This window comes from Orcinus orca, chromosome 10 (genome assembly GCF_937001465.1).
Source record: "Orcinus orca chromosome 10, mOrcOrc1.1, whole genome shotgun sequence".
Taxonomy (NCBI): Eukaryota; Metazoa; Chordata; class Mammalia; order Artiodactyla; family Delphinidae; genus Orcinus; species Orcinus orca.
The window spans coordinates 79,515,553-79,587,375 of NC_064568.1; the positions used below are offsets into that span (position 1 = coordinate 79,515,553).

The 71,823-nt window shown below is 43.1% G+C and overlaps 1 protein-coding gene across 10 annotated transcripts; it reads left to right on the forward strand.

Annotated features, from left to right (window-relative positions):
* Positions 1 to 1,940: 1,940 nt before the first annotated feature.
* TFAP2B (transcription factor AP-2 beta) lies at positions 1,941 to 34,807 on the forward strand. Of its 10 annotated transcripts, none has more exons than XM_033423841.2 (10): positions 1,941 to 2,260; positions 5,871 to 6,108; positions 9,261 to 9,287; positions 10,457 to 10,915; positions 15,703 to 15,763; positions 23,257 to 23,476; positions 25,015 to 25,133; positions 27,263 to 27,404; positions 30,281 to 30,540; positions 31,604 to 34,807. In XM_033423841.2, the coding sequence occupies exons 2-10, from the start codon at positions 6,028 to 6,030 to the stop codon at positions 31,663 to 31,665; spliced, it is 1,431 nt and encodes a 476-aa protein (XP_033279732.2). In that variant the 5' UTR covers positions 1,941 to 2,260; positions 5,871 to 6,027; the 3' UTR covers positions 31,666 to 34,807. The 10 variants fall into 10 exon arrangements, 9 of the variants coding, with proteins under 9 accessions (XP_033279732.2, XP_033279733.2, XP_049572300.1 ...); XM_033423842.2 differs by lacking the exon at positions 1,941 to 2,260 and having other exon boundaries at positions 5,633 to 6,108; positions 31,604 to 31,666; positions 32,892 to 34,807; XR_007479877.1 differs by lacking the exon at positions 1,941 to 2,260 and having other exon boundaries at positions 5,633 to 6,108; positions 30,281 to 31,666; positions 32,892 to 34,807.
* The last annotated feature ends 37,016 nt before the right edge of the window (positions 34,808 to 71,823 follow it).

Genomic DNA, 71,823 nt, shown 5'->3' on the forward strand with positions numbered 1-71,823 from the left:
TGCCCAATTTTGGATTGGGTTGTTTGGTTTTTTGACATTGGGCTGCATGAGCTGCTCAAGCTGTATTCTTATCCTTCCTTTGTTTTCTTCTAAGATGATATTCCTAAAAATGTGTGTGTGTGTATGTGTGTGCGTGTGATTAGTATTTATCAAAAGATCAGGGTCAGTTCTCTTAAACTCTACCCTAGAGGGTCCCAGAGAGCTGAGATTTTGCTGCAACATGTTCAGACAGAAATACTTCCATTTTAAACTTTTCATTCATTACTATTTGCTGCTTTTAAATCTCATTAAGTCTACGTCTAAGAAAAAAAAGCTTATATATCATCCAGTAAATTTGCCTCATTTTATAGATGAGAAAACTGAGACATGGAAAGGTCAAAGGACTTGCCCAAGATAACATAGCTGGTAAGTGAAAGAATCTTCTTATGTTAAAGAAATAAAGAGAGTCATAGAATACACATCATTCTCTATTTTTCTCAAAATGCATGAATGTGAGTTTTAGGAAGTAGTTCCAAAGTCATGCTAATTTCTCCTAAATGTTCCTTGTGCTTAAGAGACATTTCAGCTCTGATGTTATGCATCGTTATGTGTTTATTCATGCTTTAAAGGTTAGATTTCTGCTCTACGTCTTTCCATGTCTTTATTTGCAAATTTTTCCTCTCCGATGTGTATTGGTCTATTGGTTGCATTTTGAAACCAAATTGTTTAGTGTTCTCACCCTTTGAGATTGCCCCTTCTTAAGTCAATAATATGGAAAATATCCAGAATGATGGAAATACCTGTCCTCCTGCATCGGTCACGCCAGGGAAAATGAGCACCTCTCACACTGTGTATGTGAAGTATCCATTGGTATTGGAAACAATTGTTCTCTGGCTGTTTGCACCATTTACTCCAAGCCCACCCCCCACCCCCCGCCCCCATCTTCCAATCCTTAACCTCTTTATCTCCAGGAGATAGAAATTTGAAAACTGTCCCTTTGGCAACTTCACAGCCCCACAAGTAAACAGAAAAGCCTGAGGACTTCAGAACATCTAAAATATGCAATAAAATTACTTCTCCTCCTCAAAGTTCAAGACCAAGTAGACGTTTCCATAGTCACACTGCTTTTCATTCTCACAAGGGATTTCACTTTAAAAATTCACAATTGTGCCCTTGATTAAATATTATGGTTAAAGTAAGAAATGCTATTTCCTTTTCAATGTTTGCCTCAATCTGTAAGATCACGAAGAGTCGTTCTGGAGATCATTCTACCCCCGTTTAATTTTTTTAAAACCCCCTTATGCAAACATTAGTCCCTCTTATTTTGTTGTCTCATACCCAGATCGCTGACACCTATGTGGTAGCAAAGCCCTATAAATCTAAGGGCAGGGGTTCGAATTGTAGTTTCACACATTCAACAGTAATTTTTCCAAATTGATGTTAAAAATACATAATCAAGATTCCCCCAAAATATGATCATGAGGAAGCTTCCAGATAGAAACACGGTAGAAAACTAGAGTTAGACTACCACAATGAAACGTGCTCCTGTCACAACTTATTAATCGACTTGGTGGACGATCGTGCTTCGTGAGGAGTAAGAGGTGGAGGTAGTATCTTGGTATGTCACAAGTCACGGCTCTCTCGTCTCTCTTCCTTTGCCTGTTTATGAATCCAGGACAAAAATAACTCTGGAAAAAAGTAATTCTCCAAAAATACTGTCTTCTTCATTTCGGAAGGAGGAAGGAAATAAGGAAGGGAGGGAGAGAGGGGGGAAGGAAAGAAGAAAGAAAGACAGTATCACAGCGCCGTGGGCAAACTGCTGAGCCTGTACAGAGTCGGGAGATCTAGGCTGGGGTTCCCACAGACACTTTCTAAACAGGAAATTATGCACGTCCCTAGCTGATAGAAGCCTTCACTTTCTTGACACGCAGCTCGTGTCTTGAGTTGATGAGGGGAAATTAAATTGTTTTACAAAGTGACAGTATGGAATAGATTCCTTTCATACTGTCTTGTTGTAACAAATTCTCACCTACATTCCCATCGTATAGCTCAGTACCCTGGCTATTAAATAGCTTACACGACCGCCCATAATGAGAGGGGTCGGGGTCCTGACTGTGACAATAATCCTAAGTCTTGGTGTTTACCGTTTTATTATTTGTGTGTCTTAGGAAGACGGAAAAGGGAAATCCAGGCGGACCTTGTATGGTGTAAGAGAAAAGGCAGTCCATCAGGCAGCCGCAGAGGGACAGAGCTCATGAAACCTTAACTCACAGGTGCCAAGGTAAGGAATAGGGGGAGGAAGGAAGGAAGTCTGAGAACTTTAGACAATTCTTAATTAGATTTTTTAGAAGAAAGAAGACGTGAGACAAGAGAGTGCTAACAGCTGACCTTGATTTAATATAATGATATTTTTCGGTGAAATTAAAAAAAAAAAAAAAAGTTAGAAACTTACTCGGAAAACCGCCAGCAGAGGGCTCCAAGCTAGGTGCATTCACCTCCATTAGTGGCTCCTACCTTTATCGGAAAATAGTCCCTCTATCCGAGGCTGAGAAAAGGGGGGTATTACTAACTCGCCTGTCTACTATTATAAATATAAGTGAAATAAATATAAGTGAGAGGGGAAAATACGAATATAACTACTTGGGATGTCTCCAGTACGCTTCTATTTAGGCAAGCCTGTGCCACCCCTGAAAAAACAAAAACAAAACAAAAAAATGGGCATAGGACAAGACGAAGTGGAAAATGAAATGATGATGAAAATACATATTTTGCTCGTTTATCTTCCCTTCAAAATCAGAGGGGTTTTTGCCTTTGCCTTTATTTTGTTTTGCATTTATTGAGTCCTTGCGGAAATCTTTCCTTACCTCGCGTTGATTGGAAGGTTAAAGCGAAATGCAACAGAAAGTTAAGAGCGAGAGAAGCTGGCTCAAGTTAGGAAATTTTTCTTAGTAAAGAATGAGATTTTGGGCTTCCCTGGTGGCGCAGTGGTTGAGAGTCCGCCTGCCGATGCAGGGGACACGGGTTCGTGCCCCGGTCTGGGAAGATCCCACATGCCGCGGAGCGGCTGGGCCCGTGAGCCATGGCCGCTGAGCCTGCGCGTCCAGAGCCTGTGCTTCGCAACGGCAGAGGCCACAACAGTGAGAGGCCCGCGTAATGCAAAAAAAAAAAAAAAAAAAAAAAAGAATGAGATTTTATTTGTACATTTTTTGAGGCACTTGAACTTTATAGATGCTTAAACACTTATTTCTAAAATTAGTAGATCTGATAAAAATCGAGCTTTTAAAATGCTCTTAAGCAATAAAAGGTTTTCAAGAACTGGAAGAAATCGCTGGAGAAGAAAAAAAAATCGAGCGGCCGTGCAGGATTTGCTTACACAAAATCCCGACAGAGGGCGCTGTTGCCCGTTCAATGACTTACGGAAGGTTCCCTAAGAAAAATTTCCCTTGCAATTTCTAGGATTTTTTGAACAAGGCCCACGTTGAAAAATCGACTCGGACTTTAATTGTACTTATGTATTTCTTTGAGTAGCTCTTTATATGTGTGTATATTTTTAAATTTATGCTTCATTCTTAATAAACCAGATTTCAGTTTTTCTGAAGAGTTTACATAAATGTTAACCAAATATTTCCAGACGTTTCTAATTTTAAAAATATCTATTTCACCATAAAATAAAATTACATATGAAAATTTGAAATTATATCTATGTGTATATGGCTATATAAATAGTTACACTAAAAACATATATTTTTAAGTAGTTTTTTTAATATAAAAGTATCCCTCTGAGGTTTTCTTTTAGTTTCAAGTTTTAGAGTTTATTTATTATAGACTAAGCAATGATATACCAAAAAGAGATGAAAAAGGTGTTAAAAGCATTCAGAGGAAAAAAATTAAGATTTTTTCCAAGTGCTTTTTATTTGGGTTGGAATGATCTTTAGGTAAAAAAGATAAAGGAGTTATTGGTTTGAAAAGGAAAAGACAGTTATTCCCATTAATAAATTTCTGTCTAGAGAATCTGAGTTTCCAAGTCTATAATATTTATCTTGCAAAATATTGATCTGGAACTGATTTTAGTTCTGGAAAGGGAGGGTAAAAGCCGTTTCAAATCCCACCACACAACAAAATTAGGAAGAATGCCTCCCCATGTCCAGACTAGCTCTGGGAGCAAAGAAGGAAATCTTCGCTCAAGCTCCTAGTGGAAAATCTGTACAGATTTTGTATACTTTAAGCTGTTAATGTTTAACGTAGAGGAAAGGAGAAAGGAAGGAAAAAGGAAGGAAGGAAGGGAGTCAGGGAGGGAGGGAGGGAGGAAGGAAAACGGGATGGAGGAAAAAGGAAGGAGGGAAAGGGAGGGAGGGAAAGGCAAAACATAAAAATTAAACAGGAAATGAAGAAAGGGTTTATTTCTGAAGTTCCTTCTGAAGCACCTTCTTCGAGTTCCTTTCATTTGACTTATCTTTGAAAAAATTAAATTAAAAATCTGCAGAATTTTTCATTCTGCACGATATGAAGCATCGCCCTGGTTTTTATCGAATCGATATCCACCGTGGTTGGCCGGAGCCCTCTCTTCTGAGTGCACAGCAGCGCTCAGCAGTCCTGAGATTTACAGACAATCACCCTTTGCAGATTCACTCTTATCAGGTTTAATAACTTCCACCCCAAATTGCCCTGGTCCCTCCTCATTCCCTCCTGTCATTTATTTTCTGCCCCAGGGGCAGAGAGCCTTCACTGGACTTCCCTTCTGGCTGTGGGAATCCTTCCGCACCCTGGAAGGAAGTAGAAAAAAGGGGGGGGTGGGAAAAGGGGCCAGTGAGGCAAGTATTCACTTTATGATGAAATTCGGAAACCCTGTGCCTTAAAGGGTGCCCATTTTCGAAGTTTGGTTAACTTTGTTCTTGTTGATGTTTATGTTTTCCTTTTCTTGGGGGGATAAAAAAGCTATACAAATCACCTTACCAAGAAAAAATACACTCAAAACAAACAAAAACCCACACACCCTATAGTATTTTTCAATATCTCCTTGAAAAACATTCTGCTTAAACCTTCCAGAGGTTCAGGTGACCATTTCTTGACTCTCCATGATTAAAATCACTTAAAAGTTATAGACAGCGGATGCAGATATAAAATGTCCCATGTCTCTGCAAAGAAGGCTTGAAATTAATATTGTGTTATTGTGCACGTATGTTGCTCCCTACATCTGAAAAAAGAAAGAAAAGAAAAAAACCTTCATAAAATGGAGACTTCAGCCAAGAAAAGAATGGCACATGAAATCCATTGAAAATACAGACAAACAACCCTTAAACATAAGCAGTACAGACTGAGGTGCTTCATACAGTATTTAAGGTTTCAAATTTGTTGGGCAGAATGACCGGAAAATATGAGAAATGGTCACTGTGGTGAGCCGGGTTTTTTGTTCTACAGTGACTAAGTTACAGTGAAAAAAAAGAAAAAGTTGTGTAGCCATCAACACAGAGAGATCACCCTTAAAATCCCCAAATCCAGCTTTCAAAACCCTCCTGCTGAACAAACAAGAAGAGGAGCTTTTGTGTTTAAAAATCTCAGTAATGGTCCCCCTTTAAAAATCTACATAGAAAATGGGGGACTGTTGGCACCCTGGTTTCTCCTTATGAACTGTAAAGGCTTTAGTCAGTGGCTACAATGATTCATCATTTTCAATATAGAGGTTTTTAAATGTCTATATTTATATTAATCACACTGACCGACTCTCTCTCCTTTAAATGCATGTTCAGAGTCTGTAGGCTCTGTGTGACCCAGGGGTGCTTATATAACTAAATGTGGGTGTCTGGGTATAAATACGTGTTTATGATTTTTATAATATACATGTCTGTGGGTTGCATCTAACTCCTGTGTGTGTAATAATGTTTTTCTCTCAGCTGAGGCTTACTTCTCCAGCCTATTGTTTGAGACAACAGATATAAGTTGCGATGGGAGAGGAGCGTCGGATTTGGTGTGTATCCCCCATTTCCAATTATAGATGGATCATTACAGACAGCGGAGTCCTGAGAAGCCAGACATCTGCTCCTCACATGAATGCACTCACCTCCTAGAGACCCGGCTGCCATCATGCTCTGGAAGCTCGTGGAGAATGTCAAGTACGAAGATATCTATGAGGTGAGCCGACACCCCCGGTTGCATCTTAGAGCTTTGCGGATAGAGAATTTGAGCTTCTTGACACCCCCAACTCATCTATATTTTTAAGCTATTTGCTCGTAGGTTTCCGGTCGGTTTTCTCAGCTTTCTCCAACTTTTGGAAAAGCTGGCTTGGGGAAACTTCGCTATTCTGAAAAAGGACTTTAAGATGGAAATCTGACTACTTTAACTTAGCGGATTTCTCTTTTTTTTGTTATTTTTTCTTTCTTCGTCGCCCCCCCCCCCCTTTAGGATCTGATGGGGAACAGTGGTGCTAGTGAATGTGGGCAGAGAAAATAGAGACTGATAAAGGCAGAGGCTCTCCACGTTTTCAGTGTGGGAGAGAATTAGGTTTTCAAGACTACTTCGTAACAGATTCGAGCTTTTAATTTTTATTTTCAATAACATTTTTGAAATCGATAACCCACGGATCCCAGTAGAGGACGAAAATATAGAAGGAGGGAGGTCGACGGATAGACGGACAGATGGATAGATGGATGCAGAGACAGCACAAGCCAAGGAGCCGTAGCCGACAATTTTTTAATTTTCTTTTTTTCTCGTGTTTTGCTTCTTTGAGAGTCGGGGCGTCCAAACCACCCCATGTCTTGGCATTTTTAACGAAAATTTCTGCCCGGGTTGAGTGCGCACCATTCTTTACCGCTGAGGCCAGGGAGACTCGGGTGGAGATGCTGCCCGAAGCCAGGCGGGAGCCTGCCTCCCCGCGGGCGGGGCGCCCCGGCCGTGCGCTCGGGTCTCGGGTGCCGACGGAGCGGCGGGGCGGCGGGGCTGCGCGTGGGCCGGGCTGCCGGGCGGAGAGGGGACGGCGGCCCAGGACCGCGGAACTTCGCTCCGAGCTCACCAGCCTGGGAGTCCCCGAATTAGGCGTGAGGGGAAGCGGGGAAGCGAAGATTCCGAGGAGACGTCGAGGGAGGGAAGCGGGAAAGAAAAACTTGGCGGAAGGCGAAGAGAAAGGGGCAGAGGAGTAAGGGACGGGGAAGGTAGAAGCTGGCGAGCGGGCAGTAGTCGGAGGTCGGAAGGAGGGGAAGTCGGAGAGGGGAGGGAGGACGAGAAGCCAAGTCTCGGGCGATCGGCGCGGGAAGCGCTCGGTCGGACGAGGCGGTCGCGATGGGACGCAAAGAGGATCCCCAGCCCGCGGGGGACACGCCATCCCGCCGGCTCCGGGACGACTCCTGAAAGCCGGGCGGGGAGCCGCCTTGCGGACGCTAGAAACGGGCTCCTCCCGACGCCGCCGGCCCAGCCCCGCGACCCAGACTGCGGCTCCGCGGAGCCCGCGCGCGCCCCGCCGCTGCCCGGTTGCGTTTCGCAAGCAGCGCCCGGCGCCCGCGCCTGGAGCCTCCCAGCTCTGCCCAGCCCCGAATCCTGATTTTGGGGTGTGTGTGCGTGTGCGTGTGCGTGTGCGTGTGCGTGTGTGTGTGTGTGGGAGAGAGAGAGAGAGAGAGAGAGAGAGGAGATTCGTCTTTCTGCGGAATGATGATTGGGGCTTTCCTTTCCTCTTTGTGGTTGTGTATTGACTGTAACGAAGAGCCGCGCCTCCGCCTGGTGGGGTTTGTTTCTGTTCGGCCTCCTCTTCCTTCTTTAACAGGCGGGATAATGCTCTAGTCGAAGGAGCTCGAACTGTCCTAAAGAATGTGAGCGCCCGAAGTGGGCTTGGCACGGGCGGGGAAGGGGCCACGGTGTAAATAGCTCAGGGTATACAGAGAGGGACTTCACTGGGTTCCGAAAAGTAAGCAGGATAAAACTCGTTCTAAGAGTCTGGAAGGTAGACTGGCTAAATGGGAAAGGAGGGAGGGAGAGAAGAAAGCAGGGAGGGAGGGAGGGAGGAAGAGGGAGGGGTGGAGTGGAAGAGGGAAAGAGGGCAGAATAAAGGGGGAGGGAGAGAGAAGAGTCACACACACACACACACACACAGAGAGAGAGAGAGAGAGAGAGAGAGAGAGAGAGAGAGAGAGAGAAAATACTGCAGGTATTCCTATCTGCCTAATTTTTCTGCTCAAAAAATATAGGAGAACCCGCAGCCCGGTGGAAGGAGCCTATTTAAGTCGGGAGAAAGGTTGAACTTTAACAGAAATGGCAGTTAGGCCAGTTGAACGGGTTCCTGAAACATCCAAAAAGGTTTTCTGTTGCCCCTGGCTTTGCCTGGAAAGGATAAGTTTAGTGTACTTGAAGATTGATTGCATATATTTTAAATTGAAGTAAAAAAAAATCACAGACTGCAGGAGCACTAAAGAGGGAAAGGCTGCACGAGGCATGGAAAGCCCCCATCTCGCCCCTATCCTTTAATAAATAAGCATAATCTCCAGTATGCGTGAAAGTCTGCAAACGTCACTGTAAACAACCGGGCCCACCGGTTTACTTTGCTCTCCCCTCCAAAGGAGGAGGCAACGCCTTTTTATTTTGTTTTTTAATCTGCACAGGAAGCACCTAGGGCGATCCATTCTTCCCAGTAGGAAAGTCCCTCTCCAGGAACCAGGACACCTACGTTCTGCACAAGCCCCCAGCGATGCTCTCTCCCTCACCGCCTGGTCCAGGGGAGCAGGGGCTGCTTTACGCGCGTCCCCGGCTCAGTTAATTGAAGTTCTGCCTCTTTCCTGCTAAACTTTTTCCCCGGTCTGCCTTCGCCAGCCCCCTCGTCTGATTACATCTAGTAATTCTCCACTGAATGAACGTCATTTACAATAGTAGGGAGCTCTGCGCCCGCTGCTGCTTCACGCTCCATTTGTCCTCCATTCTCCCTTTAAAGTACTCGTGTAATATTAATAGTCATGAATATCAATTATTATGAGGAGGTGTAGGCAAGCGGAGGGAGGAAGGGGCGGCCGAGCAGTCTGAGCCCAGCTTCGGGCGGAAGAGGACTGCTTCTGGAGCCCCGAAGAACCGCAGAAGAAAAAAGCCAAAAAAACAGCAAGAGACCGATGAACAGCTCTGTGTGTGTGTGACAGGCGACGCCAATCTCGTTTGGCGGGGGGGTAAATTTTTTTTTTTTTTTTTGATGGCTTGTCCTGGAAACACCTCAAGCTCGGCTCCTGTGTCCAGCTCGTTTCTCTGCTGGACTCCTTGATTTTTTTTTAAAATCATTGTTTGATTTTGAGCAGTAACCAGGCTTTTTTTTCCAGATGTTAGTGCACACCTATTCGTCCATGGTGAGTCCGGATTCACGTTGTACCAGAATTGCATGCTCCCTCCTCTTACTGTCTCTCTGTCTCTGTCTCTTGTGTGTGCGTCTCACTCTCTCGTCTCTGTCTTCCTTCGAGCGCCTTTGGCTTGGTAATTTAGCACCATAATTGGACGAGGCTGCAGCTGCTTCTCTGCATTGTGTGTTCGTCTGAGCTCCATGAGTCAACTGGGGAGAGGGGGGAGGCCGAACAGAAAAACTTTTTGCCATTGCAGTTTGGAAATTTAGGTGATTATTTCTCCAAAAAGAACCATGGGGACTTTACCATGGCATTTCCACAGAGGAGAGGGAGAAACTCACACACACACACACACACACACACACACACACACACACACACCTCCCCCCTCCCTTTTCACTGAGTTTAACACTCCACTTAGGACCAGCGCTAAGTTGTCTGGGCCTTTATTTGTTCTTTCCCCCCCCCTCCCAACCCCAGGTCCTTCATCTTCACTCCCTGGAGTAGGACAGCAATAGATATATTTAGAAAAGCAACCTTAGAAAAACTCCTGTGAACCACAGTTCAACTTTAACAGGGACTCAGGATATGATTTTGAATGAGATCCATTTCAATCAAACACTACATAAATTATTTAATTCCTCTTGGGGAGGGAGGGGGGACTGGAAACTCAGATCAGGCAGATTCCTGGGTCTCCTGGAACGACCAAGTCGTGTGGGGAGCTCCTGGTCAGCCGGCTGGGTTAGGAAGAGTAACAGCAAAGCCAATAGTATGAAGTTTTATTTGTCATGCTTTGGGCCTCTGGAAGAGTTAGGAAAAAATCGTTTAAAGCACCCAGAAAAGCAAATACCCTATGTCAGACTCCTGTATTTTTCATTAGGGAATTGAGAATCTCCCCCATACACACTGTTACTTTACCCTCACCCCTTTTGCCGGCTTTGCACCCCAACAGAGGGCTTAGATGTTGGTTAAGTGGGTGATTCTCCCCCTTTTCCCCCAAAGCCTCGCATTTGGAATTGCTGAAATCATGTACCCTCTGAGTCAGCTTGGGAGTCTGTTTCAGACTCTTGCGTCCCCTATCTCGGGAAGAAGAAGATGCCGTAGGTGGGCTTCTCCATTTGTCGATTGTATTTTTTCCTCCCCTTCTCTCTCTCTCTCTTTCTCCTCTCCGCTCCCAGGACCGGCACGATGGCGTCCCGAGTCACAGCTCACGGCTCTCCCAGCTGGGCTCGGTGTCCCAAGGACCTTACTCCAGCGCTCCGCCGCTGTCCCACACGCCGTCGTCAGATTTCCAGCCACCCTACTTCCCGCCCCCCTACCAGCCGCTCCCCTACCACCAGAGCCAGGACCCCTACTCCCACGTCAACGACCCCTACTCCCTGAACCCCCTGCACCAGCCCCAGCAGCACCCCTGGGGGCAACGACAGCGGCAAGAAGTGGGTTCAGAAGCCGGCTCTCTCCTGCCCCAGCCTCGGGCCGCCCTGCCCCAGCTCTCGGGCCTCGACCCCCGGAGGGACTACCACTCGGTCCGCCGGCCGGACGTGCTCCTGCACTCAGCACACCACGGCCTGGACGCGGGCATGGGTGACAGCCTCTCGCTGCACGGTCTCGGCCACCCCGGGATGGAAGATGTCCAGGTAACGGCACACAAACAAACACACAGTAAACAAATAACAAATGCCCCGGGTGGGGGGGACAGGCGGGGAGGGACAGCTGTGTCTCCTTTGGGGGAGGTAGTTTTCATCTTTAGAACAGCACCAGCTGGACACCACGTATGTAACTGTGTGTATACGTGTATGGCTCTCTAGTGGCGATTTCTGGAGGTCTGATGAGGAAAGCCAGAAGCACTAGAAATGAAAGAATGAAGAAGAAAAATATATGTGTGTTTGGCTAGTTTAGGATCATCAGAATCAAGGCTAGATGTTTTTGTCTTGCCTTAGCTATGCGACTGCTTCCTGTTCTCTTGCGCTTCGTGCGAGCAAGCTGGGTGCCCTCCCCAACCCACCCGCTCTGCATGCCCAGTAGTGGGCCTGGGCCCCTGACAGGGCAGGTGGAGTCCTGACTGCCTGAAGCTACAGCATGGAGGTGCAGGGACCTCTATAGAGGTTCTTGCTGGATTTGCAAAGACTTTGTTAAGCGTGACAATGCACAGTGGAAGAAAAACATGTGCTGTTTTGTCCAAGCCAGGTCTTACTTTGAATGTCCCATAAGCTGTTGAACCCTTTTCCAAGATAACTGAGTTCCAGGGTCATTATCTGAGAAATTGAAGATTTGTGAGGAGAGACCCAGAAAGTCATAATTCTGTTTGGGAATTCATGAGGACACATGATTTTGGAGATTCTTTTCCCCCTTTGGACCATTAAACGACTGTGGAGCAATGTTCTTCACATCCCTCTCCAGTCCTCCTTTCCACTAATACCCTCTCCCCAGTGTCACCACCCCAGTTGAAGAGACATCATATGTTTGTTTCTTAAAAGGCTCCAAACACTCCCCCACCCACTCACTATCCCATCTTCAATCTACACAATGGAGCCTGATTTGGTGGAGAATACTTGGTTAAACTAAACAAAGAAACATCAAAGAAATGATTTGTAAAAACTCTCTGGGTGATTCTGAGCAGGTCTCCTTTTCCTCCCTAATTTAAATAGTCTCCAGAAAAGATAAATATGGTTGAAAGGTATTCAATGGATCCTTCGGTCTCATTGGCATGGTTGTATATATTATGCATCATTATGGACATACCTCTGAAGAAAAGGAAAACAATATGGGAAAGGGAAAGGGTGCATGAGTCCTTCCTCTTTACCTTGCTGAAGAAAATGTATTTTGAACAGTTAAAATGTGGGGACAGAATTAAATGCTGTCTGTGTGTAGTCTATGATGGCTTACTGCTTTAAAGGAAATTCAGTTATTTAATATTTCCAAAAATGACAGAATCACCTGAGTTGTGGCTGGATTTACCCATAGTCATAAGAATGGTAGTTTTGTTGATTTAGCCGAACTTAACTGTCCCTGTCTGGAGATAATGCTCATTTCAGAATATCATATGAGAAAGGAAATATTTAATCGTGTTTTTTTTTTTAATGCATTGGGGTAATATATGTCTGGGGGGAAAAGTTTTTAAATTAACCTTTCTGGGTACGGTTCAAAGTGCTAGATAATGAAAGTGGATCAACTCATCAGCATTGCTGTTGGCAATGCTGCACTGGCCGTGTCACCACACTCGGCAGGCCTAGTGGTTTAGGCGATGGAACCCAAGGATTGCGCCCAAAGAGGGAACAGATTTCTTTGGTTTTAGTTTTTTGGTTTTTGAAAGAGAGAATTGTGAGAGGTTTGGAGTGTTCGGTCAAATGCAAGGGACCAGAGAAAAACAGGGCCAGGTCGGTGTGCATTTGGGAGAGCACCCTTGTCCGAGTTGTGGCCGGAGCTTAGATCCGGGAGGTGGACAGAGCCCAGAGCAGAGACGGCGCAGGCCCAGGGCCCTCGCTGCTCCCCGCCCACCCCACCTCTCCCCGTTCCTCCCCAGATGCATCCCAGCAGGTCGCCTGGCGAGGTGGGGAGGCCCGCGGGACTTTCTCGGGTCGACCCTCACTGCAAGGGGTCGCGGGGGATACACTCTGCGCCCGTCCCAGGAGGGGAACTACAGGGGCTGGGGCGATCTCTGTCTCCGCCGTGATGACAGGCGTCCTGAGGCCGGGGTGTGGTTGACGTGACACGGGGCAGGTGACAAAGAAAGACAGGGGAAGAGATGGACCTAGGACCAGACCCTCGAATCCAGAGGCTCTGCCTCCTCCGTCCAGTCCCGGAGGATCCACTTCTGACTTAGGAATCTGGAACGCGGTGGGGGACGGCGGCTGAAGTTGCAGGAGCTGATGGCGGTTTCGGCGTTTCGCGTTTCCTGCAGCTACGGGACGCGTGGGCTGCGCCCCACCTGTCTGTAAAAGGTCCAGGGGTGCCTCAGCCTGGACCCCAGTCACTCGTTCCATCTCAAGGGCCTGTTGTGTGTGCTGGATCCTCCTCCCCCATCCAGCCGCGGATCAGGCAGATTCCAGGGCGCCGCCAGGCCGGGGGCCCTCACACCCAGTGGTGCTCACCTGGCCTAGGGCTGGGGGGAGATGTTGTGTGACCCAGACACACGCGCGGGGCCACCGCCCCGACCGTGAGAGAAGCAAATGAGGAGAGCTAATTAACCAAATGCTTCTAATAATTTTTTAAATGAAACTATAAAACCCTGTCAATTTCTATTTCAATTTACTCACAGGGGCTATTAAGCCAGCAAATCGCTGCTTGGGTTCTGGGTATGCTACATTCTACCCATTGTGTGTGTGTGTGTGTGTGTGTGTGTGTGTGTGTGTGTGTGTGAGCGCGCACGTGGGGAGGGGCGGCTGTGTTTAAAAGTCAGAAAAACAGCATCAGAAAGAAAGAGAGCGTGAGGTGACAGTTTGGAGCTTGTTTAGTTGCTGTGAACACCTCTTTCCTTCTTCCGATCTTTGCTCTCTAACCTCTCATCACCTTTACTACCTAAGTGTAAACATATAAGGATGTTAAGTCAAAGCCCTTACACACACACACACACACACACACACTCAAACACACCCTAGTGTCTTAAAGCAACCCCTGGTATCACTTTTAACTAAAGAAGTCTAGTAATTACGAGTCGGAGTCGTTTTTCTGAGCTTCCGCACGCAGTCCTAATTAAATCTTTACGATCCTCCCTGTGACGATTAAGCGCCAGCATGCTGCGTGAATATCCCGTACAAAAACCCAGCAGGCGTCCGTAATTAGATAGAAAATCAGACAAGAGCCTTCTTATTAACTACCACAACTACCCCACGTCGCTGATGAGGCGTATATACATATTTACGTACCGACGTGAGGGTGAGGTGTGGGCGCTCACGGTCCGGGGCCTGTGAGATCGCGGGTCTGCCCACCCACAGACACAGGCGAATATTTCTGTTCTGCGTGGACACGTCGCCACTGTAGACACGTGAGCACAAAAGGTGTGAATCGTGTGTGTGCGCGCCCGTGTGCATGGTGGGGTCTGCTGGGAGTTCCGAACAAGTTACATGAAGCATTTTTCTTTTTTTTAAAGCTTTGTACTATTTCTTAAGTTGGAGATGGCATGTTGCAATATGGAAAATGGTCCTTACGGAGAATAACAATTTCCCCCATCTTTCTGAGAACAGAAGAGTGGCTACGAAAAACGAAAAGAAACAAATGAACATGACCCCTCCATGATTAGATCGTCTCGTTTCTAATGTGCTGCTTGTTTGGGGTACACAGTCTCTTCCTTGTGATGAACACACGCCCTGTCTGGGGACGCAGCTTGAGTGGGTGGGAAGTGCTGTCTAAACACAACCCCCCTTACAAGCCCTTTGCTTTTTACTCCTCTGTAGAGTGGGTGACAGATTAGTCCAAATGTAGGTGCCTAAGGATCAAGGAAAGCAGCTGTACGTGGCAGAAAGGCCTAGCATTGATTTTCTCTTGGGAGTAGGGGGAGGGAATCTACTGCCTTTGGATGCCCTGGGATGCACGGCTAGAACCCTGTTCTGGTGCATCCTGACAGTAAGAATATCATTCTAACAGCTATTTCCCCTCTGAAATGCAGCCAACAACTAGGGTCGAAACTTTCCTTCTCTGGGATGAAAATGGCAAGGAAGGTGAATGTTCTTTGCCATTACCCAGGTGCTGACTGGGAGATCCTCCGTGTGTGTGTGTGTGTGTGTGTGTGTGTGTGTGTGTGTTGGTGTGTCTGTAGTTACTGCCTTTCTAACAGGTGTGCTTCTTGCTGGGTAGCAGAGGTGGCAGGGTTGGGAGGGGAGCAGATTGTGCAGGTCCCCCCAAGCGATTGTCCTGCGGCAGGAAGCTCACCCAGCACAGGGATGTGTGTGAACTGCAGTGGGTGTGCGGTCCTGACAGCCTGCAGACGTGTTCCTATGTGTTGCTGTTCGCATTCCATTCCAAATTGCTCAGACTTTAATTAAAATCCTATAACGTAAACTATTATGTATTTGTAAAATGACTCTGGGGTTAAATGCACTGGGATAGCATAGAAAACAGAAACTGCTCTGACTAATATTGGTGAAAATCTTTCAGTGCTGCTAGATTTTCACAACTCATAAGAGCAAATAATATAAAAGTTTATGTGTCTATGTAATATCTATGTTTAACGTAATAACTAAACCAATCCTGCATCCCAGATGTCTCTCACAGTTTCCTTTTTCCTCTTCTTCCATTGGAAGAATTTACAATTTGGGTGTATTTCATTTCTGTGTCCATTTGGAGGTAATAATGATAATAATAAAACCTCTCTTTGTGAATTAATATAAATGGAAATAACAGCAACTCCAGTTTGGAATGACATGATTTATGAGTGTGATTCTTTAATATCCAGTCGATTTGAATAGTGATGTTTTTATATTCACAGTCAGTTGAAGATGCCAATAACAGCGGCATGAATCTATTGGACCAGTCTGTCATAAAAAAAGGTATGGATTCTTCCCCCCGCAAAGTAAGAAAAGTTTCCTCTGCGTTCATGTCTTTATGATGAGTTTTCACTTTGAAGGATTTCATTATTTTATAAGACACAAATGTTTGTTCACAATCATAGCACAGCGACTATCTGGATGAAAATGCCTGTTGGGAAGAAGGAATGGGGGTGGGGGACCGCAGGGAGAAACCCGGATGAGAGAGACAGAGGAACAGAAACTATTGCCATTTTTCTCACAGTACCTTCGCTAGCAATTCTGGATACATTGTAAATAATTGAACTACCATCACGTATGGAACTGGCTGGGAGACACTGCTTTCAAAAATATGCTATAATTATTTCATTGATAACTGGAGTTTGTTGAGCTAAAAACCCTATGCCATTAGGGGTAGCTCCTTCTCTCTTGGCCTTTGTATTTGATTTTTGGGGTGGTAATTTTGTTCCTAGTTCTCTGTGTTTTATGAGTTGTTTCTTCAGATTTTTAAAAATTGTGCCAAATGTGTTGCTAAATATGCTCTTCCCGAGAAGCTGAGCCGGGCTCTGCACATTTCTCAATCTTCCTACATATGCATTCATGATTTAGTGTGACTGTGGAATCACCCCATACTGTTAAAGGGCATGTGATATTAACAAATGTTTGCAGTCTCTTGTACAGCTGTAAGCAAAATAATTAACTAATTAAACTAATTAAATGTAATTACAATAACTCATTTCGGGCATATTGCAGCTGCTTAATTTTCCCCCCTCTTCTCTGACAGTCACTGAGAGAATGCCTGGCGATTAGGATGGCTGCCTGCCGAAAGGCCCCAATGTCACTCACATGCCACAAATTTAGGCGTTTGAATGTGTAAACAGTGCAATCTTTAATTATCACAAGAACTGGTATTTGGAGCTACAATTTTAACTACTGTAACTCTTTCTTATCGATGCTGGACAAGGCCTGTCCTTCTGTTTGGTGTCAACAATCCCTAGCTGCAGTCACTTCTGATTCCTTCGAGCCAGAGGACATTCACAAAAACAATTAAAAGAGAAAAAGATGCTTCAGAAAGTAATGCGGAATCAAGCCGGTAGAATAGGAGGGTTGTGAAGGAAGGATTCCAAACAGGGTGAGGTGTCCTCAATTTTCGTCTCTCACAAAAGCAGAAAAAGTCGCTTTGAGAGGTGGGAGGTGGGAGGCGGAAGCTGTCCCTGAAATTATGCCATTTGGCTTTGGAACGTAATATCCCCAAGAAGACTACTAGGGTTTGGGGCAAAACTATTTTAAGTGTTGCTCCAAACATCTCTCCTGCTCTTCTTTAGATAGTATCGTTTGGGTTTTTAATGCCGGGGTTTGGGTTTGCTGGGACACTCAGGCTCGTGCTTTGATTTGCAACTGCGCTGACAGCTCACTTTCACCATTTCCTCCTGGGTCTTCTCTTCTGGTTAATTGCTGGTTGATGGGAGGTGGGTATGGGGAGGAGGAGAGGCGCTTCGTCATTGGCTTTCTTGGTTTCTTTTCTGTTTTAGTTTCCCGTCCCTTTTCATGGAAAGCTAGAACCCCTTAGCTCAGGGTTCTGTATCCTAGAAACAGCGTTGGGGCTGGCTGTAGGGCATGCCCAACTGATGACCAATCAGAAATGTTCTTAACAGCCAGGCCAATAAAAATATTTGGAACTTAGCTTACCTAACAAAATGGAGCTGAAAATATTCTTAGATGTGGGATGCTTTGGTTTCAGGGCTTGTATATGTTTGTCAGTGAAATGTGAATACGTATGTATATGGGTATCTCCAGGAATAAGAAGAGGAGAATGCTGACTGTCACTGGTTCTGTTCTGGAAACTCAGAGTACTTTTTATGGCCTCCAGAATCTTTTTTAAAAATGTGCAGCTTAAAGTGTCTAAGTGGCACCCCAGTCATTTTATTGATTTAGGGAGTGTGGTATGAATATAAAGTGTGAGGTCAATTCTATTATTTAATATTTCAAGTATTTGCTTTATTACATGATGAAAATATACTAATATATTTTTATCTTTAGAGAGCCATGGGCAAAAGAGGAATAAGTGGTTGATTTACTTTTCTAGATCACTGTGAATCACTTAAAATAAGGTTATGGGTTCATTAGCTCCTTCCCTGCCCTCTGGTCTCCCGTCTTTGCCCCTCCACCACATTTATGAGGGATGACTCCCAGAGATTAATTTCATAAAAGAGGAGGTGAGAACGTTTCCTGAACTAAATATTCTAAATTTCAACAACTGGCAAGGGACTAGGTTGCTTTATTTGTTTTCTAATGGGCTTTTAGAGAGATTTAAAAAATTCTACCTTATTAATAAAAAAAGGCAGCAACTGGCCCAGGTTTAGGTGTCTCTGCTTCTGTGTGATGTATTGAGGCGGAAGACTTAGACATACAGGATATATGTCTCTGTGTGTGTGTCTCTCTCTCTAATTATGGAAGGTCTCCCTCCTAAAATTTAACCAGTCCCATTTTCACCCATGTTGATATCACCCCATAGATTGTAGGTGAGCTCTCTTGTTATGTTTGCTATCTGGGCTTAGCTGACATTTCTGAAGTAATTTAGTTAAGAGGAAATGAGTTGTTCCCAGTAGAGAGAGCAAACGAGTGGAGTGAAGGTAGCCAGCGTGATAAATGGCTCTTTCATTTGAAGATCTCCAGAGCTCGTTTACGGCTAATTTTCTGTATTGGCCCCCTTTGAGCTATTAATGCAGTCGGCAGGGACGGGGGCCCCTCTCCTCTTAGCTGCCCCATTAGAGCTCCCATTAAGCCAGCGAGTCTCAACTCCATGGCAGGAGTGGGGGGAGTAATGAAAGGTGCTTTTTAAACTCTCCTAATCTAAACCGGCAGAGGGTGGTTAATACGATTTGAAGGGGGCTGGTCCACGAGCAATCAATAAAGTAATAATGAGAAGGATTCGGTGCATTAACAGTCTAAAAATCCAACGAGACATTAAAAAATCATTCTTAACTCTCAGTTCCATTAAGATTAGGAATCTGGGCTGGGAGGGGACAGGGTGGTGCCCAGCTCACGTAAATGATCACTGCCACCATCCGACAGCCTAACCTAAAGGAGGCTCACCTAGGCTTTCAGAAAAAGTTTTTGGTGCAATTAGAGGCCAAGATGCAATCGGCTTGACACCTTAGGTAGCAGAAAAGATGCTGGGATTTCTTGGAAAGGCCAGAGTGGCTGGAGTCCAAGGTCCAAATGTTGTGACTGTGGGGCATTTTCATTGGTCTTGGGGATATCCTGTTTGGTTCGTTTCAGTCCAACCTCCTGTTCTCTCCCACTTTTTCCCCCGTTAGTCTGGCCCCTTCCCCACATAAGCACTTTGATTGGTGTGGATTTTCTCTGGGTGGGGGGAGATATGGAAATTGCCAATTTCAATTACAAGGGGTTCTGTTGGGATTCCTCCTTCTGGCCTAGGAGGTGAAAGCTCCCAGAATCTGTTGGAGCCTTTGAGAAGGGTATGAGTTTCCTCTCAAATGGAGAGGTTCACATTTCCAGAGCTGACTTGGATCCCAATTGGTATTTATTCAACTAGAGACTCTCAATTTCCAGCCACCCAGGGAGTAATCAGAGTTCATAGAATTTCAAAGCTGGAAAGGTTAGACACTCTTCTCCAACTCCCATCCCCACCCCCCAGTGTGGAAACTGAGACAGAGAGAAGACAAATTATTTTCTCAAGGTCCCACACACCGAGTAAGTGATGGGACCTAACTCAGCCTCTTGAAGGCTTTGCCCCCAAAGGATGCCAACACTGGACGTTTTTTTTTTTTTTAAGTTCCAGCTTTCTCTGTGGGAATCCTTTTATTTTTCTTTCCAGCATTTCAGTGCTCACATTTCTACCCATGCTCTTATATACACATGGAATAACATTTAGCCAACAGGTAGATGAGAAACAATGCAAGTATGAGGAAAGCGGTGATCTGCTGGTAAGAAGTAATTATTTCAAGCAATGCTCTACCTCTTGTGGCTTCCTGGTGTAGTTTCCACATCTAAGTCCAGGTACATTACAGAGGGACTTATGCTTCAATCTATTAGATGGGTTCATTTCTTCCTTCTCTCCCACCAGCAGGTCAGACCCACAGAGGACCTGCCTCCAGTCAAACACAAAGATCTCAAAGCTGTGATTTCATACTTAAGTTTAAAGAGTAAGGATGAAGAGCTAACTTATTAACACTTGGGCTCTGTAGAGTCCACTAATGAATAAGATTTTCTCCAGTTTTCCTTCCTCTCTTAAATAAAACTCCAGTCCTTGTAATGAAATATTGATCGTTTTTTAAACCTTTTTATCTTTTCCTCCCATATAATGCAAGTTTAAAGAGAGGGGAGCAAATGTGGGAGGTGTTACGTCCAGAAGTTGGCCATGCTATCCAACTGAGAACTGAAGAAGAAAAAAAAACCTCTCAGTTTTAATGTATGCACAGAAAATTGTAAACATGTAAAGAACTGAAAGCTTCACGCTGAGTTTTGCTATGCTCCATTTCCTTACCATTTCCTGCTGTCGCTTTAAACCTATCTTAGTCATCTCTGGGTTCCGTGAGCAGGGCAGTGCACTCATAATTACTAACAAATCAACCGGGCCCTGTTGCTCCCTGGGTTTATTGATAAGCTGGAGGAAAGCAGAAGGGAAAAGACAAAGAGGATAAAATATTGGGTTAATCAGCTGAGGAAAGCATGTGTGACAGTGGTGGGGAAGGTAGATGCTAACAGTAGGATGGACTTAGAAAAGCGCAGGGACAAGAAATATGTAAAGTCTAGTTTAGGGGACCAGCGCAAAGGCCCAGGTGGGAGAGAGGTTTAGAACCTGAGGACGGGAGAGTAGAGGGTGCAAACAAGATTGATACTTAAATTAGAAAATAGAAATATAACCTGAAGCACCTCTGCTCTAATAGTCTTGGTCTTTGAGGGGAAAAAACAACGCCACCCTCCTCTTCCCCCTCCCCCTAGACAGCAGAATGCTGAGGGGAGCTGACTGAGTGGGTGATGTTTAGGCGATAATGTATATGCAAAAACGTACAGCCCTTGGGAGGGAGCGATACACATTCCCCAAAGGAAATTGCTCTTGTCTGGTAAATCAGGCAATTAACAATAGTGAAATTAGAGGGCAGGTTATAGAATGTCTCTATAGACCTAGGTTTTCAAGAGATTTGGCGCCTGGGACTGTGAAAAGCAGGTAGAATTCCAGTTCTCAGGAGATACTCAGTTATCCAGTCCGGGAAATAGGAACTGAACTTACTATTTTCAGCTTGGTGCTAAGGTGTAGGGCAAGCCATTAAAATATTCTTTCTAAATAGTATTGACATTTTAAAATGTTGCTGAATATCAAAGATGAGATTTTTTTATACATTTTATTTCTGTATTTCATACCATGTTAAAACTACAAAGGGCCGTCTATATTTTAGGGAAAAGTTTTTCCAGGGTTACCATGATTATATATTATTTGCTTATAGTGCTTGAATATGAATCCGAAATATAGAAATCAGGACTGCAGTGAAAAAAAAGACATATTAAAATAGATGTGGATATTGTGCAAGATAATTAAATGACAGGGTGTTCCCACCCCAATCACTGTTTTTTTAAGTAAGTCACTTAAATCCGTATTTTACTCAAATTTAATTAATACACTTCAAATTTGCATTGGTTCACTCTCAAATGAGAAGCACTTCACTGATGAGACTATGATCAGGAGAATCAGAAATAAGAAAGCCCCCTCTGTAACTCCCCACCACCACCGTGACAGGGCAGAAGAGTCACTCTGGTACCTAACATCATTCATCTGCCCTGAGACAGACTCTGTAGACAGATCCAGAAATCCCAAAATGTCTACTAAGAAGTAGAAAAAGGGAATGCTTCAGTCTTCCCATCCACTTTCCTCAGAAGGCCCTTTCTGCAGATGTTTGTAAAGGGCCAAATGCAATTCATAGTGAATAAAAGATCTGGGACCTACCTGGCTTTTAGGAGTCTCTAAATAATCATGGAGGTCTGAGTGCTAGGATCTGTGGTAGAGAGAATAAGCTGTTTCAAGAACCCTCAGGGTGGTTAGTCTGTTCTAGACAAGGGAGGTTATATAACTTATTTGGTGTGTGGGGTTCTAGGCTCCAGATGGTAGAAAGAGCATATCTTTCTCTTCCTAGAGTTATAGAATGAGACAGAGTCTTTATTAAAGAGGGGGAATGGAAGCATCCTTTTCATGCCAGAAACGTTGCACAAATCCCCTGGACTGGTGATCACCAAATAGTGCTTGAGGGGCTTCAGATCCCAATGGAAGTAGCTAAGGTGTAGGGCAAGCCAGGAGGGGATGTTGCCTGCCCAGTGGCTTCCAGAGCCTGCAGAAGGCAAATGGGCATCAGCAGTGTAGAAGTCCAAGGGAAGGAGACTGTCAGGGAACTGGGAGGCTGACCTTTCACTGTTCCTTATTCCCAGCTCATTGCCAGCCTCTGGTTCTATCAAGCCCCGCCTCTTCCTGAGGTGCAGATGACACTGAAACACAATTAAACAGAAATACAGGCTGAAGAGACTGAATGCGCCTGGGTAGCAGTGGCAACCAGCTGTCAGCTCTTATTAACTTCCGCATAAAACATACCTTGAGTGCGGTTTGTTATCAATTACTTGCCGAAATGAAACAACTGGGGCAAGGCAAGACCGCTGCTCACATGAATTAGAGTGATTGGTTGATTGATCAGGGCACCTGTTGTAAATCATAACTGCTCCAAACAATCACCAGCCGGTGCTTTACATTAATTTGTAAACAAAATTCATGTCACCGCAGAATTGCTTTCGCTGGAGAGGAGCATTTGGGTTCATTTCTAAACGAATCTGTTGTTAGGATGTTGGAAAGAATGGGATCCACTGTAGAGAAATGAGCAGCTCTTTGGGGCCCAACTCCCCTGTTTAATGGTATTATTACTTGGCTGTTCTTGGGCAGGGTGACAGATGGTGCCCACCCTCCTGATCCTTGCCAGTGATGACCATAGATTTGTGTCCAATAGGAGAGGAGGGAAGGGTTCCCACTAAAGACCATTGGTATTACTATTTTATATCATTGATAGGGGTGATCACCTTCAGGCTTCAGCACCAAATGTGATTATCAGGAGACAGATCAGGACACTAAGATTCAGAGAAGTTTAGTGAGATGTTTAAGGTCACACAGCCAGCACGTGATGGAATCGAACTTGCCAGGTTTCACAGCACAATCCAAACTCTGGGTTGCTTGTTTTTCTTGATTTGTGTAGTGAGCGAGACAGTGGCAAGCGACTCTCACACGTCCACACGCATGGGGTAAGTTTCCAGAGGGGTGATGGCTTTTGCATTTGTTTGTACACAGTGCTCTGAACGCACCGCAGAACCACGGGAACAAACACTTCCTCCTGCAGCTTTCCGCTTGGCTCCTGCCCTGTGGCCTCGCCCCTGCGCACTCAGCGACACATTCTATCGGCCGGTCACCAGGATCGAAACCCGGTCACCTTTATGGCATTTTTTTTTTTCTCCCTCTCTAGTTCCGGTTCCTCCCAAATCTGTGACTTCTCTGATGATGAATAAGGATGGCTTCCTGGGAGGCATGTCTGTCAACACCGGTGAGGTGTTTTGCTCGGTCCCCGGCCGTTTGTCTCTGCTCAGTTCAACTTCAAAATACAAAGTAACTGTGGGGGAAGTTCAGAGACGGCTGTCGCCCCCCGAATGCCTCAATGCGTCTCTCCTCGGCGGCGTCCTCAGAAGGTAACCCCCCGTATCGACCACTTTTGATACTGCGCGGTTGCCTAGCAACCGGATCCCTAAGTGCGTGCAGCTGCCGCCAAGGGCTCAGCGCGCCCCCGTACGCTCCGCCTCGCCCTTCCGCTCACCTTGAGGGCTGGGAACCTTCCACTTTCACTGCCCGGCACCTGGCGCCCCTCTTCCCATCCCCAGGACCCTTCGGGGCATTCTCTACCTTGAATGGGACCCACAACCTAAACTTACCTAAAACAGGAGTTTCATGGAGCAACCCCTTTCGTACCTGCAATGTACTCTGATCTCTACTTTGTTTGAAAGTGCACTTGGCAGCCGACTAAGTTGGTCCAGTCCCACTAATGCATTGTGCCTCGCAGTTTGTAAAGCTCTGTTCTAGACTTGTGTGACTTCCTTTCTTCAGTACTACCACCAGTAATAACAATGACACCACTTTAGAAGTATTGACAATTATTCCTTGGGGCCATTCATATGCTCTCCGATATTGGAGAAAGACAATCTTATAGACTCCTTGTGGAAACTGGGGAAGGAGGTGGCTTTTATCTTAAGATTCAACGCCTCCCCCAAAGTCCCTGCTAACGCCTGAACCCTTTGGTTAGTGTCCCTGATATGCAAGTGACATTGCATGAGATGAATTTTTCAAGTTAGCCTATCTTGGGGGTTGAAAGTCCCTTTCCTTCCTAAAAGTGGCTGGGTGAACAGTACAGCAAGAGAGGTCAGAGTAACTGTTTATTTCTTGTAGTTTTGCTCAGACCTTAGCACATAAAGGAGGGTCGTTGGGAAGCAGTAAGGGTGTGACCCACAGACTTTTCTCACTTTGAGTCCTTTTGCTCTGGTCTACTTTGTAGTTCAGTTTTCAACTGAGTCCTTTGAGCCCCACAATGTGGAAGTTTCTTTCAGTCACCCCTGGGCATTGATGGTGGGTGTATGAAACTTACTATGCGATTAAGTGAGATAATCAATATAAAGTGCTTATCCCATAACTAAACTCTCTCTAATGCTAGTTTTAGTGTTATTATGATTACCATCGTCATTAGTGTCCTTCCCCCTTTAACCCAATTCCATTTTATAGCAACTCTTGACCTCTTCCTCTCAAAGCCCATCTGTTTCAGGCCAAGCCTTCTCCTTTCTGGACCACACAGTTCTTTCCCTTTTTTTGGCAAGGTTGTACTTGCCCGGTTTCTGCTCACCTCACTGGCTCCATGACAAGGAAAGAGCTGGGCTTGTGAATGTGCAACTTCTACCTTCTCTGGACCGACAACCTACACCCTAATTATTCCCATCTGGTATCTTTTTTTTTTTCTCACCAGATAAAAAAAGTAAACGACTCAATTTTTTTTTATGCTCTGTATTGCAGAAATTAAGCAAACCTCAGCAAACTATCAGCAAATAACCAAAAGGAAGAAAAAAAAAGTGCTAAACTCAAGTTAAAACCTCTTCAAGCTCCACTGGGCTTTAGATTGCTAAGTCTAAACTTTGTTTCAGGAACACTCTGAGGTTAATCAGAATGTTAATTCTTGCAATTTCAGAGCCAAATCGAAAAATGGGGGGAGATCTTTGCGAGAAAGGCTAGAAAAAATCGGTTTGAATTTACCCGCGGGCAGGCGCAAGGCAGCAAATGTCACGTTACTCACCTCCCTGGTGGAAGGTAAGCAAGACGTTTGGCCATTTCACGAAGTGGTGGAGCTTAACTGTCGGCTGAAGGCTGGCATTTTACATGTTTTATGATTAACTGGAAATCATTGCAATTGTTGTGCCCTTTTGAGTTGGATGTCAAGCGATTGCTTGAGAGAAGTTCAAAGGTCCTTTTACTTAGAGGGAGTGGCAATTGTCCAGAGGCCAAGGGACAATGCAAGGGTCCCTGAGCTCTGGAGAGTGCTCAGGTCTAGTCTCCAAGCCAGTGTAGGGGTCGTCTCTGCCGCCAGGTGCAGGACGTGGTGCCTGAAACACCCTCTGTATGAACTCCTGCAACAGTAACTCTGTAAGAAGCAATGCATTCTATACCCCTTCTCCTTCCCAGATTTTACCTCTGAGTCGTCAGTAGTAGAAAACACAGTCGATTTATGAAACTATTATTGCATTCATGACCTCTAATGGTTATTTTAAAACTCGTGTCACTCTCAGGGCCCCTATCTCCTGCTGATTACCTGGGACTTATTGTTATTGAAATACAGCTTTATAAGATCAGTGACCTAGGAAAAATATGGGGTGGGGAGTGAGGAAACATAGAGGGGAGTCGTGTATGATCTTCAGCTGTGAATTTAAAGGCCCATACTTATAACAAACACACTCTAATTTGCTCATCATTTTGGGATTGTGGATGATATTTATGGTATGTAATAAACAGGATCTTCTCCACAGTCTAGAACAAGAGGATCTGCATTTGAATCTGTGGGATGTGGAAGGGATAGGAAATAGAGCCAGATGGACCTAATGGAGGAAGTTGTAGAATTTTCTCTAGAGTCTAACATGTAGGTCTTGGTTTTTTCTTCTATTTTTATGGATGTGATATTATGACACTCCTGTGGGGAGTTAGTTTTTAGAGGAGGGGATCTTAGAATATTTAGGCAGCAACCATAAAGTCATCACATTTACAGGCAATGCACTTTGCTATCTTTAAGGCAAAGTTGCCTGGCCCAAACTCACCCCCAGGGACAGCGGTCACTAAATGTCTAGACCACATTTATTAGTGGTTGACTTTTAGCCTGGGGGTTTTACTTTTTGCCCTTTAAGGCATTGCTAATATCACAATCTTCATTTTGAAAAGCAGTCAAAGTAATTTCAGCCCAAGACGGATTTAGATGGAAAAGGAAGGAAACTGGAAAACGCACTGAAATGCCAATATTCATTTGGCAGTTTTCAGTGTTATGAGTTGTTGTAAGCACTGTACCTGAAGTCTTTGGTTACTATGCTAATGATGATTAAAAGTAAGTCATGCTCCTTAAAATAACGTAGCTATGGGATAATTCAACATATCTCTTTTTCATGTCGGGATCTTCCCTTGAACCCTGAAGGCTGTGCTTTAAAGGGCAATAATGCTTTATTCGAAAGGGGCTTCCACATGAGTTAAGGAATCTTTCAGCTGTCCAGGTTTTCTATAGCTGCTGTGTCACCTTTGTGCAGTAGAAAGTCCTTAAGTAAGAGAATGATGGCAGGAACCTCTGAAGAGGAGAAACCTGAAACCTAACTGGCAGGAAACTGACAAGGAGATTAAATATTTCATTGCCGGATAGAAACGGATCCATATACGATTTACATATTCTTTAATATATGTGGACATAGACACACAGGGATCTATATTTGTATATATTAGTTATTATAGGAAGATACAAAAGATAGGAAAACTTTAAAATTTTATTTAAAGCAGGTGTAACAGATGCTTTAAAAAAGAAAGGGGGAATCTGGCTTGACAATCCAGCTCACTGTCTATCTAGGTGCAATTGTAAGGTGGTTCCTGAATGCCTGCCCATCTTTCCCTTAAGACAAAGCATGGGGTGTGGGAGACCTGAAGCTGTTCAGGGGATGTCTAGCTAGGACTTGGCTGGAAGGATGATCAGGGAGAGGCTGGAAAGAGCGGCAGGAACAAAGTTTGTTCCATCAACGTCAATTACGGTCTGAGAACCATGTTTAGTTTGGGCATCTGTCTCATCTTTGCTATTAACCCTTAACAGTTGGCCTCTTTTGTAAATAATAACAGAATTGACCAGGGAACGCCTCCTGCCCTTGGGATGGTCAGGGACTGGGTGCTGATTATTTCCTCTGCGGTTGTCTTTTCAGGAGAGGCTGTTCACTTAGCTCGGGATTTTGGGTACATTTGCGAAACGGAGTTTCCCGCCAAAGCTGTTTCTGAGTATTTGAACCGGCAGCACACGGACCCCAGTGACCTGCACTCCCGGAAGAATATGCTGCTGGCCACCAAGTGAGTGTCCTGGACTCGTGGTCCTCATCCCAGACTCCCAACCTGCGGAGCCGCCTCGCTTGGAGGAGGCGGTGGGAGCGGCAGCGCAGACTTCCTCGGTGGGGCAGGGAAGCAGCTCAGTGGTGGAAAGCCCGTGGATGGCTGGCTAGGGAACCCTCCCATCTCCGCCCCCCTCCGCACCCACCCCTCAGCGTTGATTATGGGCTTCGTATTTGTGTGTTTTCTCTATTTCCTAGTTTCTAAGAGGGATGGCATTATTAATCCGAATCCAGGCTTTTTACAATTCACATCCCCAACCCTGGGGATGGCAGGCAGACCTTTTCCGGTTGGGTCCCTGTTCCAGTTCTTTCCGGCATCCCTGGATGCATATCTCTCCGTGGGGTCCGCATCTCCCTGTCTTATCCACACAGCCACGCGTGCTCGCTCAGGGTGTCTGTATGTCACCCACGTTCACCCATCTCTACCCGCAGCTCTAATTACTCTCTTTCCAACGTTGCTGTTTGGCATCTTCCACAGACGTAAAATTTACTACAACTCCAGAGGGGAAAATAGTAAATCTCTGGCTAAATTTAGGTCTAGAGCTCATTTGAACTTTTACAGTGGGTTTTCTATTTATTTGATTTACTCCTGTCTTTGGCTTCGATGTCATATTGCTGGTGTTTTATGGCCGGCTCAGGCCTGCAGTGGGCGGCGCTGCGTGCGCCAGCACGTTTCTCTCGCAGGCGCGGCCCAAACAGCGGCGCTCATTTATTTAGTGCTGGAGGACGCGGTTTGTTCCGTTGACAGCGTAATTTAAAGAAATATATGGAAGGCTGAAAAATCATTTGCTCAAATTTGTCCAGATGTTTTTGAGACGTGATTGGAATTTGATTGCCCCTTTCCGCAGGGTCAAAAAATATTAATGTCCCAGAACTTTAATTGCTTACAGACCCTGGTTTGGGCTTTGAAGATTTAAAATGTTTGACTCTAAGCATTTGTTCTCCTCAGTTCAGCATTTCCTTTTTGGCACTTTGGTAATGAGTACAAACTTCAGGAAAGCCTTTAACCATCTCTTCCAACGATCAAAACCTGGCACCCACCGTCTTTGTAGAAGGCTTTCCTCTGATGTACCAACTAGCAATATAATAGATCTTTATCAGTAAATCGCCCTCTTACCCCTTGCCCTGGTGGCTAGTGGCAGGGGAACTGTTGGTGCTTTATAAAAGAGTAAAGGTACTTTGGGGAAAAAATAAAACTAAAGTGGCTAAATTAGATGACAGGATTCCACAAACAACTCTGTGGTTTCCCTAAGGAGTGCTTGTGGCTTCTCTTAAGACCAGCACTTCTTAACCTGAGGGGAGTATCAGAATCAGCTGGGGAGCATTTTCAAGATAATTATTTGTGGACCTAGCCCCAGGCTCCCTGAGTGGGAATCAGTGAGGGTGGAGGCCTGGATGTGTGTATCTGAACCCCACAGATGATCCTGAGGTATGTCTGACTAAAGAACTGCCCTATTTAGGTCAGAACTGTTACCCGTTTCTTCCTGGTTGGGAGGATGTATGTATGCATTTCGAACAGAGAAACGAGTAGTGAGAGGATTCCTGGTAGTGTCCTCTACCCATCAGCCTTAAAACCAAACACCTTTTCTGGCTGCTGCAGGTTGGGGAGGAGGTATTCCCCATCTAATTTGGCCATTTCTCCTCCCGGGAGTAATCCCCTGGGAAAAGGTGCCCCAGGGTCACTGACGTGGGCCTCCAGGTATCTGCCCTATTCACCTGTTGGCCAGGCCAGGTGTCACCAAGTGTCAGACTGTCCCAGGGAGGCCTGTGATTGGCGTTCTGTAGTTTTTCTTTTCTCACCACCCTGGAGACCAGGTGGAGGCAGGCTGGCAGAAGTCTGCCAGCCTGTGAAAGGCTATGACCTTTGGGATGCCATACCTCTGACCACAAGGTGAACCAAGCCACTGGACCTTCAGGGCTAAAATCCTTTTGTCCACCTCCTATATTAAAATTTTCTCAAATAAGTTTAGTCCATAGTTAGGCACGCAGGATTTCTAAGGCTGGGAGATTCCTCTAAATTGTCAGTGCCTTGAAATAAAAACCTTCAACGATAAAAATCTACCCTCCCTGGAGTCTTAACCATCTACCTTTAGGTTTTATTTAAACAATGTGGGAATCCTTTTATATGGACAACAATATTGTTGTACAAAGATCTTCAGTAGCCTGTACTTTAAAAGAAAGGGAAAAAGGGGTGGTGGTGGTGGGAATACTTCCCTTCTCACATGCTGCAGGTAAACAGCTTTCTGCTTTGAATGGAATCGGCATTCTCTCCTGGAATAAACAGTTGCTTGCCCTGGGCCAGGCAAGGCTCCAGCAATCTGCTTCTGTGCCAGGGACAGGCTTGTGGCCCAGGGCCCTAACTCCTTCCCGGCTTTTTGAGTCTGATCACCAAGGGGTTGGAGAGGCAGGGGAGAGGAGGGGGAAAGGGCTTTTAGAGGAACTGTCAGGTAAGAGCTAAAAGTTACTGAAGATTGCAAATCAAGCGCTAAAGCCTATAGCACATTTCCCAAAGCGGGGTTTATGCAGTCCTGGAATGAAGGGGGAAAGACGGGCAGGGGGCGGGGGGAGAGGCCAGGCTTTGGGATGGAAGGGGTGCCTAAAATCCCCACCCCCGCTTTCCTTCCAGTCCCAGCTGCTCTAGAAGGGAGAACGCTGGGAAAGGAAACAGAGCGGAATCGCCCACATTAGCCTCGCTCTCCGGCTCTCCCATGACTGGGCGCCCCTGGGCTCTTGTGAGCGTCTCCTTTAGAATGTCAATGACAACGACACTGAGGGTGGTTTTTTGTTGTTGTTGTTTTGCTTTCTTATTGTTGTTGTTCCTCTCCCGCCCCTTTGCAGGCAACTTTGTAAAGAATTTACAGATCTGCTCGCTCAGGACCGGACGCCGATCGGAAACAGCCGGCCCAGCCCCATCCTGGAGCCGGGGATCCAGAGCTGCCTCACGCACTTCAGCCTCATCACGCACGGCTTCGGCGCCCCCGCCATTTGCGCCGCGCTCACGGCCCTGCAGAACTATCTCACCGAGGCGCTCAAAGGCATGGACAAGATGTTCTTGAACAACACCACCACTAACAGGCACACGTCTGGGGAAGGCCCAGGTAGTAAAACTGGCGACAAGGAGGAGAAACACAGGAAATGAAAAATTTAAAAAAAAGGAAAAATGTTTTAAATACAAAAGGAAAACAGAAAAAAATTTTAATTTTAGCTCTAAAAATATTGGATTGGCTTTGGAAGAATTATATTAGGTAGAATACACATACAATCAAAGTTAAAAAAAAAAACAAAGCTAAATAACTTAAAAAAAAAAAAAAAACTTGAGGCGTACCACGGAGCAACAGTATCGGTTCTCAGTGTCTATTTCAAGATACACTTGGAGACAACCGTCCGGATTTTCCACTTCGGTTCTTTCGAGCTTAGTAATACTGATAATAAAAAGAAAACCATGATTTTTTTTTCCCTTTGGAAAATAAACATAAGACTAAACGTGAGAAAACTCTAACTTATTGGAAGAAAATCGGAGAAACCGTGTCGGTGTCAGTGCTTTGAGAGCTGGTTGACTGAGACGCACGAACTTTTTAAATTTTTAATATATTTTTAGGAAACTCTCTGGCAGTCCCCGCCCTTCCACCTCACCTCGCCCCTCTCCCAGCCACCCTTTTTCTACGTTGCCCTCCCTCCCTCCGGCTGTCACGGGAATCTTCCGGGATGAAAAGGCGTGTGGTTAGCCCTCTGGTGCGCTGTTGTAGTCCCCTTGGTGACCCCGCCCCCGCCCCGCCCTGTGTCCTTAACTCAAGGGGGCCCAACTCCGGGCCGTTTGCTTAATTAGGGAGGGCGAGGGCGGGCGGGGCGGGAGGCCCGCGGGGACGCAGGCGGTGGCTGCAGCTCTCGGGCCGGCTGGCCGAGGAGAGGCTCCCGCGGCCCGGCCGAGGAAAATCCGGACCAATAAGTTGATTCAGACTCCTCATCAGTTCTTTTCCGAAACGTTACTAGTTCCCAGCCTTGCCAGCATCTGCCTACAGAGCATCTTGCATTTGTTATCATATGTGTCATCTACCGATTTTAAGAACAATAGTAAAACCCAAACACAATATGAATACGTTGATTAGTATGTAATTCCTTCGGAGGGGTATGTACCATTTCATTCTCTTCTGTTTTCCAAAGCTTTGCCCGCATGGTTTATGAGCTTCTTCAAAGAGGACTTGGGCTTCCTACACAATCTATAAGGTACAGAGAAAAAAAAAATTCCGATCCCTTTTTAATCACAGCCTGTGTGTCAGAATTCTGCAGGTGCACTTCTTTAAAGAAGCTCAAAGGGAATAATTTAGAAAGTGGCCAATAAGAGATTGAAGCAGCTTTGAGTCTAGTTGCTAACAGATACCTCAACACAGAATTCCGGGGAAGTGGGGAGCTGCTAAATGAATTTTAGGGGAGAGGAGTAAGTGTTCTTGGAGTCCAATATTTTAACATTATTGCCTTGCCTTTAAAGCGGATTCCATTTCCTTGGGCTCTTTGGTGATTGTGGGGAAAGCAGCAGCTTTGCTAGTGGTCGAGTGGTCGCGGGGAGGGGGGTGGTGCAAGCTCCCGTGTTTCAGCAACAACTGCTTTCTTACAAGATGCTTTATGAATGAGGCGTTTTTTCCCCTCCCAGACGTGCACTTGTTTTTGGCAATAATGGTAAAATAATGCAAAGTGAAAGGAGATGTATTTCAGCTTTGAATGGTACTGTCTGGATACACTGGGACTATTCCCAGTGGATAAAGTTTCATACATTTAATATCTCTCACTTCTGGCAGCCCTGCTCCTTTCTTGGGCTTCACCTGAGCATTATCTTGAAATAAGATCTGAAACCCATTGTTCCCACCATCCCCAAAGCAGTGGGAAATCCCCAGGGGCGAAGGAGTGGATGACCTAGGTCTCTAAATAGAGTGTGCATGGACGCATCTCTTTAAACAAAGTAGGCATTAGGACCTTTGCAGCATCCCTTGAATATAAAGATCCAGAGGTTTGTTCTGCAGGATTTACAGTTAGGACCCACGGGGACTCTCAGGTCTGCTGCCCCATGGGCCTTGGCCTGGGGAGGAGGGAGGTTAGAGGGTCGGATTTAGGAACCTGCTGAGTTTTGCACTGACATTTTAACGGGGGGGGGGGCTGAGTTAGGGAGCTGGTTTCGGACCACCAGGAGGGCCCAAGCAATGGCTGATGTCAGACCCCAGCCCATCCACGTCAGCTTCTTTGGGGGCCTCTGGGTGTTCAGGGCTCAGCCATAGATGAGTTGACAGGAGTGCAAAGGCCGGGAACTAGACCTCAGGGAGCGTGTAGACACTCCATCTCTTCCCAGCTCAGAAGCCTGCGCCTTTGTCCGAGGGCCTGGCCGCTTGCATTAGACGTATTCTGATTGCCAAAGGCCGGGAGAAACCGCACTGAAAACCATCGTCTCCTTTCCTTGCAGGGCAACGCGCCCCACGCGTGTGACGTGCGAGAGACGCGATGGACGCGCCTTGCTCTTACTGTGCAGGTCCCGAGAGCGTGGGGGCCACTCGCGCCCAGTCGTGTTGAGGACATAGAATCAGCCGCTGGAGGGGCCGCGGGCCGCGCGGGCCCTTCCCGCTCTCGGTCTCACCCTAAGGGCTAAGGCGACCGAGAAAGCCCGGTGCTCCAGTAGGTAATGGGGCGGCGCCCCGCGGGCTGCAGGCGGGAGGGGTCTCAGCGCTGCCCGAGCCCCTTGCTGCCAGCGGCCGCCCCGGGCGCGTGCTTCCCGAGGGCGAGTGGCCTAGAAATGTCCAGGGGATCGGAAGCTTCCCCCGCCTTTGCCGGTACGAAATCTCTCCACCCTCAGGCTCCCAAAGGCGGGTGATGGGGTAGGAATTGTCTTACTGGGCTACGTAGGCTCCTTCGTCGCCCTTCGCCCTCCTCCGGGCGTTCCTTTGGCGCCCGGGCTGAGCAGAGCGCTTAGCATCTCTCCCCCGCACCCCGCCTCCACGCAACGTGGAGAGAACCCACTGCCCCCTCTCCCTCCCCCACTTCTCCTTTCCTGTACGACCCCCGCCCCCTTGCTTTCGTTAGCCAGGCCTGCTACGTTTATCTGATAATTGAGTTATTAAAAGATTTGGTTTCCTTGGGCCCATAAATCAATAAACAGTGGGATTAACTCAAGAGTTTGCCTTTTAAGTCAAGGGAAACGTTTTAAAGCAAGCCCCTTTGAGTCTTGTTTCCAAACTAAACAGGTGAGTTGCAGCTCTCCCCCCACCCCACCCCTGCACTCTTAAGACACTGTATCCAAGCCGCGTGCCCACTCCTAAGTGCCCGGTCCCAAACCAAAAGAGCTAAAGGTAGAAAGCAAGAGTCAGGACGTGGCAGCGCTGCCCTCACACTTTCCACTCTGCAAGTTCCTTTGGAGGTTCTAAAGGTCTCCTGACCATTCTCTGTCCAGTCCTGCCTCCTCTTGCACGTATTGTGGCTCTCCTGGAAGCAAAGAGAGAAGAAAAGGGCTGTTCTGGGCGAGGATTCTCCCCTAGTTAGCTCGCTTTCTTTTTTCCTTCTCCCTGGCACCACATCCTTAGCTTTCTCCAGCCCTACATAAAGAACTGAAGAACCTTTCAAAGACCTGGCTGTTTTATTTTCTTTGGCCAAGGAAACCACTTTTTCTCAAGCAACTATTTTATATCCTATGAAAACTTCGGTCGAATGGAAAACCTGAAATACCCCAAACTTATCTACACACTGTTCCTCCGGTACAAAGCCTTACTTAAAAGGGCAACTCGTCCCTACTTAGAGTGTTTATAGGGAGTTTGTCCTCACATTTGATATCCTGTATGCGTAATACATTCTGTGGAAAGGAATTAACCTTAAACCATCTGATGTTGCCTCAAGAGCCCAAACAGTGTTTCCCCTCCTGTGCTGATGTATGTTAAATGATCAGGTTAAAAAAAAATAACAAAATTCGTTTTGTTTTCTTTTAAAAAGTAGAATGAACACTATTCTTCTTGAAATGCCAAAATCAACTCCTCTGTTGAGTTGGTCTCTAATTCACTAACATTGTTTTTGACAACAATCGAGAAATATCAATCTATTGACTCTTCACGAGAAGAGCTCTGGAGGGTATCCATGTTAAGTTTGTATATATTTATTTATGCTTAATTTAATGGGAATGTGTAAATATGGTGAGCAGGTAGTTTGGGATTATTTATCTGTGAATCTATACCTCTGTGAATGGGTGGTTAAAAAAAAAAACAAACCGCTTGACCCTAGGTAGAATCCTATCTGAATTTTTCTGTTCTTTATAGACAAGCTGTTATGGTAATGGGTAGAAATTGGTTTATTGTCCAGTGTTGACCTGATTTACATAAATAAAAAGATTGTTGTGTTTTTGTTGTGTTTTCATCTTCAGTTTCTTGAGTATAGATATTGTTTAATTCTACAGACAGAAACAATTTATGGCCAAGAATTTTTTTCTTTTTGTCCCCCCCAATCATTGAAACACAGGCAGTGTTTTCCTTACAATAAATACAATAAATTTTGCCTCCCAGAAAAAATGGACACTTTTGTTTTCACTAGAAGGTGTTTTTGATTCATTAAAATTCCAAATTGACACTCTTCTCTCCTATTTCTAGCTGGATTTGCAATAAAAGCCCACGTTAACTGCATCTCTTGGTTTATATTGCCCTTTAAAAAAATGAGGTTGTCAAATTACTTACTTCCCAGGTTATTAAGAGTCCGTGTCCCAGGAACGAAGGGCCTCTGGGTCCAAGTCAAAGATGATGCTCCCTTCATGTTGCTGGTGGGATGGCATTCTGCCATGATGTCTTTGACGGAGATGGTGCAGGACAGAAGCCCACAGGGCCAGGTATGGGCTCCTGCACCCCACACCTTGGGATCTGGGGGAGTTAACTGGCTCATTTCAGGACTGAACCCAACCCTGACCTCACCAGCAGTGCAAGGCCTTCCGTAAACAAATGAGGAAAACTCCCTTGACCAGAGGAGGAAAGAGGCTGTCTTAGGAGGTTTCCTACCTTAGGCTCAGAGGATGCCCAGGGAAGCCAGAGCTTTTCTCATTTGGGTTAATGGGCTGCAGCCCAGCCCTAATGGGCTGCAGTGATCAAACATCTTCTCAATCTGTATTTCATCCCAAGGCTTGGGTGTCTTCCCTGAGGCTAGGAAAGTAAATCCGTCCAAGCTGTTAAACGGTATGCACGAGTCACTGTTTCTCTTTGGACCTCAGTCTTTATCTGTAAAATGTGGGCCTCCTAAGGTCCTTTCCAACATTGTCTAGTTTAATTGTAAAAAGCAGGAACAGCAACATGTATATATTTAAGGATAACTGGCAAAGTTAAATCTCGAAAACCCTGGATTAGGAGAGTGCTTAGCATATAGTTGGCACTCAGGTAATTAATAATATGCCTCCCATATCAATTTTCTGTTTTTCAGATGACTCATTCCCAGTTGGACTTCCCTATAGGGAAAGACAGAAAGGACAATGGAATCTGCTTTATGTGAGATTTTCCACTTCTTGGCTTCCCTATTAACTAAAAAAGGGGGGGTATCATGGCTAGAATTATAAATGAATGAATCAAAAAGGGAAGGGAAGTAGAAGGAAGAAAAAAATACACAAGGGAAGTGTGATTAAGAGGGCGTGCAATCCATTTATCTAGAAAGAAAATAGGTATATGCCTTTGTCTCTGGCTCAAATGTTTTACATTGAGTTTCCTTTTCATTTGCCTTTTGGAGAGTGAGGGGTTGGTTACCACTAGGATTATACAAAGGCGGTGATGAGTAATTTCCATACCCTATGGCAAGTTTTCCTACTGAAGGGTTAACACCAGCTCTGGAGAAACAGACCTTCCATCTATTATTCCATAGGTAAATTCCAGACCACCTCCTCTTTCCACCACCATTTGACAAGGATCTGAGACAGTCACCCCAAACTCAAGATCCTGAGGGGCCTGAATGTGGGGAAAGAACTTGAGGAGAGGGAAGGAAAGATACGAAGCCAGAGAGAGGCTTGCCTAACAAAATGGCCCAGAGCTGCTAGTTACAGCTCCTCGCCGGCCCTTTTGTTACTGTCTTAACCAGGCTGCAGAAGGAGTAAGGAAAGAACGGCAGCTGGAACCGCTAGGCCGTGGACCCTGACCACAGGCCCAGCGCGGGGACGCTGGGTGACCTTGGAGGAGGTGACCTGGAGGCAGCCAGCCCAGGTGCGCGGCTTCCAGTGGCCAAGAAGCCCGCCTGCTCGCCCGCCCGCATTAGCGGCTTACGGGCCTGATTAAAAATAATGCTAGGAGGAAGAAGAGCCGATTGTTTTTTTATGAGGCCACATTGTTTCTCTTCATTTGCAAAAACAGCCCCATGGGGTCCTTTCCCTGGGACCCCGGGCAGCCAGAGCTTAGAGCCACCAGAGATAATACTGGCCCGATGGGACGTGTGTCTTCTTGGGGGCGCTCATGACTCCCGACGCAGGCTGCCTTCCGTGCGTGGACTTCGAAGGCGGTTGTCTGTCATGTCGAAGCCTCAGAAATTAAATGTGCAGCTCACAAGTCCATTAATTTTAGCTTCCCATTAATCTATTTAAAAAGTGAACCAGCAATGGCTCTATAAATACAGTCCTATAAAGTTGAACTCCTTCCCATAAATCTTCTGAGTTGTTTATTTACATGTATTCCCTCGCCCTCTAACAAGCTTCGTTTCAACTTGGGGAAGACCCGAACCGACCCGACCCGACCCGCCACGGGGTGGGCTCACCCCTCCCCAGCTTCCCCGCAGGAATCGTGGGCGCCTTGGAAAGGAGGAACTGCGCGGGGGCAGAACACGGAGGGCGAAAACTCAATTTTCCTTCTTGACTTTGTTTCCTTGTGTCTATCCCAAACTCATGCTCTCCGTTATTTCCCATCACAAGCTCCACACTGATTTATACCGTCATAAACAGCATTCTTACGACTATAACTTCTCTCATAGCTTGGGGTGAGCTCCTTTTTCACATCCCTGGCAGCCACTACTTTTAAATAAGGCCTCATAAATAATCCCAGCGCTTCCTGAGGGCGAGTTCAGTCAAACGTCTCCCCGGGTCCACTTTCTTGGCACGGGTCCCTCCCTCAGGTCACAGGTTGGAGCACTCCCACCGCCTTTTCTCACGTTTCCAGGACGCAACCGCGGACAGCAACGCGGAGACTAGGCACCAGCGCTGAGCCATTCACACCCCTGGCCCAGTCTGCGTGCGTACGTATCGCGCGTAAGCCGTCCCTGCCCGCGCGGAGCGCACGCACGCGGCGCCCCTGCCCGCGACTAGGCACGCTCTCCGGGTGGCTGGGCCGAGTGTCAACGAGCGCGCACGCGCGGACGCCTACGCACGCGCACGCACGCACGCGCCGCGGCGCCCCGGGGCGGAACTCCGGGCCTAGCGACTACCCAGGGCGCTGTCGGCGCGTCAGGCTTTTCGCTCCGCGTCCTGGAGGTTAAGTTTGCAAACGGCTGCGGCGTGGGCAACGTTTTTCTTTTTTTTTCAAACTGTTTATGCTGAGATTGAGGGAGCCTTTTTGTCACACAAGTTCAACATGTTCTACGCTGCCGCTGGTCTCAAACTAGCAAGGTCAAGCGGCGATTTTTGGCCCATTTGTTCGGAACCTATTTGTTCTTTCCCACTCTGCTGCTTTTCGCTTTTTCCCTTCTCTCGGACGGGCTGCAGCCTTCTGGAGCTGACTCAGGCGAGAGGCGTCCAGACTCAAATAGGGGTCACACATGCTGCCGGGAGAGGCCTCTGCATAAAAATGCTCTTTAAAAATTTTAAAAAGCATCATAATAGCCAATGGACTTAGCAAAGCGTGACCTGCCCAGGCCGCTCGGAGGGCAGGCCTGGCAGTCATCTGTGTCTGGACCACCAGTCAACGTCCGGGACGTACCTGTTCGCTGACGTATTAGCAAACGTTTCAAGGATGTGGCTGTCAGCTGTCATTAGCCCACGCGTTTTACCGGGAGGAGGGCACGTCCAGGGCGTGTTTGCGTAGAATATTCTGGGGAGGTCAGAATCTGACCTCTGGAACAGTCAAATGTTCCTTCTTGTACAGACATTTATCAAATGACTGGAGAAAAGCTGGCACGTGAGCACTGGGGTACAGAGGCGTGGAAGGGACGCTTGCAAGTCTTTGGGGAAACTCGGACCCAAATCGGACACAAGTCACCCCAATGAGTTCTAGCGCTCCCTGCGTGAACCATCAGGTCCTGAACGCTAGAACCTGGCGTCCGGATGCGCAAGTAGAGGCCGGGCAGCTCGGAAACACCTGATGACCTGGAAGCGCCGGTGGCTGTTCAAGTGGGCAAAGTGAGTGCGACCATCATCTGAGTTTCTAAGGAAACAGGATATTAGATAGCTTCTACACAGCAGTGGATTTTACTGGGAAACGGTCCACCCTTGTAGGTTTGGGAAGGGGTGGGGAGGGGTTGTACAAAATGGCTGGGAAAATGCCAATCAATGCAGAGAAAACAAGTGTAAAACCAAACCAAATCTTAGTGCTCCATTAACCAACTACCCCCGCCGCTGCCGCCCCCAAAAAAGGTGCTAGTGCTAACTTTGAGATCAAAGTATCAATCTTGGACTAGGTTGAATTTTGTGTATATGTTAAACTCATTGATAAATGATTCTACCAGAAACAAGGTATGAGACCTTTTTTGGGGGTTGTAGTTAGGGCTTTCTCTTTCTCTCTCTCTCTCTCTCTCTCTCTCACACACACACACACACACACACACACACACACACAAAATATGGGAATTCCCTAATAGCAGGACTACAAAAACATCCACAAAAAAACATATACCAGTGTGAATTTTCTTTTCCAAGGGAGTCCTATGTGTTAAGGAACCCAGGAAAGGTTTTTTTGTTGTTTGTTTGTTTTTTAGGTATTAGGGCTCTTGCATTCAAGAGAATTCTTTTGGCCAGAGATTCCTAAAGATAGGAAACTACCAAGATTTGAGGCAGAAGCACAGTTGACTCGTTTTATGGGTTGTTTCACGCACTTTCCCTTTTGCTGTTTTTAAGAAGGGGTTAGGGTTAGGGTTAGGGAAGGGGTGGGTACGGCACAGGCCTGAGCCCTGCCAACAAAATGGGCCCACTGAATGATTTCATTCCCTTTTATGTGCAATATAAATATTCTTTTCTTCTTCAAAGATAAGGGCCATTCTAGACAATGGGGTCAAATAGTCCAAAGAAGGATCAAGCTGATCTGAGTCCCTGTGACCTTTACCCTTCCTTTAATTCTCAATAGTGAACATCTGTGTTTGGTGGCTAGTGCCTGAAAGTAATAAAGACAATTAGAGCATTTTATTTTTTCTTGGGGGAGGGGTTTGGATGCTGGTGTGGAGAGGTGAAAACTTTATGATACTAGTCTGCAGGATGAAACTAGGGGAGTAGCAGCCGTTAGGCCTTGTTGCTTTGTAGGCCCTGAGGAGTGGAGTGTGGTAATCGTGTACACTGAAGCTGTAGGTGATTCATATTGCTCCTTTCTCAGTGAGGCTGTGGGCAGCTTTTTCTTACAGTCCTATCATTTGTCACCTCTGCACCAGAAGAAGATAATGTCCACCTCTCCCCGGCACTGTTCTGAGTTTACTTCCAGCTGTGAGAACAGTTAATGAGGTTCCTGAATACATCCTCACTTTCCTCCTACTTTGGTGAAAGCCCTTCTCTCTCTTGCACCTAAGAACAAACTAAAGCCAAACCAAACCCAAACAACTTGACAAAACACAAACACCCACCACATGTTAATTTATTGAGAAGTATTTCAGCTTCCACTGTGTAAAACTTCAAAGTCCACCCATCTTGAGGCCATTTGAAAGGGGCTCAAGTTCTGAAAGAATAAGATATTCCAGAGATAACCAATTAGAGAAATTTATTTCCAAAACAAATATCGAGTGAAATAACACGTTTTTCTCAGTATGTGGTATCCCTGTGGCACTCTGCTGTGGGTTTTTGATGATTCAAAGCTTGTTTCTTGTAAAGGACATGTATCTGATCTTGAATGAGCAAACCTATTACTAATACATGCATAAACTTACATAACAATTTAAGACTCTTGCGTGAAGTTAAAGTTGAAAAGTGACAAACTACACACACATGCACATACACAGATATAGAATCTCAGTTGCAGTGAAACATTTTTCCTAATGGAGGTTTTTGGAAAAGTCCTATTTTTAATATTCTAAAATTCGTACAAGGGGTATGTCTAAGAATCAGAGGATGAAGCCTTCAAATGAGGGTATTGTTTTCCTGTCAACTAGACACTGGATGGCTTCTCTGCATGTCCTCACTCGAACGCGTACCCAGGAACATGTGTCTGCAGGGCAGTCGTTCTGCGTTTAGTCTCATATGTGCACAGGCACACGCAGAAGACTGTTTTCATTCATCATTCCTCCTTGATGTTAAACATGTGTTGGGAATTTTAGAACTCAGACTTCTCCAGATCATATTTGTGACTTTGTTATCACACATGCAGTTTAGAAACCTACAAGGTGATAACTAGGTTATTCTTCCTCTCTCTCTCTCTGTCTCTTTTTTTTTTTTTTTTTTTTTTTTGCTGTTAATAACTCTGTCCTTCTTCCTTTCCTCTCCCCCACTGGCTCCCCCCTCCCCAGCATTCTGTCAAGCAATAGGCTGTAAAATAGTTATCCAGACCAGCAGCCAGGCAAGTGCCTTTTGAGAGTAATTTCTGCCCCAAGCGTTTAGCCCAGGGCAAAGCAAGCGTGCTCTCTAACTGATCAACCTGGATATTTCATTATTCATTAATTTACTGTTTAACCAAATCCCACTCATTATCAGAGGCAACGCTTGGCAGAGCCCAGCGAACAGTAGCAGTTGGTGTCAGGCGTGGAGAATTGGCCCATTTGATCCTGGGCTGTTTTATTATTCAACACCACTGACTGGGAAAAAGGTCCATGAATAATAAAGAGCCAAAGCGTGTTTGAACTGAGAAGCATGACACAGCCTTACAAAACAGCAGTTAGAAAATTAAAGGCAAGGTGGCCCAGACTTTGCATTTTTTATCTTGGCTGTGGGCACAGACATTTATATCCCTACATTGTTTTCAATGATTTTTTTTTTTAAGTCCTGAAGACAGAGGCATTTGTTTCAGTCAGTCTCACCCTTTCAGAACAGACCATTGAAGAACTCAGGAGCAAACTCACACGGTAAGAAACAAACATGCCTCCAGATGGGAGCTTGAAAACATAATTTCTAACCTCATAATCAGTTAGGTCCTTTGTGGCCCTTCTCAGCTTTGGGGAAGATGTGGGTGATTTTAATTCTCCTTTGGACCTGCCGTCATTCATACCCTGGGTTGGTTTAATAAGATAATTCATGATGCTGATCAAATGCACGTTAAGTTCCCTTTCTGTCCAATTGGTTCCTTGACAAGTCTTTGGCTTTATAAGTACCTGGCCACAAAAATACATATAGCAAGGGTTTTAGAGATCCTATAGGTAATATCTAAAATCTCATTAATATGAGAGAAGGGCCTATGAACTATATAGATGTGAAGGGAAAGTTTATGTTCCCCCAGAAGCACCTTTTTTTTGGTTTGTTTACACAGGCAATGGAGGTCATAAATTCTTTCCAGCTCTGTTAGATCTGTAAATGCAGTTGTATTGAATACACCTGTTGGAGCCACTGGTGGTGGGCCTGAAAGTATGACTGTCTTTAGAACTGACCCGCCCTGTCATTCTACTCACGTATCCTTTTTATTCATTGCTTTATAGTCCCTGAATAAGTATGATGAGACAGAAAACAGTAATTGTAACAGTACCTTTTGTATGTTGCCTTCTGCTGCCTCGCAGCCCCTTCCTTTTATTCACATACAGCCTACCTTACACAGAGAAATAAAGCACGTGAGCTGTAGCTCTTTCATTTAAATGAGTATAGTTGTGTAGGAAGAAGTTTCTAGGGACCAATAAAGTCCATATGGGCTGCCTATACTCATAAAAGTTATATAGATGTAATCTTCCAGGATTCTTCAGAACTTGGTCAGGATAGAACTGCCTTGGTGCTAATATGCTTAGACAAAAAAAGGCCCTGTCCAAAGGTGGTGGTGGTGAGATCAAACCTCAGAGGATTTTTAATGTGGAAATCGCTAAACAAATGTTGAAAGCACTAGGGGGAGGCTTGGCTTTTTCTTACCTCAGGATAGTCTCTTGCTTGCCTTGGATGCATTTGGAAACTATTGTCAATGTGTTGAATGTAAAGTAGGACAAAATGTTAACATGGAAAAGTTCCTTTTAACGACATCAGCCTGACCACTTCATCTTACAGATGCTTAGAGAATGGCTTGTCCAGTTTCATGCGTGTGGCTCCTGGCAGATTGCCATTAGAACTTCAGTTTCAAAGTGCTCTTTCCTCTACAAAAGATCTTAGGACTTTGGTTTTTATTCTAAATAAGTGTCAACTTGTTTTTCTAACATATCTTTCAGTAGCTTTGAAGAAGAGGCCTTAAAAAATTCTGATCCCATGGGACTGAAGTACAGTATTTTAAAGACAGATCCCTTACGACAGATACTCTCTTGGCATTACAATTTTTTGTATTAGTTACAAAAGGAAGGTGAAAAGTGTTCCTCCAACTTAGTTGGGATTGGAGGGTCAGGTTCATAAGATAAAGAACTCCCTTGTTTTTCCCTCCTGATGTGGTGGACCAGGTTCTTCACTTATTTTCAATAAAAGTGAGTGTAAGTTAACAGAACTCAGCGTGAACATGATTGAAACTTGTGGCAGATAAAAACGATGCTTTGACTTCTCAGATCATGCCAGTCATGATTAAATCTGAAACCACACACCTTTAGTATGATCACATGTGAAGAACTCCCAAAGTGAAGAAAAGTGGACACTATGAGCCAGTTCATCCATTTGAGAATCACAAGGTCTCTGTTCTGCCTTTTATTCCAGTCTTGCTCCAGACTGAGGTATTGAATCTTACCCTCCAGGGAGGTGTGACTTTAGGACTCTGAAGCCTCACTGATGCCCCTTTCAGTCCTTGAGATTTATAACTTGGAAGAGTCTATAGAAGCAGTGTGGGAGAAGCAGGTCCTCATACTCCCTAGAGAAGAGACGCTGTGTTGGAAATTGGGAAGGGGAAGAAATCTTAGCATTTTTCTGGGCTTGATGGACCATAGGGACAAACAGACCCAATTTAAATATCACCTCATCTGAGAAACACTTCTTTCCTAACTCCTTTACCTGCTGTTATAATTACTTGTTTTAACTTCTGGTCCCAAGGTTCTCAACCTTGGCTGCACATTAAAATCACCCAGAGAGAGTTTAAAAAAAATACTGATGTCCAAGCCCCATCCTCTGATCTGAGGATTTGATCTGAGACACTGGTATTGCTTCAAAAGATCCTCAGGTGATTCTAAGGTACAACTGAGATAACAAATCAATGCATTATGTTCTCAGAGCACTAACTTCATAACAGGACACTTCCCCATTGTCCTATTATGAAAGTCTCTCCCTGGCCACCTCATATGATAAACCCCAAGTGTAAAGACCACGTCTTAGTCAACTTACATGAAACATGTAGTTCTTATTCATTCAGCAAACTCTTGCTGAGCAGTTACTAAATTGCAGAATTTGGGGACACATCAGTAACAAGACAGACATGGGCCTTTACCTGTGAAATGTACAGTCTTTAGTCCTGGAAGGCAAGTATGTTGACCCTGCCTTTGTGGATCTATCTAGGGTTATCTGATAGTTGGCCAAGAGGCATCTTAGTATGACAGGTAATTGTTGAGTGCCTTCTCTGTGCCAGCCACTGTGCTAGTTCCTGGCTAGGTTAGGGCAGATGCACAAGGCTGTAAGGGCTCTCAGTTTGGACATGGTTTTATCTGTGCTTTGCATTGACCCACCCTGTGTTTCCTAAACCCTGTACATTTGTGAAATTTTTGTTTAACCCTTACCTACACAATGTAGCTCAGATTTTTAAAATCTAAATGTTTTCGACAGATTGCTAAAATTCCTGGTGGTTTCAACTCCTAATGATGCACTTTAGATGGTAAATAGAATGAGTATGTATTGATATTTATAGATTGTTTCCATTTCTTTTACTCTAGTTCCACCCCAAGCTAGGACACAGTATATTTTTCAGGTAGTAATGAATTTGAAGTTTATATCTGCATATCTTAATATGGTATGCCTCATCAACATTTCCTTCTAAATCAAAGTATCCATTATATAGATAAAATAGTTGTAACATTTGCATTCCACTTTATGAAGTATTTTCATTGACTTAAGTAACATCATGTAATTTGGTCCTCGCAACAAGTTGGAGATGTAAAGTGGTGCAAAAGCACCTCTCTTGATTTTATCGGATGAGAAACCTAGGCTCAGGTTGAGACTCAAGGTCAACTTGCAGGTAGTCGGAGAGCAGATAAGGTCCATGCTCTTTCTATCATTCCATACGGCCATACTTAACAGGAGGCTGTATCTACAGGAACCACAGAAATTCACAAATACTGTACTAAGTTTTGTTACAGAACTTGATATGCAAAAACGACAGTGGTAGTGTTTTATTGTATAATAGCATGACACATATTTTAACACATACTAATTTATATCAACTGGACAAAAAGGTGTATACATTTGTGAGAAGTTGGAACTATAGAATATTTTAAAAGGATGCAGCTTTACCTCTTTCAAGTATACAGAAGAAGCATACTTGAAATAATTAAAGAATCCTTTCAGAAATTCTTAAGAGTACTCTGGTTAATAATAAGATTGCTTTGTAAGCATACTCTCAGTTATTTGTATGTAAATAAGTGCTCCTCAAGTGCTCAAGAATACTAAAGACAGTGTATTCTCTTAAGCAGTTTATGTACTCTCCCTGTAATCTGTATTTACACTGGCCAGTTGTTCAGCAAGTCTTTTCTCCATTGATATGGTAAAGAAAACTTCTGCTCAGCCAGACCTTTGTCAGGTCAGAAATTCTGATTTAAGTGAGTCTGAATTAATGAGGTTTTACTTTATTTGCAGCTTAACAGGTTTTGAACCATATATATGCTTTTATATACAGTTATAACTTTACTAATATATGCATTTTTATACATGTAAAAATATTCTGCAGAGCTACCGACTTGATTTACCAATGAACCTGAGACGTTTCAAATTATTTTATAGCTTCTTAGCATAGATTTGCCTTAGTCCATCTGTAGCAGTGGAGGAAAAATTCTGTTTCCTTAAGTCCTTTTATGAGGGTGCCAAAAGGTATAAAAATATGAAGCCATTTAATAGCCAGGCTCTTTGAAAATACCGAGCATACACAGTGTGCAGGCTAAGTTTAATCACACTGATGGATTTACATGTAATGTCTCAATTCCAGACTCCCTCATTAGTGCAGTCAATCTTGAAGTTCTCCCCGGTGAGTGAAGGGTGAAGGTGACTTCGACATGCGTGAAAGAACAGCTGGATATCGCCAACACCCAGAAAAAGACAGTGGGAAAAAATCTCTACCATATGAGGCTATAATCCTAGCTGTGGTCAGTGTGTTGAAAGCTTTATATTTCCTGACCACAGGATCTTTCTATAAAATGGACAGGGAGAAGGGATATTCCCAGGATTAGCCAGCTGGCTATTTCTATATGCTTATTAAAATTTCTGGAAGAAATGGTGGGGCCTTTAAACCCTTTTAAAATATATCCACTTGAGAAATCCTAAATTTCCCTCTCACCTGAATTTAGTGCAAGAGGGCTGGATAACATATTTTCAAACTTAACTTTTGACAGTTGCAGCAAAGAAATGGGAATGCAGAAAATGGTGGTAAAAACAGCGGTAGTAGCAGAAGCAAGGAGAGAATCCAGATGTCACCTTCATAGGAAATCTTTTTCTGTTCTAAGGACCCGCAGGTCAGGCTTTATTAATTTTGGACAAGACACAGTTTCATTCCATCCCATGCAGGGTGCAGGGACGATCTTGTCTTTTGGAGGCTGCATTTGGAAACTACTGTCTCTTTGTATTCAATATCCACATGCTATTCCCCTAGCTTGCTGAGTGAATCCCTGCACAATAGTGGCATTAAGGAAACCACAGCACAGGCAATGCATTTGACTCTTTGTTTAGGGAAGAAAAAGCAACTTAACGATTAATGTTCATCAGTAGACACTGGTCATCAGGTATCCTGTAGAAGTAGCACTAGAATCAGGTCCACTAATGAGACATCCTCAGTATTTAGTCAGGCCTGCCAGGCCTGGGGACATTCTGTTTCATGGTGTTCCTCCTCTTTTTTATTTTAGAGAGAGATTTAATAAGTGAAGCCGAGATGTGCACTCTTTCTGCCTTTGAATCTCCCTCTTTCTCTTTTCCTCTCTTGCGCTTTATCTCTTCGTCTCTCACAGATAGATAGATAGACAAATAGACGTAAAAGATAGATGTAGAAAATGATCTTCATCCTTTCCTTCTTCCTCTTCTCCTTTGAATAGATCACTGAGCCCACCAAATCTTCATTTTTAGGTGTAGGACTCCCAGGATATACCTAGGGGAAATCTAATGTACTTTTCTGTCTTGGAGTTTTATCATTCCAGTTGAGAGACTATGTCTCTTTCTTCTAATTGGTATCTTCAGAACCAGTGCCTAAGCAAGCGTATCAGACTGGTGCCTTGAGCAAATTCAAAGGATGATCTTTTGTCTAAAAGAGTAATGAAAGCGGTAATTTATATTTGTTCAGCTTTATTACCGTTGATAGCGTGCCTTCACCTATTTTGTTTCATTTAACCCCCGCCACAAGTTGTCTGGAATATTATGAACTGCACAGAGTTGGCTGAGTAAAGGGAAGTCAGGGAAAGTTAATAGGCTTTGTCCCGTGACAAGCGACGAAGAGACTTTCGGCTCATTCTCTGGAAGCCTTCTAATTGGCAGTGGACATCCTGTCACACCAGAATCTTCTAAACTACAACAGAAAACCACACTTATCAATCCAACTATGATAATTTAGGTAAATAATGAAAGAACGAATTAGATGAATTTTAAGTGTGTGTTTCCAATCATCTAGCACCTAAGGAGAGGTGTATGTCCAGGTCAAGGGCAGTGGGACAGGAGAAAGAGAGGACACTGAATTTTGAGAAATATCTGTCTTTCTGGCGTCCAGCCATCAGTACTTAGGGCACAGGAAGACAAAAAGTAGCTTATATGATTATCCACAGAAGGAAGGAATGAAGGGAATATAAGGACAGAAAGGAAAGCGAGATAGAAAGACAGAAATAAGAAATAAAGAATGAAGTAAGGAATGGGCAAGTGAGATCATAGTAATACCACCATTCTTTATCACAGAAAACCTGACATTTAGGACCCTAAAATATTATGTTTAGAGTCGGCCAGACATTTAATAAGACTTTGAGACAAAAAAAGCCTTCCTCCCCTCTAAGGTCTCTTCTACTTGATTTTTGATGCCAGAAATTTCCCTGACACGAGGCAAAGTTTTTCGATTCTCTACTACCAATTTAAAAAACTTAAGTACAACTATACAGGTAAAAGAGTATGTGGCACGGATGACTTTCAATCAAAGTATAAATGACGATTTCAGCTTATTTCCTGTTTGGATATAGGGGAAGTATTTATAACTAAATATTCTTTGTGCCTTTGACAATGTGATGGAGTTGCTGTTGAACTGAAAACGAGCGGAGGAAGTCAGCGGGGCCTCTTAACATATCAGTGGAGAAACCTGGCCTCCACTGCCTTAATCAGGGCCAGGCGCCTCCTGTTGTGATACAGTGAGAAGAAGACAATGTCACTTACATTGTCACGATGGACTTTGATATCTTGCAAAAAATGCATAATCTGAATTTGATCACAGGGAAACATTAGACAAACCCAAATCTGAGGATAATACACATGACAAGTGGTCTGTCTGTTTCAAACTGCCCTGGTTCAAGTCTGGCCACTTGCTTTTTCTGATATCACCTGGAATCACGTTGATCCGTGGCCCATGCTGATGCATGCCATCTTACGGTGGCCCATGTAGGCTTGGTCACTTATTTGTGTCAGGACTGATACATGAATTATGGAGAATTCTTAGTCCCTCTACTACAAAGTTTAGCATTTGAAGTGTCAACTCCTTATCTACTGATTTTCATGGCTTTAGCTGTTTGCTTCCTATTTCCTACTATATGGATTCATGCTAACGCTGGACATATGATTAGCCTCTCATTTGGTGCTTGTTTAGTTATTCTGTAGCTGCCTGGAAATAAATGCCTTTTCTTTGCAGTGGTAATGGAAAGGTTTTGAAGATTCTCTCAGATTTAAGGGTGGGAAATAGAACAAACTTCAAGCTGAGCACTAGTTAAAAAAAAGTCTCCCCCACTACTCAGAAGTCATTTACTTTATTGTTACTTCCTGTGTTTTGCTATCAAGGACCCCCCATGACATCAGCAGCCCTTGGTTAAAAGCTGTTCACTGGCTGCCTCGACAGGCTTTTACTGTTTAACTGTTTCATGCCCAGTTGAATATGTCATATACCCATGCTTCCAAGGGTTCTCAGTGAGTTTTACCATGACACATGTTCTAGGTCCAAATCATAATCTTTAAAGACATGTCTGTTTTTTTAAAACTAGCAGGTTTAGAGTTGAGCTATAGGAAATAAAGGGTGGCACATGCACAGAATCCGTGGGGCTTTCCTGAAAACTTTTACTGTCAAATTTCCGTCATAACTCAGGGCACATCTGGATAGTACAATGACAGTAGGAATTTGGGGGTTGGAAAGGGGGAATGTGGGATGTTTCTGCCTCTGTATAAACATTCTGAGCCCTGCCTTGCTCCCGGAGAACTAAAGGCTGTACAGCTATCCAAGCCTCCGCCTGAGTGATTTCTGCGTATCTGAGTTCTTTCTGTGCCAGCATCAGTCAGAACACAGCCGTTAGCAGGAACTCTCACGAATGTGGGGAGCAGCAACACAGTAGGAGTGATTCTCCCTTCAGCAGCAGTGGGTCCTTGGGGTCTCTGTAAACATAGCCTCCTATCAGGCTGGCTTACAGATTGTCATAGTGTTTACAGATTGTCCTGAAAATGAGATGTCATGTGAGGGGTTCCCGGGGTGCAGCTCTTGAAATGAATTCCATATGAAAAATTAAAGTGATGTGGGATCTTAGTACAAGTCAAAAACCTATGCAGAATTGTAGATGAAAGGAGTTAGTACTGTAAATTATGTTATCATGGATGGGGAACATTTATATCAATCATTAGGGCTGGAGGATGAATTTATATATGGGTAATTGATGAGTCACATTAAAAAAAGGCTAATGTAGATAATAGGTGACTAGAAAATAATACCCCTGATGTTTGGGCCTGAAGCTGTCCTCTGAGTCAGAGTAGCTAACAGTCAGGAAATTATTTTTAACTGTGTGTGTAAGAAAATGCTGAGTACCTTTTCCTTTAGACATCCCTGAACATCCTAAGTCATTACAGGTGCTAAAGCCATGTAAGGATTTTAAAGCACTGCTTACAGATTCCAGAAGAGAAGGCCTGTGTGGTCTGTTTTACTGCAAGCACAGTAAAAATTAGTGGGCTCTATTTATTCATTACTAATCTGGTGGCAGAGATGTATCTTAATTCCTCATGTGCTTTAAGTGCTGCTGCTATTATTTGTTGAGAAATTTTCCCTTTTTCCCCCCTATTAAATCTTCGTTCCAGGAGTTGTGTTTATTTGGCATTAAGTTAAAAGAACAGGATGTTGTTAAAAGAAGGGACCACTTTACTGTTCCTATTAACACAGTATCTTGGTACCTACTGCTGCTAAAACCCAACTGACTCAATCTCTGAAGTCTGTCATCAAAGGGTAATTTGGAAACTATTGGAGTTCACAGATATAATTTTTTAATCTAAAAATACGTCATCAAATGGTTGAAATTGTGTGCAACGTTATTTCCCTTCTCTAGGTTTTGGTAATAGCCATATCATATTTTAATTTTATTATTTTTCCATGATATTCATAAAGTATGTTAGCTTCTGTCCTAGAGGTACAAATGTATTTAAAAAAAAGAACGGAAAACTTCTTTTGATTAAGAGTTCTATCTATGTTGACATGGGCAAGTAAGAGCATTTAAAATTGGAGCAGATGATGGGAAACATCTGAATATTAGCCACAAGATTGAAGTGGTTAATGAGGATGTATCTGGCTATGTTTTAAAACTGAAGTGCAGAGCATAAACAGAAATTTAATGAAACCCAAAGAAATACTAAATAGTGCATTCTTTTCCTTAAGAGTGATGATTTAATTCCTGAGATTTCCCTTTTTCCCCAAAGAACTCAAGTGACTAATAAGGTGAAGTTCTTTGAAGTATCTTAAATTTCATATTGTATTATGCATAACTGAGTGAACATTCCTTCTTATGGACTGAATGTTTGTGTACCCCCACTTCCCAAATTCATATATTGGAACTCTATCCCCACCCCCAGTGATATTATTAGGAGGTAAAGTCTTTGGCAGGTATTAGGATTAGATGAGATCATGAGGGTGGAGCCCTTATGAATGGGATTAGTGCCTTTATAAGTGTGATGAGAGAGAGCTTGCTTCTGCCCTTTGCTGTTTACCATGTGAGGATATAAGAAGTCAGCAGCCTGCAACCCAGAAGAGAGTCTCACCAGAACCTGATCATGCTGGCAGCTGACCTTGGACTTCCAGCCTCCAGAACTAAATTTCTGTTGTTTATAAAGCCATACAGTCCATGATATTTTTGTTGTAGCTGGCTGAGCTAAGACACTCCCTGAGAAAACCCCCTTAGCTTTTAAACCTGGGGCCCAAATCAGTGTTTCTTTGTAATATGGGTAAATTTGTACCTCGGACATTGTATCTCACCAGCTCCTACCTAGCTCCCTGGCACATGTAAGAGGCTCAGAAAGACCACCCCTGGTTATTGGCTTATTTTGATCTCAACCCAAGTTTCAGATGTCCTAGGAGTACCAGAGTTTAAAGCTGGTACTTTTTTGAGGGTACCTGAGAGAGTCAGGTGAACACTGTGGTTTGTTTGTTTCCCCCTCTTGTCTCAGGCATTCTGGAAGTAGAGAGTTATGGCCACTCAGTGTGCCCTGGGCAACTCCAGATAGAGGACCATTTTACGACTACCTAGGGTAAAAGCCACTAAAAGCACCCTGAATCAGATGAGTGGAAAACCATCCCAATAACATATTTTGGATAAAAATGAAAAAGAGGAAATGGGACCAACATTTATATTTTAGTGACGTTACAGTTGTTTCAGTGGACATCTGAAAGAACAATGATATGTGATTACTAGGTATAATTAAGCTTTTGAGAAAAACAAAACAAATTGCTATGTTATCTCTCTAAGCTATGAAAATAGTTAAGTAGCACATTAGAGATTATTTTTATCAGTGTGAGAAGAACACTAGATCAGTGGTCAAGATACTTACTTGGGCATCAGTGCTGGCTCTGTCACTAAGTAGCCACATGGCCTTGTAAAGCTCTTCTAACTTCGTCAGGCCTCAGTTTCTTCACCTGTAAAATGAGAGAGCTGAGGTAGACCAGTTGGACTGTGGACCCTGCCTCTCCATGCCTTACAAAGGCATTTTAAGAAATAATAATCATCTGACCTTCTTTATTTTATTTAACGTTTTACTACTTCTGTTGGGGTATGTAACCAGGTGACAGCTGGGGGCTCTGTTCTGTCAACTCATTAATGAAAATATTACTGGGTTTGTTCAGAACATCTACAGATATGCTAATTGGCAGTGGCTCCATTCTTCTCAGGGAGCGATTCCAAGTGAAATATTTGGAATTGGTTTGAAATACTTCTTCCTTATTCCTGCCTGGGGGATTTATGTAAAAGAATAAAAAATTTACCCTAAGTCAGAAGATTCTCTGGTCTGATCCACCTCTTCAAGGACTTTAAGAGCAGGAGGGAAGGTTTTGGCAGTTTTTCATTTTCTGCAAGAATGTCAGCACGTGGAACAATAACGAAGTCTGGAATTGCTCTTCATAAAAGTGTATAAAATCATCAGCAGAATGGAAGGGAAATGCAGCAGGTGAGATCAGAGATATAAAAATAATTTTCCTATTACAAAGTAGTTTTCTTTCTTTAAATGGCATGCAGGGCTAATCCACCCTGATATCCATGTTGGATATTTATCTGGTAATATATTTCTTTGCAGGTAACTTCATACTATATTACTATTGTGATAAATTCTCCTCTTTCTGGAGCTTTCCCAAGTGGTGTGACACCTTAAGTAAAGCAGCTTCTGTCAGTGATGCAGGTGACTGTGCATACTGTTTAGAGCTCCAGACCATGGATGAGGCATTCCATGAAACATGACATCCCAAAGGCTAGTAAAAATGACCTTTAAAATCTTGACTAAGTTTGCAAAAGAAATGGGGATAAGGCAACTCGAGTATCCCAGGACAAGCCAACCACAATGCCTGCAAGGAACTGGCATTCATGTAACCCTAAGAATGTAAATTGAATAATAAGTTTGTAGACTTTAAAGCCACAGAAGATGCCTGGGGTCAATGTTAAATGCAGAAAAAAAGATACTGTGCTTAAAATTCTGTTATAGAAACTTGAAGACTTTGTCAGATTTCCAAGCCTTTCTCTATGCAGAAAAAACCCCATTTTTTGTTGAACACATGCATGATATATTATACATGCACACATTCTAGGGGTTTATGGGTGGTGGTAGAGGGAGTAATTATGGACTGCTGTTCAGAGAAAAGGCAAGAGAAAAGACAATTGCATTTTGATGTCACAAATATTTCAAAGACAAGCTGAGACATTTTTAGAAAGGTAAGAAGGTGGGCAGGAAGATGCAGAGCTGTCTCCAAAGAGATTTGCCCAGAGCCCTCCAGATCATCGTCTGGAGAGTGGTCTTAGAGTCAGAAAGAATCACTGAAGACCTGGCAGTTAAACTTCCTTCCCTTCAGTCTCTGTCTGGAAATGGCGCTTCTCTTTTCTGTGTTTGCTTTTTCTCTTTTCAAGGAAAGATATCAGGCCTGGCTATTCATTCCACTTCAAAGAGTTTCTTTAATTTACAAAACTAAAAATTTTAATTATTTAATTCCAAATTCCTTACATTCAAAAGTCAGTAAATCAGGCCTATTCTAGTCAATTTCTATGTAATTCAGTTCAATTCAATGCAATTCAGAAACACAGCCTACATTTCTAAACATAGGGGTCAATATTGGAACCTACAGGAATTGTTCTTCTTGTTCCTAAGCTAGCTAGATGCTACAAATAACACTTCTGGCATCTTGTAGAGAAAACTCTTTACTTCTCCGGAAATGAAAACTGTAGATTAAAAGTTTGGCAATAATTTATGCTGACTCAAACAAAAAGAAAGATGGGCAGCCTTGGGTAGTGAAAAAGAACAGTGACCCTGCAGTCAGAGAGGCATGTCTGGCTCTACCACTTACTGATTGTTTGGTCTTGGGGAAAGGTGCATAAAACCCATGCTTCAGCTTTCTCATCTGCAAAATGGGTTTATAATATTTATAGGAATATTCTGAACAGTTAAATGAGCAGGCAGCATAAATCACTTGGCACAATGCCTGGCAAATCACAGAATTCACATCAGTGCTAGTTTAGCAAGTTCCCCCTCCTTCATTGCAGTCATATTAATGGAAATGTGTTCCCTCTACAATTGTTGACTCAAGTAGTGTATAAGCAATGCAGCTCTATTTGGCTCTGAAATGTGGCACTCCCTTCTTGGTGTGCAGAGCCCCTAATGTTTCCCACCTTTTTTGTTTCTTATCAGCGCCTGCCTCTTCTACTTTTCCTTCTCAGGCCACAGATCTCTGTTCTGAGGAGTGTAAACTAATTCAACTCTCGTTGGTTATACAGCAAGATTACTCTTTCCTAGTGGCCTTCAATGAATGGTTCAGAGGGATAACATAGAACCCACTACCTGCTAAACTATATCCCTTTTTGTACTTTTTCTGTATTTAAACTTCAATATTACTGTTCCACTCTATTGTCTAACTTGTTTAATTAAAGATTTTATTAGTCCTTTATACACTTTTGATGTGAATAATTATAAATATATGAAACTATATACACACTATACTATCTATGGAATGACATTGGTACCATTTCTTTTTAAATTTTATGTTTCTTGTTTCCTCCTTTTAAACACAGGTCCCTGGGTAGGGGTTTGATTGGTGATTGGTGGGAGGGATAACACCTCCCTGAGGCTGATGTCTTCCAAACTAATGCCACTTATGATGAGACTTTTTTTACTTTGGTCAACAGATTGCCTCTGACATAGCTGAAGACTGGAGGCCTTCAATATAAATCCAGCTGATATAATTCAATTATAAACTGTTTGAGTATGGTACCCACGATGTGCTTGAAATGGAAGTGTGATTTTTGCTATATGTGGCCTTTTGCTATATGTTTTAAAGAGATAATGACACTTCATGGGTCTGTCCATTTAGGGCTCCAACCAACCAACAGGACAACCCCCTGGGACAGCCTGAGGCCACAACTTGCTCCCAAGGTGTGTTTGCTGTACTCTAATTTGCTGACAGACATTTCCTTAGCCTAGATCTCCGTTAAAGAGGCTGAAGAGGGGCTTGACTGGGGTCATTTATCTTGGGAAGTGAACGCAAGAAAAGGAGTGGGGGACTGGGAGGTGAGAAATCAGGAAGAAGGAAAAGCCAATCGAAAAGTGCATTATGGAACCGATCATGATCACAACTGTGTGCAGTCGGGAGGAGGGAAAGGGGTGCGTGCCCTCCAACTCCAGACCGCACGGGTCTCGAGTTGCCAGGGGTGCACATGCATGGGAGAGGCTGCGTGTTTTCCACACACCCCTCGTGGGGAGGGGCTTGGGAAGAGAATACAGCGTGGTACAGCTGGAAGAGGTTCTTCCTGGCCCCTAGGGAATATCTGGAGGAAACCAAATGTCCTGAAAGGCGTAAGAAGTCTCTAATCCAGAAGTGCACGTTCCCTTCCAGCCAGCTGAAGAAGGACCTAGTTTCCTTGGGGAACTGTCTGGTTTGATGAGAAACCGGAAATTTCTGACTTTACAGTTAAGGTCCTTAAGCTTCAGTTACCTTAGGGTACTGTCCTGGGTTACCCCGAGAGCAGAGCCTGCTACAGAAGTTGGGTGGAGGTCTTTTATTTAGGCATTTCCATCTCAGGGAGCCAGAGTTCAGGAGAGGGGTTGTTACAGGGAATGGGGAGAGTGAACTCAAAGGTGCAATAGGATGCGTTATTGTTTGGTCACCCAGGGGCGACGGGGGCTTCATCCTGCCGGGACTTTTGAAGGGCCTTGTGAAATGCATCTTTTCCATTATCCTCCAGGTTTAGGGAAGTTCAGTACATCTCCTTAGGTCACAGGGCTATTAGAGACAGAAAACAGATTTTAATCCAGGATCTGGTTGAATCCCAAGGTCTCTTCCTCTTAACTATAATATCAGGCTATAGTGCTCACTTATATTGCATATTTTCCATATGATAATTGCATACCTATCCAAAACCCACCTATCTAGAAGATAGTTAGATGGTAGGTAAGAGCAAAATTATCACACATTTTTAGTTATTAGGCATAGTTTTGATCTCCAGTGGAATCTTTTGTAAAGACTGTCAGGTCATTATGTCCTGCCAGGGCTAATTCCCAGACTACTAGACATAATGTAACAGTTAAGGTCTCTTGGAGGAAAGCATTACTTGTTAGGGGCATTGTCATTGTTTTAGTTTGTTTGTTTACATGGAAAACAATTTAGGAAATCTAATTTCTAGAGAGATATGTGTCATTATAAAGACTTAAGAGCTTATGAGATGTTATACACCTTGGACATTTTTTCTGTAATGAGAATGAATACAGCCATCAAAATAATGTTTTGATTAATCATAACATTGGTGATATTTTTGAGATTGTCTGAGTGTGTTCGTGGCTTAGTTGTTTATGTTGTAGGCAAGCTTAACCATCTGTGCATGGTGTTTTTTGATGTTAGTGGGGAAGTTGTTTATCTGTCTCTACAACTGCTTAGGATCTGCCTAACCAAAATTACAAAGGAGCAATGTTTGTCTTTAATGTCTTAAGTTTCTTTTTGGTATCGGTTTTCCCTTTCTCCACACTCTCAGATGCCAAGTCCATCTATTTAATCAAGAAAGTCTTTGTTATCCATCATATGTATAGTTTGGTATGGATTTAAATCAGTGTATTGGTATTTATTGTATTTATTACCCTTTGTCCCTTCTGGTCTCACTCCTTAGGCTCCGACAACCCTGAATTATCTGTAGTGACCTAAATCCAGCATGCTGCCTCTGCTCTTTGCTGTACTCAGGAGGTCCCCTTTGTAAGGCTCTCCTCCCTCCTTTCTGCTTGGTTATCTCAGTTCATCTTTCGAGACTCAGCTCAGGGATAACCACGTTAGGAAGTCACCCCTGATACTCCTGTCCTTTCCAGGAGGTTAGGAGACACTCTTTTCTGGTCCTATAATGCTCTGTATAGATCTCTATTATTATACTTACCACATTGTTTCATAGCTGTTGTTTGCATTACACAGTGATCGTCTTGAGGGCAACAACTATGTTTTATTCACATTTGTCAGCTCAGCACCTGGTAAATAGTAGACGCTTCATATATGTTTACTAAATTGAATTTGAACCAAAATTTAATATTTGGGGGGCAGGAGTTCTTTCTCTAGCTCCTAAAATAATAAAATAAAAGACTGCTTCTTCTGCTTTCCCTGGTGGAATATCAGTATTTCTATTCTACAACATCTTGCATTCAGGGTTTATAACTTGGTAAAAAGTTAAGCTTGATATACATAGTTTCATTTGATTAAAATAATTTTAAATAGTAGTGGTGCTGTAGAATGATGTTGGCATGGAATAGCAAATGTGGTTCTGAATTTTAACTGACACAAGAAACCAGTTTTCAAACCAAAAGCATATCCTTTGGTTTTAGTGACAGTGTGTGCCAATTCTGAGTCATTGCATAGCCAACTGTAAGGTTTAGAATATTTAAAAAATGTCCGTGCTCTGTAGATGGTGCGATATCCAGAAAGTTGTAACCTTGAACTCCTGTACTCACTGTTACTTTCCCTGCTCCTTGCAATTCCTTCATTTTGGGGACCATTACCATATATATGTAATCACTTATATTTGAATGTTTGAATTTAGTGCTTAGGCAACCTACATAATTCTAAACTTTAAAGACTGCATAAATACATGCTTATGGATATTAAGGGAATTTTCAGTTCCCACTTCATACATAATCATGTCATGCATTCTAAAAGCACAGTGTTGGGGGGAAAATCACAAATCAAAGTCATTTATATCTAATACTGTTAGTGAGAAAACTTTAATATTAAAACAGTAAACATCAGTTATTGCCATCACAATGACAGCTTGGTAGAATGAACTAAAAAACTGGGAACCTAGACGTGTTTAAATAAAATACGTGTTTTGTTGCATTTTAATTATTTGGAATTCTGTTCAAATAAATATGTGGATATAGATATGGTTCACTGTTTACTTGTACTGCCACTGTTTCAGAAGCAGTTTTCCCATTTTGTTCTCTACTGTTATCACTACCAGCCTATATTAAAAACTTAGTGACTTCATTTCAAAAATTTTTCTTTCCACAGGGTCCGTGATTTACTGGCTTACTCTTATAATTTTTTTCGATGACTCAGCTTTTGTTTATCCAGTTTATTCTGTGTGTTTCTCTGTGCATATGATACTTTGTCTCAATTTTAATGTCTTAGGTTTATTCAGTGGTATCAACTAGGTTCCCAAATGTGAGTTTATGTGTGTGTGTGTGTTTGTATGTTACGTATGGGGGGAGTTTAAAAGAGAAGAGATGGTTCTTTCCACTTACTGTGTGTATCAGTCAGTGTTCAACCAGAGAAATAGAATTGGTAGGATGGGTGTGTGTGTGTGTTTATGTACATGTGTAAAACAAAGAATTAGCCGACATGATTGTGAGGGTTGGCTTAAGCAAGTTCAAAATCTGTAGGGCAGGAAGGGAAGATTATGGTCAGGATGGTACTCAGTGGGCATAGGCCAGAGCTGTTGTCCACAGGCAGAATCAATCAGTCTCTCTCTCTCTGTATCTTTAACTCTTATTTTAAGGCCTCCCAATCAGGCCCATCTAGATTATCCAGCATACTTTACTTAAACTCAGTTGATTAGGGACACCGAAAACATCTGCAAAATCCCATTACAGCAACACGTAGATTAGCATTTGATTGAATAACTGGGGGCTGTAGCCCAGCAAAGCTGACACATCAAAAAAAGCAATCACACTACACTTACACTCTGTTTGGGAGGAGGGGGAGATAAGGTATACTTTAATGAAGCAACTGAGCAAGAGGATAATCCACAACTAGCAAGTGCTGTTGGAATGCGAAGGACGTGAAAAGTTATTGTTTACTGAAGTTAGTCTGGGAAGTCTTCAAGCTAGGTCTTGAGCTAGATTTGAGTATGGTAGTTGATCTAGAAGAGAGGCTATGGAGAATGTGGCAGATTGAGAAGGATGAGTATAGGCAGATGGGTAGCAGATGAGGGTCAGGGACAGGAATGAGATTAGGTTGACTGGCCGGAGTTGCAGACCCCAAAGTCTCTATGAACTAGGTAGGTAATGTAAATTAATTAAGTGGGCAGCCATGCGAGGCAGTTAGGAATGGTGAGACTGTGCTGACCTGAAAAGTCGTACCCAGTTTAAAGTCGTTCAGATGAAAACAAACAGGCAAAAAACGTTGTTTGAGCCAAACAAATATACTGGGGGTGTTGCTGTAGAATGAAAATGTTCCCCACCTCCACCTGTATTTGGAGGTGGCGCCTTTGGGAGGTGCTTAGGTCGTGAGGGTGGAGTCCTCATGAATCAGATTAGTGCCCTTATAAAAGAGATCCCAGAGAACTCCCTTGTCCCCTCTGCCATGTGAGGGCACAGCCAGAAGATGGCCATCTACAAACCAGGAATTGGGCCTTCACCAGACACTGAATCTGCCAGTGCCTTGACCTTGGGCTTCCAGCTTTCAGAACTGTGAGAAATAAATTTCTGTTGTTCATAAACCACTCAGTCTATGGTTCCAGTATTGTGATTTATAAGAAATATATATTTGGTATTTAGATGACCAAATATATATTTCTCATATATATAGTAGTTCCCCCTTATCCATATGGGATACATTCCAAGACTACTAGTGGGTGCCTGAAGCATGCACTATGTTTTTTCCTATACATCTATACCTCTGATGAAGTTTAATTTATATTAGGCACAGTAAGAGATTATACATATATATTAAGACCAATAACAACACATACTCAATAATTACCATGAGCCATAATAACTACTACTAAGCATTTTCATGTACTAATTTTTTTTAACCTATCCAGTGGGTACTATTGCTATTCCTAGTTTACAAGTGAGAAAAGTTTGGAATAGAGAAATAATTTACCCATGGTCACACAGCTAGTAAGTCACATTCTCTACATAGATGCCTCTGGTTGATGCCTGCCTTAGTCAGCTCAGGCTACTGCAACAGAATACCATTAAGTGGGTTCTAAGACCAATTTCAATGTGGGGAGAGGGGTTCCCCAACACCAAAAAAAATTTTCAGACACCAGCAAGGTGTTGGAGAATTCAACTCGATTCGACTCAATTCTGACACTACCTGGAGATAGCATCAGATTCCACAGGTTAAGGGCTCAGTCCTACAAGACTGCCTCCCAATTCAGGGCTGATCCACAAGTCTGCAGACCAGAAATTGAGTTTTCTTCTACAGTTGCTGCACGTTATTTATCCATTTCTCTTTCACCATTCCTTCATCTGCTTCTGACTTCTGCGGAGCTGAAAGAAGGGATGATAGGAGAGAGGCACGTGCCTTTTAATTGACCTGTCCTGTGGATATAGATTCTCTTGGCTGCTGGATACCCCCTGTCACTTCAAGAGTCTGATGCTGTCACTCTCATACAGGGGCCCATGGGTTCTTTGAAGAGTCCCCTTTGGGAATACACTCTAGGTGCCATTTTAAGACTGACCTCTTGTCCTCTAGCTAGGTGCCTCTGCAGTCTGCCAGGTAGCCTTCTTGGGCAGAGTCCTTTCAAGATGTTTCAGGTCTTTGGCTTTCAGCAGCATCAAAGACTCTGAGAAGAACAGGAAATCTTTTTTTTTTTTAAATTTTTTAATTTTTAAAATTTATTTTATTTTTTTTACATCTTTATTGGAGTATAGTTGCTTTACAATGGTGTGTTAGTTTCTGCTTTATAACAAAGTGAATCAGTTATACATATACATATGTTCCCATATCTCTTCCCGCTTGCGTCTCCCTCCCTCCCAACCTCCCTATCCCACCCCTCCAGGCGGTCACAAAGCACCGAGCTGATCTCCCTGTGCTACGCGGCTGCTTCCCACTAGCTATCTATTTTACGTTTGGTAGTGTATACATGTCCATGCCTCTTTCTCACTTTGTCACAGCTTACCCTTCCCCCTCCCCATATCCTCAAGTCCATTCTCTAGTAGGTCTGTGTCTTTATTCCTAGAACAGGAAATCTTGTTAGCTCCAACCTCCAAATATATTTAGAATCTAACCCTTCTTACCACCACTACTGATGTCACTTTGGTCCAAGGCACTGCCGTCTTTTACCTGAATTCCTGCAGTGGCCTCTTCTGGCTACCTGCATCTGCTCTTGCCCCTCTGGGACCTATTTTCAGTATAGCAGTCAGAGTGGCCCTTTTAAAATATAAGTTAGTGATCCTGCTCTGTTCTAAGCCCTGCAGTGGTTCTCTATTTCACAGTAAAATACAGCATTTTTACAATGGCTTGCAAACCATTACATGATTGGCCCCTTCCCCTTGCCCCTTTCACTTCATCTCCTACTTCTATAAGCCTTCAGCCCCGTGATCCAGTCCTAGCCACCTCCTCGCTGTTCTTCAATCATGACAGGCAAGTAGCCTCCTTAGGACCTTTGCATGAGCTGTTTTCTCCGCCTGGGGCGATCTTCCCTCCAGTTAGCCATAGGTTAATTCTTTTATTCATCAGGTTTTTTTCTCAGAGGCCATCTTGCCAATGAAGATCCCTTTAAAAATCCCCTCTCTTATCATCCCTTTAAAATTATAAACCCACAGACCTGGTCACTCCTATTAGTCTTAATGCTACTCTCATTTTCTTTTATTTTTTCTTAACATGCTTATCCTGTTTAATATGTTAGGCAGTTTTCCAATTTGCCATGTTTATTTTTATTGTCTGTCTTCTTCTTATGAACGGAAGCTCTACAAGGGCTGTGGTCTTTGCTTGGTTCACATATGCGTCCCAAGTGTTGAATAGTGCTTCACAGGAAAGAGAGTAGATGTAGATTTAGTGTAGATATATATTTGAATGAGTGATTCATGGTCAGTTAGGTCATCCCTTGTCTTCAGCTTTGAGCCTCAGGAGAAATTTCCAAATTCCTAGAGAACAGAAAACGTCTCATTTAATAACTATCCTGATACGTAGAGTTTTTGTAGTGTTTTCATAGACATTGTCTCATTTGGTCCTTATAACAACCCCGTGAAGAGAAAAGGTCAGTTTTCCTTTCCCTTGGCTACCGTTCCCTTCCTTGCTCCTTGCGCTTTCTTCCCCACTCTCTTTCTTTTTCTTACCGTCCTTTTCTTTCCTCTACATGTATTTTTTTGAGTGCTTAGCCATGCCAAGTTCATAGGAGTTTTCAGAAGAGGGAGGAGATTGACTTTTAGTACAGGGAATACTGCAGTGGGGATATGTAGGAGGTACAGTCAGCCAATATCAGGGCACAGGGATGCTTTCCTGGGTGAATGATGTCTAATCTGAGACACGGATCGTAAGTAGGCATTAGCTAAGTGGCTGAGGAGCAGAAAGGGTACGGAGAGCATTTCTGGCAATGGGGATAGTAGATGCAAAAACAAAGAGTGGAGCATGGTGCTTTCTGGGAACTACAGAATAGTTCACTGGCTAGAAGAAAAGTGAAGACAGTTGAAGGAGAGGGATGGAGGAAAATGGGGCAGTACACATACTTTGAAAATAAAAAAAATGGGGGGTCAAAGAGTTTACGTCACTTTCCTGTGGTCACGTGATAGCAGAGCAAGAACAAGGTCCTTCTCTGCCTTTTTGCTGCTTCATTGAGCTCACATCATGCCACACATCAGAGCCCTCCTCTTTACCAATACCAATGAGAGAGTAAGGCAGACAAAGGGTCCAATTGCATTCATCCCTTTACCCAGAGACTCCATGAGGAAAGAGCATGTTCTCCAGTAATAGCCTTCTGAGGGAATATTCTGTAGACAAAGGACGTTCAGAGGGGAATATTTGGGCTGCATGGACATAATCCACATCTTTTTATGTCTTCCCTGGCTTTTTATATTATTTAACATTTTTGATCATTGGATTCTTTCGTTTCTTTGTACATTCACGAACTTTGCTTTTTAGGCCTCCACCATAGTGAAAACTGGCATTGCTGGGGAGATTCTTGCTTCTGGCTGGGTCTTCACCAGTGGACTGTAGTGTAGGCAGCTTTGCAGGAGTTGTTTTGGAACCTGATGGATGCATGATGACACATGGTGATCTTGCTGCATTTGCATTTCAGCTTCTGCAGCATAATACCAATGGTTTGTTAATAACTTGTTCACTGTATCGTATTTTATATGCTGCTTAGATATTTTGTTGAAGGATTAAAATACATGGTAACAACTAATAATGAAATAATGATGAGGTCCAAAAGCTGCTTTTATATACTAAAGAAAGAAATGTTCTAGTCATAATACAAAATTTTCAGCTGTTACAAGAAGCCAGTTCCTTGTAACACAAATGTGGTTTAGCTGTATATTTTATATTGCTGAAAAGTTGACTGCAGCAGTCTTGGAGAGCTTTCATATTTGCAAAAGGCTTTTAAATCATAGACTATCCTATGATTTGTCTTGTGCTGTTTTACTCATAAGTGAAACTTGGAGGCAGTTTCAGAGAAACTGGAGACAAAATTAGGAAAAATGGAGTTTTAAGCAATTTATTTAGATTATTGTAATTTAAAAAATCACAACTCTGCCAATCATGATCACAAATATATTAAGATATTTAAAATATTATTAGTATGTTAAAATGCATAGGAAGAAATTCTAGAATGAAATGTATCAAAAGGTGGAATGATGGACTATTAAAAAAAGCTTTTCTATATTTTCCAAATTTTCTACCATGAACATGAATTACTTTTATAAACACAGAAAAGTAAAATGAGCATTTCATTTTAAGAGCAGAGAGCAGATACCTGTGCTGTTGAACTGAAAGCATTTTTCTGGAATGGAAGAGCTCCAGGTAGACTGTGCATTTATGAGCTCACTGCCCCATTCACAGTATCACTGCTCAGTTAGCTAATTTGCCTCTTTAATACAAGCAGTATAATAATGGACAGACATTTCAGTGCAAACTGTCTGTAAGAAGGGCTCCTGCTGGCTGTTTGGACCACTCTGTTTAGAAGACTAGAAGACTAATTAGGAAAATCTCAGGGGACTTCTACTTTTTCAGACATTAGAAATGGAAGGAGTCTGAAATTTTGATTAGTGAGTTTTGGTGGTGAAAAGTTAAAAAAATGTTAATAGACTTTATTTTTTAGAGAACTTTTAAATTTAGAGAAAAACTGAGCAGAAAGCACAGAGAGTTCCTATATACCCATTCACCCCTGTACACACACACACACACACACACACAGTATCCCCTATTAACATCTTGCATTAGTGTGATACATTCATTACAATCAATGAGCCAATATTAACATTAGGGTTCACTCCTTGAGTTGTACATTCTATGGATTTTGACACACGTATGATGACACGGATCCACCATTACAGGCTCATAAAGAATAATTCCACTGCCCTAAAAAATCACTTTTAAAAATCTTAAAAGCATATGGAATCTGTATTGGCTTCCCATTCTGGGCCCCCCCTCTCCTTTTTCCTTTTTCCTTTTTTAAAATACGCTCACCCTAATTAGATTTTGAGTCCATGGAGAGTGCCATGGATACTCCACTTATGACCCATTAGGAGAAGAAAACCACTGAAACAATCATCTCACTCTAATGGGAAGTTCTAGGGCTTGAAATATGGTTGGATCCAGGGACCCAAATGGGACTATCCATTGAAATGTAGCCTCCCAAACATCGTGATTTCAACTGTGTAGTTTTTCTTGTTCTCTTGTGTTAGTTTCCCTTCTACATACCTTCATTCTATCCATACAGGTATTAAACTCAAGTCCACTTGATTCTCTAAAGCCTTCTCAGAAGCTCCAGACCTTACCCATTTCACTCTTTCTGTATTTATGTGACATTTGACAGTCTGTAGCCTTCAATGTAGTATTTAATTATATGCTATTACTATTTGCTAATGTTTAAAGTAATTTGATCTTGTCTCCATAAATGGAATGTAAGTTTCCAGAGGGTACTGATCAGAGGGGTTGGGGCCATCTATGTTTGTATTTCTTTGGTAAGTCCTACATATAGTACAGTCTATAAAAAGCCTTCTTTTTTTTTTTGATTTGCAATTTTTTTTAAAAAATTATTTTATTTATTTATTTTATACAGCAGGTTCTTATTAGTTATCTATTTTATACATATTAGTGTATATATGTCAATCCCAATCTCCCAGTTCATCCCACCACCACCCTCCCACCACCCCCGCTTTCCCCCCTTGGTGTTCATACCTAAAAGCAGTCTTAATGTGTTAAGATCTCAGACCAAGTGGTAAGTAGAGGCATTCCCTGCACTATTCAGATTGACTGCATCTTCATGTTCACTCACAAATTGTTAACTCCTCTTTTATCAGTGAGAATCTTTCAGACCTAGGAATTTAAAATCTATAGAATGAACATTTTTTTAGGGTTTAGCAAAATTACTTATTCATTAAATTTTGGCTAAATTGAATTTATTTGAATTTAGAAGTGATGATAGGAACCAGTAGTTCCATGTTTAGCAAGAAACAGGGAAAGTAGTTATGAAATGTAGAACAAAAAGTAGGTTGACAAAAATTATGCCTGAACAATTTTAACTTTTATAAGTTTCAGGTAAGTGTAAATATTAAAAATGTTCATAGTACAAATAAAAGAAAATAAGTATATTTACTTATAAATGTCCTAGCGATTTATAAACTGGGACAAACCCCATTCTTTTTGAGCCCCAGAACCTCTTCTGTAAAATAGGACTAATAATTATTCTAGATACTTTCTTGTGACCTCTCTTGGCTCTAACATGTTAGATTTTTGGATATTTTTATGTTTTCCTCTGCATTGAATAGATAATCAAAGATCGTGTGTGTGCGGTGTTTTTCTGTTAAAATCTTCTTAACTTAAAGTGAGACTGTACAACCAAAGTATGATTATCCAAGGAGTCTGTGAAAATACTGACAGATTTAGCAGAAGGAATACATTCTAGGGGGTTCATTTTGGAGTTCAGATGAAGACATTGGAAGCCTTAGGCCAATTCTGAGAGAGATTATATTATTAAAGAAATTTGGATAGAATATAAAGGGTTGCAAAGTAGCATCACTTTATGAGGAGCAACTGTTAGTGATGATATAATGAGGACTGTTCAGCTGTGGGTGTGCCACTGGGGAGTGCTCTTTGAGATCTCTGAGCGAGGGAGACTTTGGATGGGGCCAGTGTTGAATCAGGGGCTAGGCAGAGCAGGTGTGCAATGGTCCTTAATTATGTAACTCTTGCATTATTAGAAACTTCATCTGTCTGAGTCTTATCTTCAAAGTGGAATTTAGCCTTTTGTTTGTGGCACTGTTGTAGTATTCTTCTACGTACGAGGTGCCCAGTAGCTGCTTGTGGAGGGATGATATGAGTGACTGCTGGGAATCCACCAGGGGAGCCGTATCTTTTGACTTGCAGCAGTCAGAAATAAGAAGGAAGTGGAAAGCCAGTGAGGTGAGGGACCGAGCTCTTAATAGTGTTAGGCTCTGTGAACAGACACATGTGGCTGGAAACATTAGAATTCACAGCCTGAGAAGAATTCAAGTGTCTGTGTTCCACACAGGTAGCTGATGGGGGCAGCAGCTGCCTCCTACTTCAGGGGCAAAGCAGAGAGCTAGAAGAAACAGCTCTCAAGTCTGAGGTCATCTGCTTTATTCTCCTTTATGTGGCTGAAAGTTCATTAATAATTGTATTAGAAACTCAAGTAATAAACCTGGATCATTTTAAAAAGGCGATAAATATTCTTGAGTTTTTAGCAAAATAGATCCAACCTGAAAGGCACTGTCTTAATGCCAGTGATCAGACTGGACAGTGCGTGTTACAAAGGGGTTTAGCGGTGGTTGATGTTAATCTCTAGGGACAGCTTACCTGGAATGACCAGGGATGGGAAGGCATTGAGTCGTCATTGGCCTGTTATTTCTCAATAGCTTTGTAGCTGTTACTTAAGACCAAGTGTTATGCCTCTTTTCAGCTGTGTGGCTACTCAGAAATGAGTTTCCTACAAAGTCCAGGGATAAACAAAGTAATCATAGCATACTCAAACTAAATATATGAACTAAATAGTGTGTTCATTCAAAGAACCAGCAATTAGAGTTGGAGGAATCATCCATTTACACACTTGTTTCTAATAAAATTAGAAACGTTGAAACAAATACCCATGGGACTTTTCAACCATCTGGAATTCCAACCTATTATATTTGAAATAATAATCATGCTTGGAACATAGTAGGTGTTTGAAAATATTTACTGAAGAATTGAATGATTATTTTCTTCAACTGCATCTTTCAAAGCTTTATAATTCTCCCTCGAGTGTTTACACAGAAAACCCTAATTTCTACAATGAGGTGAGAGAGTTTGAGTATCTATGCAGGGCTTATTACTGCCGGGAACTTTGCTAAGCACTTTACATATTATTTCATTTAGTCTATACTACAACACTGTGAGGTAGGTATTTTAACCATATTTTACAAAGTAAAAATTGAAGCTCAGCATGATCAAATAGTGCAGAGTTCCAGAATGGTGGAATTAGGATTTGGTTTGTTTGCTGTGCCAGAGCTCTTTCAATTCATGTTGGTCTCTTGTTTTTACATATTGCAACCATGTGAACTGAGATGATAAATAATAAGAACAGCTCCTCCATTTCCTCTTCCTAGAAAATCATCTTCTCGCATTATTCTCTGGTTTCAAAAATAAATCTGGCAAAAGTTGCATGAGTACTTATTTTGGAGAAAGACTGTGAAACAATTTTGGAGAAACAATAGGGCTTTTCTCCAAATATTCTCTCAAACATTTGAAAAAGTATCATGAGAAAGCATGGCTCCAGTGCCGATGGCATCAGGTTCAGTAAATTGTGATGCTTCCAGTTTTCATTGGAAATGAAATGCTTCCAGTTTTTATACTTATTGATATTTAAATCATCTTGTTGAGAGTTAAGAATATATACTCCAGAGCCACATTGCCTGAGTTTGAATCCGAGCTCCTCCACGTATTGGTTAGTTGACCTTCAGAAAGTTACTTAATCTCTGTTTCTTAGTCTCCTTGACCCTGTAAGGTGGGGATAGTCATAGAACCACATGGGGTTATTATGAGGATGAAATACTTTAAATTTTACAAAGCACTTAGAATAGTATCCAGCACATAGTAAGCTCTATATAATATTTGTTAAGTAATTACATAGATTTTTCTGTTCCTAAAAGTGAGAACTTGTTTTATAAAACATCTCTTCAATATAAGCAAACCTCAAAATTCCAGTTGTTTTCTGTTCAGGGAATGACAATAAAATTATGCTTCGAATGAAGACCCCATATATTATCAACATACAAGAATTAATGTGTTTGATAACCTGTATGTCTTATTTTTTTGTTTGCCTTAGAAAAATTGGAATGGAGAGAGTTTATTCTTTTGAATTTATTGCTTGACTGTCTCTACTTACAGAGAAACATCACAGTGACCAGTACCAAGCTTTAATCTTAGTACAGATTAGGAGGTGGGGATTTGGCAAGATCAAAAGCACAGGACAGCATCACAAAAGATAAAATAGTCTCTGAGGTTTGAACTAGTTACAAAATGGTTACATTTGACATAAATGACATGATAATTGCCACTGAAAATACGTTTTAAATAATTGAATTTCTAAATGCTAGGCTGTCACATTTTCTAGATGACTGAATTCTAACTCAGGGAGAAAGTGACTATGAAAGGACTGAGTTGATATCTGAGCAGAATATCAAGAAATATATTGTTTTTTTAAAAATAAATTTATTTATCTTTTTATTTTTGGCTGTGTTGGGTCTTTGTTGCTGAGCACGGGCTTTCTCTAGTTGCGGCGAGCGGGGGCTACTCTTCGTTGCGGTGTGTGGTCTTCTCATTGCGGTGGCTTCTCTTGTTGCGGAGCACGGGCTCTAGGCGCTCAGGCTTCAGTAGTTGTGGTGCGTGTGCTGAGTAGCTGTGGCTCCCGGGCTCTAGAGTGCAGGCTCACTAGTTGTGACACACGGGCTTAGTTGCTCCGCGGCATGTGGGATCTTCCCGGACCAGGGCTCGAACCCATGTGTGTCCCCTGCATTGGTAGGCGGATTCTTAACCACTGCGCCACCAGAGAAGTCCCAAGAAATATATTGTATCTAACCCTCATTTCCTACACACAAGCTTTTACAGCATATATCAGAAATCTGTTCCTGGTGCAGATTTTAACTGATTGTAACTTTGAAAATGAGCAGAAAACAGGATGGAAGCAAGGGATACAGAAACTGCCAGATTACCTGTGTTACCTCTTTGGAATCTAAGATCCTGGAGCTTTAGATTCTGTCGTCATCAAGTCGTGACATTTAAAGTAATTCTGACCTTTCCCAGTGTTCCACTGAGGGCTAGGGACCCACCAAGTTAAGTATATACTTATTCATCTTTAGGAAGATATGTTGTTTCTTTGCCAACCAGTTCAGGGAAACTTCCAGGCATGCAGACACATAGGTGATGTCTATACAGCATGCAGAGGGGAAGAGAGAGGAGCTAATAGAGAATACCTTTGGCTCGGTTTTCCTGCCTGCCAGTGGTGACTGTTACCTTCAAATATAGACATTGGAGCTTTAATCTATGCCTTTTGTGTAGTCCATTTGGCTCTCTAATGAACATCTAATTCCTTTAACTATGCATTTTGGCCAATAAAGTGACTTTATCTGTTAGAGGGACAAATATAGTTAGTGTTTTACTTAGTCATAGTGAGGGTCAGATTATTAACTGAATCAGAGGAAATTATGAAAAGATTAAATTTCTTTTTCCTATGGAATATTTTGCTTTCTTATTTAAAATTTGAGAGGATAGGGATTTGATTCTATATTCCTCTGCTGAATCAGTATATATTCTTAGAAAAATTTCAGGACTTTTATTTCAGAAATGTAGAGTGTATGCTATTTCTCAGCAATTTGCATATGATAGAATGATATATGAGGTCCTATCTAAAAATTTTCTTTAAGGACTTTGGATAGATGAAGGGTTTTAACATTAAAAGAACAAAAAGTTCATCTAGTTTATTTAAAATTTCATTTATAGGATATTGGCATTGACGTTAATGTTACGGCATCTTCTAGTCCATGCCTGCTTCATCTAGAAATGAGGGAATTGTGTTCCAGAGGGGACTCATGCTTGCCCTGGATCTGTAGCAGAAGTGCAGCTAGAACCCAGGGCTCCTGACTGAGCCACACACAGACTGAATTCTGCTCGCAAAGGGCACTTTTTAAAATACTCGATTCTCCACGGAATCTGGAAGCAAGCCAGTTGCTCTGTGATTTTTGTCCTTTTTGTTTTTAGAAGATGTTGGGGGTAGGAGTTTATTAATTAATTAATTTATTTTTGCTGTGTTGGGTCTTCGTTTCTGTGCGAGGGCTTTCTCTAGTTGTGGCAAGCGGGGGCCACTCTTCATCGTGGTGTGCGGGCCTCTCACTATCGCGGCCTCTCTTGTGTAGCACAGGCTCCAGACGCGCAGGCTCAGTAGTTGTGGCACACGGGCTTAGTTGCTCCACGGCATGTGGGATCCTCCCAGACCAGGGCTTGAACCCGTGTCCCCTGCATTAGCAGGCAGATTCTCAAGCACTGCGCCACCAGGGAAGCCCTTTTATCCTTTTTGGTATGAATTTTTAGCTCTAATTTTGCACAGCTTGTAGTGTTATAGAAGGGGGCTGTTGGAAGACAGCAAGATTCATGGGTTTTAGACCTTGAGCCTCAATAAAACGATGCAAGAAGAGGAGGGGGCTTTGTGGGCACGTGATGACAAATGTAATACATCACAACACAAACTTCTACCGGCCCCAGCAGCAAAATGTGTGATGACCAAAGCCTCTGAAAGCATGAGAGGGAGAGTGTCTGCTGTGAAGCTTTCTTTAGAGAACAGCTCACCAGCTCCCAATTTACTTGCAATAGTGAGCTCTAAGTGGCTAAGACAGGAATAAACTATATGGTTATTGGTGAAACAGCAACAACGGCAGCCTTCATGTAAGCAAGACAGCAAAGCAATTTGCACATTTGGTAACATAAGTTGAAAACCTCTTCTAAAAAATTATTAAATTTTATACTTCTCTTTTTTTGCAATCTCTACTTTGCACCCCCATAAAACCTCATGTTACTCGGTTTGTCATAGCATGATCACAATGTATTGTAAATTGTCTATCCTCAGTACTAGCCTGAAGTTCAGTGGAAACAGAGGCCTCTAACTTCATGTGGTGTCAGCACATAGCACGTGCCTCATAAATATTTGCTGAAATAATGAATGAATATATCACACTTCCCCCGTCCCCCAGTCCCTAGTTTAATAATGGCCAAGAGTAAGATTAAGATAGAAAATGATGATATATAAGATGAAAAGTCATCTGCTTCAATTAGTTAATCAAACAGTCAGTATTTTTGAGCCGAAGATAAGACTGATGTCAGCTGATTTTTATGTTACTTTTTCTGATAGCCTGTTTTGGAGGTTTCTCCTCCATTAACTTTGCTCTCCACAATTTATAGGTGTTTTGTAATACTACAGAGCAGATTGAAGCTGCTTCATAATCTTAATAGGGGGTTAATGTCTTCTAAACCCAAGTCACTGAATCATGACCTGAAATGAAATTTCTTTAAGGTGGGTTTGGTTGATTTCAGGAGCTCTGTGCACTAGGAGGGAACATTGTGGGGTGACAATAGAGAAGATGGGAATCATGGGAAAAAATGAAGGTGGCCAACTTGTGGACCATCACGGGCCACCAGTAAATCAGGAGGGCCAAGTCAGTGGTGGGGTGAGAGAGATCTTTGATCTGCAAAACGCAGGCTATGAACCCAAAGAAATAAAAATTAAACACCCCAAAGTTAATTTCCCTGAGAGCATCTAACCCATAATAGCTAACCATTCGAAGACTGAAGTTCTTGCAGGTAGGAAAGCGTGCCAGTCCTTGTCATCCTACCCCCCACCCCAACAGGCCAATAAACTGAAATCAATGGTTTGGCGCTTTCTTCCATTCTAAAGCATAATAGTATCTTCAC

Excerpts from the sequence above, each read along its gene's own strand:
- TFAP2B (XM_033423841.2), top strand. The coding sequence starts at position 6,028 with ATGCACTCACCTCCTAGAGACCCGGCTGCCATCATGCTCTGGAAGCTC. Across the intron at positions 15,764-23,256 it reads CCAGTCTGTCATAAAAAAAG|TTCCGGTTCCTCCCAAATCT; the intron begins GTATGGATTCTT and ends CTCCCTCTCTAG. Across the intron at positions 23,477-25,014 it reads CTCGGCGGCGTCCTCAGAAG|AGCCAAATCGAAAAATGGGG; the intron begins GTAACCCCCCGT and ends TTGCAATTTCAG.